Consider the following 72,089-nt stretch of genomic DNA (forward strand, 5'->3'; position numbering starts at 1 on the left):
ATTACCATTTTCAGAGCAGATCCCTGGTATCCCAAAATTTACCACATGCAGGTCCCATAAGGTGAGACAAAAGAACATCCACAGCATAGCACTGCAGAGTTTCGCATGGAGTAAATCTACCTTATGAAGAAACAAGAAACAAAAGGGCCTGGATTCAGAGGCACAGCCAGGATTCAGTGAGGATTTTTAAGAAGAAAAGCCATTCTGAAAGAGAAACACAGAAAAACAGCCTTGTCCTTCCGGATCATGGTTTCCTGCTATCACGGGGTTAAGAGGAAATCTTTGCTTGCTCAGTGTTGGGACTGCTTAAATTATTTTCTCTAAAGCCTGCATAATTAAGGCTGGCCTCGGTTGGCCCTCCAGCAACTCCTGTAGCCACTCCACTGGTTTCACACAGCTGGAGCAGTGTTTACAACATTTGAAAAGCTGAGCTCTTCTCAGAACATGGTGGGTGGGCTGGAACAGTAGGCACAGAGTGTGCTCACACTGCACAGCAGCAAGCTGCGGACTCACCAGCACTGACACCAGCTCTGCTCTGAGCTGGTTACAAATATCTAAAAGCCAAACTACGTGCCTCAGTTTGTCAGACATCCCTTGATACTCTCTATAAATATCTCCCCATCAGCAATCCTCCCAGAAATGTCCATTAGATCACTCTTACAACAGCACAGAAAGGATTAATTATAAAGCTCCACATTAGTAATCTTTCAGCGAATGCTACAGTAAGATAAATGCAAATGCATTTTTTGAAAAGAAGGAACATTTTCCCATCATGAAGAATTATCAAGAGAACATTATCTTCAATATTTTAATACATATGAGTCAAAAGATTACGTGTGTGGTTTGACATTTGGCCAGAAATTGACTGCATTTGCCTAGAAAGCATGTTTTAGGAATAGCTGTGCGTGCCTGTAAATGAAAGCCTGAACAATTAATGCAGGGGAAAAACCTCAAGAAATCGAGGGAAAAAAATCACAAGTTTGTATTCAAGATGATATTCAGTGAGATACTGCATGACAAAACTCTTGATGACCGTGCAAACCAAGGTAATCCTGAACTAAATGTGATGCTTCAAACATACCCAACTACTAAAACAAAAACAAGCTGAGCTCATTTTACAAATGAAGCTTAGATTTGGGGAATGTCATAGGAAACCCAGGCCATAATGCCTCTTGCTTTGAGCAGAAAGCTGGTCTAGCCTGCTTGTGCAATCCATTTGGAGAAAGGTTGAAGAAAATCATGCAACAGTTAATGATAGTAACCTCTGCATAGCAAGCAGGTTTATAAAAGCCCACTGTACAGAAGCAGGATATACAAAGAACAGGTCAGAGAAAGGCAAGATCCTTATATCTGAAGCAGCCCGGGGCTGTGCCACAAAAGTTCTGCAAACACAGTTTGAGGAGCTACTTGTAGGCATCAAAGCTAGGACAAAAGCTTTCCCTTCACAGCAGTTTTAGTATAGCATCCTTGGTATAAGTTGCCACTTCAATTTTCGTGTCTAAACATACAAACCAATGACCTGTTTACTCCTTTTAGTACTGAAAAGCTACCTCAGTGACAGAGCAGTTCAGGCTGTCTTCCACATCCTTCATGGTCAGCTATTTGCAAGCCAATTGTGAGGAATCCATTGCAATCCATTGGTGAGGAATAGAACACATTAAGTTCTAGATCTTAGATTTCATTTGTCATTTCTGAAAGACACCTTCTAAACCTATGAAATTTGATAGAAGTGATTGAAGAGTAGCAAGTATGAAGCGTTATGTAATTCCTAAAGGATGCCAGCAGAATCTGTTTGAGAGAAAAGAATGAGTGACTGGTGTTCTAACATCGCATCTTCCAGAGAAGCAGATTCTCATAGCAGTTACTCTTCTGCACAGCTACTCACTCACATTGCACACTGAACAACACGCATCTGCAAAGCGCCATTTGTTGCTTATGTCAAGAAAATTACTGAAAAGCTCATCTCTTCACTATCATTGCTCACCAGTTGATTTGGAGCACTAAGAACAGAGTGTTTTTAATAAAGCTTAAAAACAGCCTATGTTTTATGTGGGCAAAAAACAAAAATGAATGATAAACCACAGTCTTATTTTTCCTGGGTACTCTGAACAATAGAGAAAAACATTCAAGTGGGGGGGGAGGGCAGTGGTTTAGAGCATTCAGGGAAAAATGCAAGTCCTCTTACACAAAGAGTTCATAGAGTTCAAGTTTTAGTGGCACCGTCTGTTAAACAGCAACCATATCCATGTATTTTGTACAAGTTTTATACCTATAGCTGATGTGAGACAGCACTTCTGGAGTTTAGTAACAATAGACAGGAATAAGAAGAATTTCTGCTGAGACCTACTGTGCTTGCCAAATAGAATTCAGAAGTTACTTATTAATTGTAACAGCTTTTGTAAAGAATTTCTGACTCAAATAGCACAGTTATAAATTTAAGGCTGCTTAGATCCAAGGCTGTCTGGTTCTTTACCAGCTCCATAATTATACCTCAAGCAAACAGTGCTTTTACAGTGACCTCAATACAAATACTACATGTTCCCTCTTGCTAAATAAGCTTTGTTATGCAGCTATGAAAACTGCAGAGCTGGCACAAGAAAAGTGATTCCTTGGCCCTTTCTTTGTACTCCAAATACAATTTCCCACTCTGTATCTAAAGTCTAAACTTTCTTTTATGCTCAATGACAGACACACAACCAAAAAATCATAATCATATTCCCAGCAATCTTTCCCCAACTTGGTTTATCTGGACTGCCTCAAAACATCTAAAGTCCATTATTCTGTAATCACTTGTCATTGCAGCTCACGAGACCAGCAACATGAGCAGAACCACCTCTGTCCTGTAACCACATCTCTGTCTGCCCAGCTTCTTGACTGAACACCACACAGTGCTGCTGAGGCTGCGGTGCTAACCATTCCAGAGCTACCTGCTCAGAGATAGGCAGCTGAATCTATTCACTTTGCTGCACTTTTCCCCTCACCTTCACTGCTTCAGTTATCCCCAAAAGAGTCTCTTAACAGTAGTGCCCTCAGCCTCCACCACATCCCATCCTACCCAGAGTATTTGCTAAGGCTGCAGACGGCGTCCTCAGCATATTCCTAACCTGCTTTTCCTGTTCAAAACAGGTCAGGAAAAAAATCACAGCACTTTCTAAATCCTTAGAAGGCAGATGCTAATCTCTGTATCATTAGTCAAACTAGTCTAGTCATTACAGAGCTTCAAAAGACACAGCATACAGAACCGAACTTCCCCTTGACTGAAAGGCCTGAGGTCCGCTTTAATTGCAAGTTGCTACACTGTAACGTCACCATTCTCATTCCTCAGACTTGCCGTATTTAAAAATGGAACAGCTGTGAGATCTCTTGGTGCCAGTGACCAGAATAGGAAGAAAACCCTCAATATTGTTGCCACTGCATCCCAAGTTTCCCCTCAGTGTTAGCATACTGACACCGTGTGATGCCATCAGCAGCACCTAGGCCTTCTCGTGAAGACACTGCCACACTGTAATCTCTCACTCCCCAATCTCTTTTGGTTGAACAAAGAGATTAAGATCAGAGATAAGCAGAAGTTGCATTTCCTTGAACACATGGAAGCTGCCATTACTGTAAGTTTTTCCCTCTTTACAAGCAAGAGAAGTGGCCAATTATTCAGAGGACTGTGAGCAGGTATAACTAGCTACTTACTGCTTGCTCAGGATGTCTGCAGATCATCATCTGGCCTGCTTTTCAGGTTGCATTACCAATATGATGCCCATGAATTGATTAATCATTTTAGGAGGATTTAAGAGGTAAATATTACACAATTGTAAGTGGAAAGTGTAAATACTACAGCATTACAAGTGATCTTGCAACTTTATACTCAAGCACAGATTACATCACTAAGAAAAAGCTAAGCAAAATTGTCAAAAATGGATATTTAAAAATTAATGCTTTTGTTACAACTAATATTAAATGTGATTTGTGTGGATTTTCTCAGTAAAATTATGGTGGTAGAAGGATGCATTTCATTAAACAGAAGACAGACCCACCAAGCCCAATGAGAATAAGACCCATGCTTCAGAGCATGTTTAAGAACTCACTGGAATAAGTTACAGCAAAATATGTTAGACTTCAGAGGAGACCCAGTCTGTCCCTTCCTCACTTCACCCCTCATGCCCTGACTGCAGACCAGGAAGCACCTGCAGCCAGCCCACCTCTTCCTTCAGTTCAGTTACACCTTGCTTATGCTGTTCTCCCACAGCCAGTCTGTATCTGCCATCCACATAGATGGATTTAGGAAGACACAGCCCTAACAGCAAATAGTGCAGAAAATGTTCAGAAAAGCATTCATGTCAGGAAAAGTAAGACCTAAGCACTAGCTTTTGATGTAACAAAAAGAGGTAAGTTCTCTTGCTACTCCATAGCATGGAAATATGCTCTCTTCATCCTGTTCTCACATACTTTTACATACTTTTCTTTAAAAAAACACTCAGATTAAAGCTTTTGAAGCTCTACACACACACACAAGTATTTTCTAAAAGCTACATTTACATCCATTTGAAGTGTTCCAAGTTGTTTTTCAAGTGAAGATACACATTAAAAAAAAAAAAAAACACTAACTTTCCTCCCCACCAAGCAAAAAATTTAGCGCTAATGACAAGTGACCGTTAAAAGCAAAAGTCTCGAGATATGGGAAGCACGAGAGCAACACTAAAAACCTGTCCTGTTTTTTATGACCATCACCATCACCTACAAACAGGAAGGGAGTCAACTCTTTGAAAGGGTAGATAACAGCAGGACAAGGGGAAACGGTTTTTAAGTTGAGGGAGGGAAGATTGAGGTTGGATGTCAGGGGGAAGTTCTGTACTATGAGAGTGGTGAGGTGCTGGAACAGCTGCCCAGAGAGGCTGTGGATGCCCTGTCCATCCCTGAAGGTGTTCAAGGCCAGGTTGGATGGGGCCCTGGGCAGCCTGGGCTGGTATGAAATGTGGAAGTTGGTGGCCCTGCATGTGGCAGGGGAGCTTTGTGATCCTAGAGGTCCCTTCCACCCCTGGCCATTCTGTGATTCTGTGACCTTTCTTTCTACATGATGTACATACTGTCCTCTGAGTGATTAGTGTACACAAGATCCTCACCAAAAAGAATTTATGAATACTGTCAGTTCATAGCGGTTATTCCCTCTGGTTGAGCAGTTTTGTACATTTTTAAACACCTCTGTCAAACCACTGTAGGTAGAAAACATTTAAAATAATTAAGAAACTAAGAACAACAAAAAACAGGTACAAACTTAAAAAAAAAAAAAAAAAAAAAATCTGGTTTTGTGAACTTAATGACCTCGGACTGTAGGAGCAGCAGACACGGATGGCACATCGCCATTTGCACGTCGCTCCCGCTCGCTGCAGCTGCTATCGACGCTCTCACATGTCACGCGCGCCGCTCGCACAGCCGGTGGGAGGGCGCCCCCTAGCGGCAACACGGCTCAGTGCAGGCAGCGAACAAAGGAATGGGCCGGCTTAACGAAGTGCCCAGCTAAAACCCACTGAAGCATCTGAGAAATCTCGAGGCTCCTGTCGCTAGGCAGACCTCGACACAGATGAGGAGAGATTTCTGCTTTAGGCTTTTCCACCATTAGGTACAACCAACTCGTAGGACATGCTGTATCAGCCCCAAAAGTTATTACCACGGACTTTGCCAAACACACATCTCTACAGAACGGGATGCAAGCAGCTAAACAGCAACAGTTCTGATTTATTTTAATGGGCCAAAAAGATACAAAGAGCGCTTCAAAAAATAAGGAGTGGATTTTCACCAGCTAACGTTCACTGAAACTATCTTCATTAACATAAACAAGCAAAACTTATCATAGGGCAAGAGTTTGCTCTGCAGATGAAGCAATTCCAGCACAGAACACCTGAGCCAGAAGCACAGCTGCAGCCATAAGCACAGGGAGCTGCCTTTCAAAGCTCTTCAGTCTCAACTCACCTCAATCTCAGCTAATAAGCACGCAGCACCTTCTCCCAAAACTGGGAGCAACACACCAAAGGACAAATGTATCAGTAATTCCTATGTACAACCACCAGCATCAAGCAAACAGGAACACGCAAATAAACTCCTCAATGCATCCTCTGCGACATGGCAGGTCAAAAATTCAATTGCAAAGAATAAACGCGCACACCAAAGACAAAGAAAAAGTGAATTTCGACCTTACCATGAATTCTCCAGCGCTGCAAGTCGTCATCTAGAAGCACGCGAGGGAAGCCGCGATCCGTTCGCACAGAGCTGTCGGCGTGAAGGCGGCCGCACCACGCAGCAGCAGCACGCGGCCCTCAGCAGCACGAGTCGCACCTGCTCCCGCGGCCTTTTTTTGGCCCCCCCGCACCGCCCCTCCCGTCGGCAGCACACAGCTGTGCCACGGCGCCTCGGGCCGCCAGCCGGGCCTCGGCTATCCGGGTTCACGTGCACGCGGAGCGCTGCTAGGCGAGGGAGGAAACCTGGAGCGGAGGAGACGCAGCACGGGGAGGCTGAGGCGGGTCAGCGCAGCCCGCTGTGGCTCCTCGAGGCTTCTCTCCCAACCCCGGCCTTACAGCCGACCGTCCTGGGGCAACCGACGAGGGAAAGAGGTCCCGAGGCTCGCAAGCCTCATTTGCTTTTGATTTCGTGGGGCTTTGGCCACGTAGCCAAAGCGGCCCGAGCGGCCGCCGGGAGCAGCGGAGCACCGCCGCAGCCGGCGCCGAGGGGAGCAACGGCCGCACGTGAACAGCCGCAGCCTCCCTCAGCCCTGAAGCTGTGGATGAAGGCGCGCGTAGAAACATGGAAGGGGCCGTAAAAAAAGGAGATGCTCCCGGGTAAACGGAGCGTCACTTCAGATAGCAGACAATCACGGATTTAATGCAGGGTACTAAGAGAAGAACAAGTCTTTTCAACTGCTGGCAAAGCCGCGAGATGTGGTCAACGGTGGTGTGGCACAATGTAGCAGTGTAACAAACTGTCTGCTAACCAAGTTTCTACCTTCTGTACTCCTCAGAAACACGAGAAGAGCAGTAATTATAATGGCGTGGTTCTATCTTCTGTGAAAGTTCCTCTCAGATTTGTTTCTGGTTGTAGGATTTGCCTGAAGCGAGCCTGCTGCTAACAGCCTCCATAGAGCACCAAACAGCATCATCCATCACAGCTGTGAGGAGCAAGGCTTCACCTGGAGGTGGTAACACTGACAGCAGCTGTGGCATGAGATAATTGGATGTGTTTGATTTGAACCATCTTAATCAGATGTTTCCCTCTTCATTTTTTTCTGCAGAAAGTATATTGAGCTCTGTCACAACAAAAAGCAGCACTTGGATTGCACAGAAAAGGGAATGACCCATCAGCAGTGGAAACCATGTGCACTTTTGGATTTCAGGTTCCATACTCAATTTCTTCTGGCACCAGAATGAGAAGTGAGCAAATGAAATGTTACAACACTCTTTGAGAAGAGTTCCACTGAAAAAATAAGTGTTTACTACACATATTTCTGGCTTACCAGAATATTTGAAAAACAGACACCCCTACGCACTCCCTCACAAAATACATACACTCTTCTGAAGCCAAGGGGTGAACAGAGTAGATAAAAGGTTATTATCAGAAAATGATGCCCCGTGAAATTACATTAAAGCATAAGTTACTTTCAGAAACCAACACACATCGTAAGCATCTCTTTTATTCATTGTAATATAAAGAAGCATACATCATTCAGTTCCTTTAAGTACAACGCATTGTACGCTAACGAAACAAACAAAAAAAATCAATCCAGACATCCATGAACATGTCACAAAAGGACTCATGTTTTGCTCTGCTGGTATTGCACTTGGAATAGTTTTGAAGTAAGGCACGGTAAAAACAAAGTCATTTAGTGCTTCTACAGCAGATGTCTTTTTTTTTTTTTTTTTTTTTAAACACATGCTACATGACAAAGTACTTCTTCTAGCTTATGTATATACACACAAAGAAAAAAGCATGCACTAGAGAATTTAGATTTCAACATATCTTGTTGTTTCATAATATACAAATAAAGTAGTTCAAAGATGTAAACAAATTGCATGCACATAAACTAGAGCAAAATCTTTAATACAGTATTTGAAAGCTATTATGCTTAAATAAAAAAATATAACTTATTAGTACTCAGGTTTATGTGCCATTTTTGTCCTGTAGAGATTAAAAATTTGGGGTTGGGTAGGGAATTCTGGTTGGGCACAGAGGATTCTTCCGTTTTTGCCATTGTTTTTATTTTTTGCTTTACACATTTGGCAGCAGTACATTGGTAGGAAAGACAAATATGGCTTTTGCAAAACAACATAACGAAAACATGAGAAAGCACAACTGTATTTGGGGTCCAGCATCCTGGTATTTTCCAATCAAGAACCACCATGGAAAAAAAAAAAAAAAAAAAAATCAATGAGCTATATGCTTTGAGTTGGGAATGCTACACGTTCCAAAAGCCCTTTATAAAGACATTTCAATTCTACAAAAAACAGACACTTTGCCGAGTGTAAACTCTTAAAAACTAAACACAGAAGAATCTGAATGACTCAAGCTTCACTTTCCACTTCAAATGCTACTGAACAGGCAATAGGTTCCTCCCATGGCTGTGACAGCTGAAGTGCTATTAGACTGTCTTCAGAATTAACAAGTTGCCAATAAGGGGTTTGTTTATTTTCAAACAAGTACATAAGAGAATAAGTAAATTAACTGCATATATTTTCCTGTTGCTTTATCTTTGGCATACAATACACCCTTTTTCAAATTAAATACAGGACATGTACCATTCTACATTCCAACACAGCATGTTGAAAAGGCACATTTGACGCTGCAGGGGTGGCAAGGGAAGACTCCTTATTTTGTAAAAGGCACAGTGTTCAGCATGACATTCCTTCCCCATGCCCCAGAGTGTGTTTAGTTAGACCAGCAACAGTTCTACACAGCAGCCTCCCAGGAGCTGTCCATTTTTCTCAGCCACTGCTTTCTTAGCTAGATCCAGGCTTGGAAAAGTCACCAATGCCTCTCCACTGGGCTGGCCACTAAAGTTGTAAAGCATGAGGATGGAATCTGTGTGGAGCTGCAACAGTACAAAAAGACAAAAGGAAATGTGCTATTAAAACCAGAGATGACATCTGGAACAGCAGTTTTTTCATTCTCTGTATCAGGTTCATTCCACTCCTGTGTTTGCAGTGAAGAGATTCTGGATGCAAGAATGAGAAAAAGAGAGAAGAGACCAAAGATTAACAGAAATATGCTTTCAGCAGCTCCTACTCTGCTGGTGTACTGAACAGAATGATGTAGACATAATTCCATGCAGAGTTTTTGCTAGAGAAGTAATTCAGCTTAAAGGTTGACCGGAAAGACTTAGACGTTAATAAAGGGTTAAAGGAGCAAGAAAATGCAAGCATTCAGAAGGTAATTCTTGTAATATGTGGACTACTGGCCAACTGACAAAGGCTGTAACAGCATGTGACTTGCATGCAAAGATTACAAAAAGAGACAGATGTATTACAGTTCTGCGTTGCGAAGATCCGCTGATCTTAACCCAGGTTTACAAAGCAAGAAAGACTTCTCAGTGAAAGAAAGCTGAAGTACTGCACCAAATCTTACTGAACCAAGGAAAACTTTTTAATCATTTTAAGGAAGCTAAGAAAAAGACAGGATAGCAAATTAAATTAGTTATTTACTGCAGAGTGCACCTACAGTTCCTGATATGGAAGACAGTTTCAAAATGCTGAGTTTAAAGCAGACGTGTCTGCTCCCCTGTGGTACCCAGCCATCTCTTACAGCATTGGAAACCTGTACAGGTTAAGTTCAGAAGTCCCACTTGTACACTGGACAGAAATGGATCTGAGTGAGATTTCTAAACAAAAGATTGAAGGATTAAAAACAAACAAAAAAAAAGCCCAGCATACAAGATTAGTCTGTTGCAGAATTCAGTGCCAAACAAAACACACAAGCTATGCTGCAAGGCCAACCATTTTAGGAGTATTTTCCTGACTTAAGTTCATGTGACATATGCCCTCCTGAGCTTATGAAGGATCAAAATACTGAAGTTGAATAGAATTCACGTATGCCTCACTGTCTGAAATGAATACTAGACTTCTCAGTTATTATCAGAAGTTTTTGATCAGCTTTACATTCAAACATAGAAAAATAAAGTAACACATGCTGGAGCTTCACAAACCCAAATATTTGGCAGGCAATAAAATTATTCTTGAAGATAGAAGCAACAACATATTTTAGAAACTAAAAGCATGGACATAGCATAAGGACAGCTAGCACAGACTTCACATCCATTTCATTTTATAAAGTTAGTTAAGAAATAGCATGCAGGAAGAAATTCAAAGACAAAACATCATGTCTGAAGCCCAGTTCAGATTTAGAAATAAATTGAGTTTTATTCCAGAATGACACTGTGCTCAAAGAGAAAAATTGCACAAATCTGAGATAAGATAGTCTGCTCTAAAATAGCTCTTTACTGCTGATCCTTGTAACAGCAAGTCATTTTCTGCTGGTCCTCTATTTAAGCTAAATAATGCTGTTAAAAATCAGTTGAAAACATACATGGAGCACAGTTAGACTGCTGAGCACAGAAGACAGCAGGAATGGTATCTATAATCTTTGAAGTATGTAGAATTCACATTGAGCTACTCTACAACTTCTTTTCTAGTCAAAGACCATTTCCATCTAATACACAGTAGAACCCTATTGCTGGTTGGATTTCCAGAAAATCTGGGTAAAAGAAGAGGGACAAATGGATTGTCCCAGTCTACATAAACACAAAAATGCTCCAAGTAGTAGCAGGTATTCTGCATACCACAGAAAATGCAGCCTCTGCTCCGTCTTCTCCTTAGCAGATCTAATAGCAACATTATAAAGCAAGTAATTCAAAAACAACTGAGCAAATGCTGATTATATGAGAGTAGTTATGTTGATTACGGAGGGCATGAACATACTGCTATTAAGGCAAAGTATTTGATTACCCTTTTGTTGCACCGAAACTTTTTTTAAACCCTCCAAAAGGGGGAAAAAATCCCACAGCAACTAATCAGTAGCATTTTGAATGGAATACAATAGAAATGATTAATTGCACCTAAGTATCAATGGCATTTCTCTTCAAAGTATATGGTAGTACTGAAAAGTACGCCATTAGTTTGTTGTATTAGAAAACCACTATACCAAAAAATCTCTCCTAAAAACAAAACAAAACAAAAAAAGTAGTTCACATTTCTTCAATGAGATCAAGAGGCAGAGAAAAGATCCAGAGGTTTGGGAATTTTCTGCACGCATTCTATAGTCACGTCAAGAAAAAAAAAAAAAAGACCATCTGCCTGTATGTTAGATACTGGACTGAAAGCTTTACATGAAAACAAACGTTTTTGGAAGGCTAACACACTATCTGAGCAAAACCAGGCAATCTCACCACAGCTACTCCACCAATTACAGATCATGATTGGCCTTTTTGCTTAGGTTAGTAGTTTCTTTTTTTTTTAATAGGACAAAAGCAAAAGATTAAAGCAAGGATCCCGACGCAAGCTAAGAAGGGGGAAAGAAAACAAAAACTGCATCAAGAAACCCTGCTTTAGCTTCCCATACACCATTGGAGATCCAGTTGCTTCGTGTTGCATCTTACCTTCTTTGGAAGTTACAAAGAGTTACAAACAGACCCACTCTTTCGGTGCTTGTAACACACTCCTTGCTTGTTCGCTCAGCTGAATAAGGCCATTGTAGTCATCAGGTGCATACTACAGTACAAGTGTGACATATGATAATCAGCAAGAGAAGGAACAGTTCTGGTACAGCAAGCCACACAGACTATCATTTGCAACCACAATTAAGAGCATTAGCTATAACAACTGGCAGGAGACAGTGAATTTGACAGATGCTATTTTTAAGCAAGATTGAAAAACAACCATCAACTGAACTACTGGTTGTAAAAACGGAATTGAGGTATAAGCACATGGGGAATATTCTGAACTGTGTATTTGAGCTGCTCCTAATTAACAAAAGGAAACAGTTTAGACCATGAAGTATTCCTTTTCAACTTGTACTCGTGAGACAGTAGCATTAGTTAACAAATATTTTAAGTCTGCACAATCACGCTCCAGAAATGACTCTCACTGGGACAGCTAAGCATCTTTCAGCATGCATACTGGGATTAGAAGTGTACAGATCTCATTCAGATCTTCTATGCAGTCATGGAAATAATCTGCAGCTTCCCTAGTGCAGAGTGCTAAACACACGTCAGCTGTATAAAATACTTGCATTATACAGACTTGACATCAACAAAGTCAAACAAAAACAATGTCCCAGCATGAATGTACTTAATAGATTTTTTTGAAGGCATTTATACTAATATAGCTTATTTCCACATAAAAAAAGAAAAGCTACTCAGATTAACTGCATCACAATAGACTTGTAGAATATTTCAAATAAAAACACTGGCTGCACAGTACAGTCACACCAAGGAATGGAAGATAAAACCCCCACATATGTGGGTTTTATTTAAGAAATATTTGAGATCTTGAATCTGAACAGTTATCGTGCTCACTGCCGGGAGCCTGGTACAAATATGAGATCTATGATCAGAAAGATTATCTTGGGAAACATGGAACATTGTTTTGCATGTCTCTCATTGTCTCTCCAAACTGACATATCCTGGAAAAGGACTGAGCATACTTGCACATGGTACAAACGCTACTGGAGTGGTTCCTGTAACCCAGATGACAATGTCTACCACAACTCAAGTTACAGAACAACCTTTCAGTGGCAAGGAGAGTTTTCTATGTCCCCGAAAATGGTTTTGCATTAATATTTTTAGAAGATTGCCAAATGCACACAAAGTACACATACTGCTTTCTTTGATATTTCTATAATACAAGAAGTCTCCTGCCAGCTTAGGGAGGAAATGATACTATACTTGGGTGTACAATACACATTGTATTCATCCAAAGCGAAGCTGAAGAAAAAAACAAAACCAAATCAACCATCACAATATACACCTTCCACAGAGAACAAAAACCAAGAGCCCAGAGAACAAAAAAGAAAAGAGACTCTCAGAATTTTTACTACTATTTCTAGCCACCTCTTACATCTAGAACCATGCCAGTAAGTAAAAGACAAATATAAGAAGTATTTTCCAGATAGTCTCTGCCAGGGCAACCAGAACGTGCAAATATTAGATTTATCAGTTCCCAGACCTGCCCTTGAAACAAATCTACAAAATGTAAGTTTACTCTTTGGAAAGAATGTCTCAAGATAGTACATACTTTAGATTATCAGTAGATGTATAGTAAGTAAAGGTCTACAATTTCTACTGAGGGCAAGTGTTCAAAACACAAGCAATGAGGAAAACACGAAAGTAGGAAAATTACCCAGCAAAGAAACATGGAAGTTGTAGCTTAGGCCTAGCCATAGGCCTGAAAAAGAAAACGGAAATAAAAATACCTAATGATAGAAGTAGCTTTCAATCACAGCAAGTGAAAGTGAGATTGCATTTAATTAAAGCATAAGTTATGGAATAGTAAATTATTCAAATTTACAGGTTACACAAAAAGAACTATTGCAAACGAAGACAGGAAAAAGAAGTGGGGGAACAAAAACATGTGAATGAAATAGAAACTACCTTAGTTTGCCTGATTAAAAACACAATCATGAATACTTCTGATTCTTTTCACAATTCAGAAACCCACACAAAATAAAAACATCAAACAACTCAGGATGGACAGTGTAAAATCCAGGCTGAATCTACAATCCCAGTGCTCCAAATGAAAATACTGTTCTGCTGGTGGCCAAATTCTGCTTCCATTTAGATCTGAGAAATTCCACCCAGCGATTTAAATGCCTTGTACGACCAGTTGCAACGTCACTGAGCTAGGTTCTAGAGCTTGCTTGCCATAAATATTACTACTGAGACAATATGAAACTTCATACTGTATTTTTGAACTCTACCCTTAACAGACAAACAATCAATAAGAAATACTGCAATAGTTGCCTTTAAATGCAATAAAATTATAAGCATATCTCATTGTTCCAGTCTCCAGTATCCTCCTTATCATCTCAGTCCCACCTTCTTTGCTTCTCTGAACTGAAACACAGCTTCTTTCCTCAGACTGCTGCCTTTCCACCTTCTGAGCCCATGGCTCTTCAAGGGCTGGGCTGAAGTTGATGTGAAGAGTTCCCCTCCATCCTAAATGATCCTGTGATTCAGAAGCAAGCAATTTCTCCCCCACACCCACTCAGCGGGGACAGGGGGATGCACGATGGCAGAAGGAATATGCATACATACTGAACAAAGGGGACTGAAAAACAGGGACATTGACAGACATTGTCAAAAGTAAAGCAAAACAATGCTTCCTGAAGAATGTGCTGTTTCTTAATAGAGCCAGTGAATTATTGTACAAGTGTATCTACCCTTCTAGGTATTAACATTTGAATTGGCAGAGGCATTTCAACTCATGTATGTTAAATAACACTATAATATTAAATAGTATGTATTGTAATAATCTTTAATAATATTAAGAGGCAGATGTATATTAAAAAAACAACAAACACCTCTGTCCTAAAAGAGATGACGAAAATCACAGCTTGGAGTACTGCCTTACTTTGCTGCATCAAACACAGGAGGCAACTGACAGAAACTATAACCACTAATTTACTAGTCCCATGCTCACAGAGGCTTTACCTACAAGAACAAAGTTTCAGAAAGAAGATAAATTTAGGAACAAAGCAATAGTAAGTGGGATTTCTCCATCATATCCCCTTATTCCCTTCCCTGGACCGAAGGTGCTGCACCAAGAACAGGCACACAGACAGTGGCTATCCCTCTCTGACTATGGAGCATCAGATTTCAAAAGGAACCCAATGGAAAGAGAGAATAGTTCTTTGTTCAAACATGCATTTCAGAGAAAAAGAACTAGTCCTTAAGAAGTCTGTAACAATGAAGCCTGCTGTCCTGATACAAGGGAGAAAGATCGTTAATGCTCTTGGAATTTAGCCATCCATCCTTCCCCCTCTACCTCCTTATTACGGTTTTAAGTACAACTTCCCACTCCAGCAAGTCTTGAATTTTGGGTCCCTGAAGAGTTGGAGGATTAACACACTGCAAGTTCTATACAGCTGCAGATAAAAGGCATGTAAGCCCACTACATTTTTAAAGAACCGCTGTCCACTTTTAATTATAAACACTTTTTTTTTGTTGTTAATTATCTTCCCCTCTTCAAGCATCTTTTAGCTACAAATCCTGTACATGACTGGAGTGAAATCACTGGCCCAGCTACAACAGAACACAACTTAGAAAAAACAAACAAGAGTTTAACAGAGTAATTACTAAATCAGAAAGTTTTAATACTGGCTATTTTAAATGTTACAGTGCACTACAACATCATACAGAAAGGTGATTGGGAAAGTTACTATCTCCAAGATTCGCTATTAAGATTATTCACAAGCTTTCTAAGATTGTTTAATGCAAGATGCATTAAACACATGCAAGCTGGGAGGAATTTTCAATGGTAAAAACAACAAAAAAAGCATAACTATAGGAAGAAATTGAGCTATGTGAACCACTCAACAAGAGAACTGTGCTGATAAAATAATTGAAAATGGAAATAAGTGATAAAATGCTGATCTGCAGATGTTTACGTTATTTACTATTAGAAGCATGTACTGATGTTGAGACCAGCTTGTTGAAGCCCATTTATACACAAAGTCTGTCTTTTATGAGGCAGGTCTGGTACAGAAGGTGTTTTCACTTCAATAGCAACGTGTGCATACATGCAATATATGGAGCCCATGAAGACTGAAGGAAGAAAACAGAGCATAAAGCAGGAACTCAAAAACTTGTTCCTTTCAGACAAGGAGAAAAAAAAAAATCACCCTTCAATTTCAGCTTCTCCAATCTGTTTCCCAAGCCCATTGAATACCAACATCAATTAGTTATGCAGAGATTAAAACCACGCCCAAAACACTGACAATTATTAAGGGCTCACTTTATAAGTGACCAGAAGCATCGAGCAATACATCCTTGGGCAGCAGCAGTAAGTGAAATACATAACATGAGGAGGAGGAGAAGGAAAAAAAAAAAAAAAAAAAGAAAATTAGTATTTCCTCCAGAGACTCAATATTGTCCCAGTAAAGCAAGTCACCACCTCAGTTTTCCCCTAAAGGAATGAGGGATTATAAAACTAGCATTACCACACGTGGGATCCAAGAACAATTCAAAATAACTCCTTGGCTCCTTTAAGATATTGAACCCGATCTCATTTGGACAACATCTTCTAAAGAAATCAAAGAGGTGACCAATTTAATAAAGTAACTGATGACGACACAAGGTTGCAGCAGAATATAAATTGCTTTCACATTGTGGTAAAATTTCTATTAATTTCAAACATTTAACTGTGCAATCAAATGCTACAAGCTAATCTCTAAATGCAGAAAAAAGTACAAGGTCAAATGCAGTACCAGACCCAAAGTCCAGCTTCACTAAATTGAAGATGTAGTGGATGAAGATATTGGAAGTCACCGACTTGCTCCATTCCCAGGATAGGACCATGTCCTTTTTCAACAGCACACTTACACTACTGGCTGAATTTCAGTTTAGAAAACAAGACAGTCCTCACTTAAGGTTTTAATTCAGCCACTGTCTATCCATCAAAAAAACCCAGTCAGGTGAAAAAGAGTGAAGTATCAACAGATAAGAAACAAATTATTATCGCTCTGTTGGGGAGGAGGTGTAAGAAGGGGGAGAGAAAAGGGAATAAATCCATAAACATCTGATTTAGTTTTAACTCTGTAGATGCTCTGTTGAAGAAAAATCCTTAAAGATGCAACTAAGTTCAGCACGTTCTTAGTGTGTCAAAAATTCAGCACAGCTGTTACAAATTGACCCTCACATTTTTCCACTGAAAAAAACATGTATGCAAAATTATTTGTGAACATAACTGTAACATTTTAAGAGATGCCTCAAGAGGCACGTATCTTCCAAATACTTAAAACTCAGAACGTATATATTTAAGTACCTGTTCATATTCTGCATACATTTGCATAGCAAATACCTGGTTCTACAAACTAATGCCTACTGTCCTTCAGGATGAAAAAAAATATATCATGCCTGAATGTTTCATGTTAACTGCTAAACAAATATGCTCAACAAAACAAAACAATTCCAGCCTTTAACAATACCACTGTTCACCAACCTACTGAATTTTATTAGACAAACTCATGCAAAAATTGCATTCTTTTTATGAATACCACTTAACAGGTGCTCGAGACACACCAAGTAGATTCTAAGTCAGGTCTTCTGAGTAGTACCAAAGGAAAACTCTGGTATTTCTGCAAATGCTGTCACCCAAACAAGATAAATACTCATCAGAATACACACCACACTCAATTATCTTCCATTTTAGTAAATATCTGATGACAAAACATAGATATGTGTAGATACAATATCCTCCAAGATCAAAAGAAGATGACATGGAAAGACCCATTCCATAAATTCAAATACAGACTGCTGAAAAAAAAAAAAAAAGTCTTTGCACATGGTAGTTTTCTTTTTTTTTTTTTTTATTTTTTTATTTTTATTTTTATTTTTTATATTTTCCTCTAGGAGATGAATTTCTGTGCTTTCCTACTGATACAGTATTGAAGCAGCAGGTACTGACTGAAGTTACCTATAGCAGCACTTAGCATACTTGCTATCAGTACAACCCGCGTTGGAGAACACTGTTCTCTTCAGGTTGCAGTGTAATGCAGTTGGAATAGCTGTAATGCAAATGTGTTTATTTTGCTTATAGGCATGTGTTGCTGCCTATAAGCAAAACAAATGGCCCAAGCAAGAGTCTGACACTAGCATCTCTCCTCTTTTGTAACCTGGGTGTGGCGACTTGCACCGCAGCCTGTTAACTAGAACTTTGTTCTGAGCAGTCTTTAACAAGTCTTTCATGTGAGCACTAGATCATTGCCTTCAAATTCAGTTGTATTTATTACATAAAAAATAGAGCAAATTTTACTACTACTGTCTGTCAATTATATAGGGAACGCTGAAATTGTATACTTGTTGATCGATTTCCAAAAGCAGTCTTGCTTGGTTTGATCATTACTTAAAGGTATAAATAAAACATCAGGGAGGGAGAGTGACTTCACACTAACCTGGTATCCCTGGAAGAAACTTAGAATCTCCTTCATTCCTGTGTTATACGGCAAACCCTGCATTCGGACTAATGCTCCAGGCTGGGGTAGAAGTGGAGTGTGGGTGGCAGTGGCAGCAGCAGCTACAGCTCCTGGAGGAGCTGTAAGATATCCCACTGTGGTAGGGGATACTGGAGGACTATAAGAGAGAAGAGGCAAAATTGTTATCAAAATAACTGATTTTAGCAGGTAGAGAAAAACTGAAAGTTCAAATATAAGAATAAGGTTAAAAAAAAAAAGGTAACAAGCAGCTTTGATATAGAAACTTTGTCAATTTTTCCAACTTCTCTTCAGCATTTGATGACTTGCAGAAGGGACATAGAGGAAAACAGCCAGCATTTGTAGTTGATAAGGTAAAAAAAGCAGATGTTCCACTGGGGAGGAGAAAAACAAGCTGCAGATGACTTCTTCTAAGATCATTAACAAAACCATGAAGAAAGCATGGGAGAAAAATTGTAGAATGAAGATCAAGGGAAAAAAATCTGGTGCTTTTAAGCCACAAAAAGTGAGTAAAGCAGCATCTCCATTCAAGGCCCATCTGACAAGTTACCATGTACTCAGGCTATTGTCATGAGCCTAGGAAGAACCAATAAACTATTTCCCCACAGATCCAACCACCAGGCTACAGTGAACCATCTTGATAACATCAGTGAGGGAAGAAAGGCGGAGATAATTTGCTCTGTATACAAACAAAGTAGTTTTTGGTCTCATTGATATAAGACATTTAAGTTAGTACGTATCTATTATAAGCCTTTCAGTATGAAAACAGTATTGTAAGTACAACATCAAGCTAAGAGAAGACAGTAGAGGCATGGCTTCGTATTTAGCCAAGAAATAGAACTGTCTTGATGACATCACATCAATGCCAAAAATGCTGCTAAACATTAGAATTACATTATTGCGAGGTTCAACCAGATCCTATGGAGAAGAGTGAGCATCATTAAAAGGCCACAGAGTAGTTAAAATGGCTCCACTGACCAACAATTTCTCAGCATTATCTACATGAGACGTACAATTTAAATAGCTATTGAAAGGCAATTACACAGCTGCCTAATCTATCGCAATAAAATAACAAGAGAAGCAGCCGAGTCTAGGGGATACCTGGGATAGTAAGCTGTGTAGTTCATATAAAGCTGAGCAGCCTGAGCTGGGTAGTAGGTAACAGCTGGAGGAGCAGCAGCTGAGGCCTGGGGAGTCCTTGCTGTTGGCAAGAGGGCTTGTGGCTGGTAAAGCGCTGCTTCTGCTGGGATCACAGCTGCTGTTTGAAAAGCAGCATAAGCTGGTGGAGAAAGACCTAAAAACAAACCAGGATATGAGAACAAAAAGCAGTCAGAACGCAGATCCCTGGCTTTAAGAAAGGACTTGATCATCCCAGTGAGCTTAATGTCCGGGTATGATTTATGAACACATACAAATATTGTTCTCTAGCCTCTCCCTGAGCCGCATTTCCGCGAATGAAAACTGTAGCATTTGAAGCGAGTTCTTCCTAAGAGTTCACAACTCCTACAGTTGAGCACCCCTGTCTATATGTAAATGGTAAGTAGGGAACTTCAGAGTTATTCAAAGAAAGCATAAAGCCATGTGCATAGAGAAAGCAGGCGTGCACACCAACACACCCTTCTTTCTAACAGAAGTCGTTCTCTGTGAGACAAGAGAACCATAATTAGCTATACCCAAAGAGTACCTTCTTAATGCTCTAAGGCAAGACAGCAAGAGCACTCATTGACAGCTAGAGTACAGAATTATTCCCCTTTTAAAAATCCCTCTAATTCCAAGTAGATTTCACAACAAGCAAGTCCACTGCAGAGCTCAGAAGAACAGTACACCCACAAAAAGCAAAGTGTGCAACTATTTCACTGGCAAGGCCTTGCTGCCCTCTATGCACCACCGAAAATTCAATAAAAAAAATGCCTCCAATCAGTCCCATTATTGCCCAGAGGGAACAATTCCAATCTCAGCATGTATACAGATGAATGATTATTGATCACGGCAAAACCCAAGTCAAAAGGCGAAAGGCCACAAAGCTTCAGCACCTACCACATATCAGCCTTTAGCAGCAGAGAGCAGAAGAAATGCAGACTTACATGGTAACTTACATGGCGGTGGGGATAAGCCACTACGATTTAAAGTGCCACCCATTAAAACAAAGTTCATCTCCTCTCCTGAACACTGGAATACTTCCACATAACGGTCCTTCATCATTTTTTTGTGACATTTTTGAGCCACCATAAAGGCTTTGTCAGCAGATTTCATTTGGATAAAAGCATCACCTGATGGTCGTCCCTTTGGAGAAGAAAAAGCAAAAAGTTAATGTGTAATTTGACCATTCAGAACACAAGAAATGCAAAAAGTCCCAAGATAAATACCTACTTACATATTGTTCTTCTGTATCTAGTACTAATAAGTCAATAATTACTTTTAGAAGCAAAAAGGCGAGACTCAGGTATCCATCACCCAGTTAACTTAATACTACCTCCTTCTGCAGAAAAAAGACTAGAGCTAACATTCACATTACATCAGGCCACACGTGATCTTTTCCGTTTGAATTTCAAACATCTCTAGGAGATGAAGATGCTGTAGATCTCTCTCATTTATTTACACAAAGAGTAGCATCTCAATGTTTCTGTGGTCAATGGTGCTTATTCTTGACTCAGGAAGACAAGTTAAAAAAATATCCTTATAGCTGCACCAATAAAATATATCCAAAACATAAGTTAAATAAGCAGCTTCCTTTAAACTCCAGTAAGTCTTTAGTCATGTTAGAAAAAGAAGTCCAAAAATGCTACTCAAACAATGCAGCTACCACTGAATAAAAAAAGAAAAAAGCCATTTCTATTTTGTGTATTTCCAGAACTTGTCTGAAACACAAAGGACTATTTCAAGGCAGCCTCCAAGACAAAGCTATTGTTAACAAGTCCTGCCACAAGCATCGTCCTCCCCTACCTTAAGCCTACATGTACAGAAAGGAAAACAGATATGTATGTAGAAGGGAGGGCACAATGTGGGAGAAGAAAAGACATATATTGAAGTATTTTCTCGAAATTATAGAAGACCTAAGGCATAGCAAATAATAGGTAGGGTACCATGACTTCTAACCATCTCCAATAACTGGAAATAACATCTTCAATAACTTAGCTTTCATGCAGTGCTGTTACCTGTTGATTAAGGACCATGTGAACTCCATGAGGCTTTATATCAGCTGTGGCATCTCCCATGAAGTCCAGGATATCATCAATGCCAGCAGTGTAAGGAAGGCCTCTAAGCCGGACACAGTCCCGTATGCTACCCGTGGCAATTGTATATGGTGGGGGTATAACAGGAATGATGGGAGTTGGGAGGGTGGGAATAAGAGGTGTTGACATGTATCGATTAAGTACCTGTAAGGAAAAAAACACTTGGATAGAGATTTACACAGCATCAGTTTCCACGACGCTATTTCATACAGTTAAATCCACGTCCAACATCAGAGAAAAACATTTTCTTAAAACCAATTTCTGTGGGCAACTTTCTGTTGGGCATTTCAAATTCATAACTCAGAAGGAAGACAATACAGATCTGATATATTTAACCTGCTAGACTCTACTAATAGACTTTTTAAAGTTCATTACATTAAAAGATAACAGTTCATTTCTGATCATCCCAAAAAAGAAGCATTTGGGAACAACATTTTCACTAATATATCAGTACTGCCACTTACAGTTTTTTCTTAGATTAGGATAAATTAAAGCCAGCCAATTTAAAAGAACTGAGACCTGAAATAAATGACAAGTAAAAAGTCTAGCTCTAATTCATTCATAAAGCTAACAGGTTAATAAACAAAGATCCTTGTTTAACTAGAAAACCTATCTTGAGGCGCAGGGTTTCTGAAATGAAGGTAAGAGCTATAGGAGGCCTTGATCTCAACATTTTATTTTCTCTTGACTCATCCCACGTGACAAAGGGAACAACTTACGATTGGGATCTATTGCTGAAAGATGTATTTAACAGTGATTATCAGAAACACCTTCCACTGAAAGAGGCACCAAATAAAGAGATTACAAATCTTTAGCTTTGTCAGTAACGATTCAGCAAAAGGAATTCCTCTCAATAGGAGTCTCTTTTTCAAGAATCTATTCTCAAAACACATTTCAGGCCAGAAATATATTATATACATATACACATATATTTTTAAAATATATTATATATATAAATGGCTATATAAATACAGCCACTGTTTTCTCAAAGGCCAGATGCAATCTTATAATAGTGCTTTTTGGCATTATTAGTCTAGAAATACTCTGTCAGGCAGAGAAATTTAGTACGTGATTCAGTACAAAGTTGGTGGTGCCAAAATAAACTGGTGCTTTACTGGTTTAAGAAGATGGTAATAGGAACTGGTGAAAGAAAAGAGGAAAAAAATTGGAATTGATTATTTTAGAGAAACATCTCACTTCCTTTCACCAGACATGAGATACCTGCAGCTAATTCTTAGCATCCAACAAAACAACTGTAGCAAAAGCTATTTTAATGTAGCTAGATTTAAATTTTGCATTCAATTCTGTGCACTGGAGACGAGTTTAAAGACAATTCTGCAGCATTTCAAGTATTACTACCATGTAATTACTACAATCTTGAACATTTCTAGTATAATTTTTCAGGTTCCAGATTAATTAATTTATTTTAATTAATTAATTTAATTAATTATTTAAAATAATCCAATAATTACTTTATGGTCTGAGAGATGTGACAGTAAAAAAAAAAAAAAAAAAAAAAAAAAGAAAAAAACATTTGCACGATTTTCCTTGCCAATCAGTAAGCATATTTCCCTTCCCAGAACTAAACATCTTTAGTACATCAGACTCCCACAGTTGTCCACAGGATATTTGTGTGCAAGTACTGAAAGCAATCTTTAACTGTTAAGTTTTGAGTTTCACAGCCAATAGTTACAACCTGCTGAACTTCTGCTGCTGTGCTCCTGAAGAGTTCAATGTAACGCTTCCCAAGTATTTCTTTGTGCTTTTTAAGTGCATTCTGTGCATATTCTTCACAGGAAAACAACACAAATGCATCTCCTGTGGGCCTGCCATCTGGGTACTTGACAAAGAGAAGTCCTTCTTTCCCTCCTGTGACTGGACACTCTGGCCCCAGGAATCCTAAAACATCCTCCTGAGTAGCAGTGAATGGAAGACCTCTCATCCGGATGATAACTTGATTCTCTTTAGATAAGAACTGAGCCACTTCATTGGAGGTACCTAGTACAAAGAGAATAGTGTATGGACAGCCAATTCCATAGGACACAGGAGCAGATGCACATTAAGGAGCAACACAGCAGTAAGTAGCTAGCAAGAAACCCACAGAAGACCAGAAGCACTACTTACTCCCAAACTGATTTATTTTAAAGTGGACCCTCTATCCCTAAAGTTGTTCATATTTTAATGAAATTGAAACAAATAAGAGATTAATGTCAGGTACAAAGATAATTCTGCTGCAATGGCTCCTCTTCCTCTCAGCAAACTGAGCCTGCTAACATCACAGTCCAAACACTCACTGCTATAAGTCAACCAAATTAAAGCAAAGTTTCACAGGGTCAAGGAATCTTAGACAGCAAAGCAGGAAAAGCTACCTCAGGAATTACTTATGCCCTCAGCCAACAGAGAAATCATAACTATAACAATTTAATGAAAGTAACACTGAGCTCCATGATCACTTACCTCCTGCAATTTTTAAGAATTCTTCCCCAGTTGCTTTGTAAACCTTAAAAAAAAAACCATGAAAATTACAACATTAACTCTTTCGTGTGTGAGGCAGTGTATTTTGCTTACTTTGAGCAACTTAGGAGCACACCTCGTTCTTTAAAATCATACTCTAAAATAGTCAGATTGCTTTTCAAATATTTGTTTCAAGTTGCTACTTCTTACCTCAATGTATCTGCTACCCATGTGATGCTTATGTCTTTCCAGTGCCAGATCTCTCTGTTCAGAATTGACAAATCGAACTAATGCTTCACCATTTCTTCTTCCTTGAGCATTCAGACAAAGGGCCACGCCACCTCTGGAACGTAAAGCCAACACATTAAGAAGTGTGATGTTGGATCTCACGCTGTTTGTCACTTTCTCAGCTTCCGTGCAGGGGAAACATTAGCATGGACTTCTGAGAGAGAGTGCGCTAAATATTAAACACACACGATGTTAAAGAAAGCCATAAAGGCAAAACAAGTTCTTATCTTCTTACTTGGCAATATTGAGCCCTTTGAAGAATCGGGCAATATCTTGGTCTGAAGACTGCCACGGCAAACCTCTAGCACGTATTACCGTCTCGCTATCCACTGTTTCTGATTTGCTGCTGCACAGAAAGAAAAATAAATATGTAAAATTAAGCTTTTGTCTAGGTTTCCCATTATCTTATCAAATTTCCATTTAAGTTGAAAATCTAGAGTATATTCATCGTTGAGATTCTTCAATTCTGCTCATTTTAGTAAAGAAAATAAAGATAACTGGGATAATCCCTTCAGATACACAACGCCCAAGGTGTGTTGTCATCACATCCAGTTCTTTAAGAAAAATAAGAAATGTCTCAAACTGAAGTAATAAGGAGCTTCCAAATTTTATTCAGAAGTTCTAACAATCTTCAGGTTTTATGCTAAATCCTGAAATCATTGTAGATGATTATGAAGCAGTCCCAAATGTGAATTTATATTATTTATGCTTAGTATATTTGATTCTACAGTTCATGAAGTGTATTTGAAAACTGAGAACTGCTCTGTTTGTTGTTGGCCTAAGCCAAATTCAAAAAAAAAAAAAAAAAAAAAGAGGAAAAAAGATTGCAGAAAAGCAGAGCTGTCTGTCTAGAAAACGAGCCCACAACAAGAGATCTGCATACAGTCAAAATGCCTCCAAAGTTGTAATTCAAATCAAAATATGGTACAGGGAAATGCCCATTTTGATGAGCCTCTGAAGAGGCAGAACAGAAAAAACACCCAAAGTTGGGTAAGGAACATTTCTTTTAGTCAATAGCTTCCATTTAGACACTTGAACAAAGAACAAACTGAAAATATAAAAATATACCCAGGTACTCTTTGGCTAGACATCAAGGCTTTCACAAAAGCGTAAGTTACGCTTCTGTCAGACAGAAAAACCCCTTAAGCAGTCTCTCGAAATGATTTTCTTCTCATTTGCTTCAGCGTCAGCTTCATAGATAATTCTTCAAAAGTATTACATAGCTCAGCTCCATATAGAGTGCACAAACCCCTGTTGACACAGGGAGCGTTCACAAATATTTTTTCACGATTGGTTAGGATAAGTCAACCTCATTCCCATTCAAAACAGAAACCAGTGAACAGTGTTTCACCTGCTGTGACTTTAAAGGCAGAGTAAAACACAGAATTCATTATACCAGCTATGGTCTGTGCACCAGATTACTGAATACACCATTACTTTTCTCAGGATCCAACCTACTTCCATAGTGACAGCAGGGAAACACTTGCAAGCTTTCTCTGCTGCAGATGAGACTCAGCTTTGGTTGTAATGAACTGTGACAAAGGCACTTACCAAGGACCTGTTTCGTACTTGTATTTCACAGTTTCAGGGTCAGTAAATATGTGATCTGCAACAAAGCGGGAAGTTTAAACATAACCAGGGTCAGAGGTTACTTAAGAATGACAGTTCCACTGGCCATTCATCAAGAAAGAAAAAATTTCAGCATTCTGTGTAAATAGATCACTTACCACAATTTTCAGAGAGCATGCTGAAAATGATAGCCACCATTGTTTTTACTTGCCACACGCCAAAGTCCTCCTCTGCTTCATCTGTCCCTAAGCCTAGATCTGAACAGGCAATTAGAGAAAATAACAGACTTGAACAAATAGTCGTAAACAAGCCATAGGCTTTCCTGTTATTAACAAAAAATTGATAATCAAGTGATACCAGCCTTCACAGGGACACATGGCCATCAGGCATTTGTGACTGTGCTCACAAACTGGTTAATATTCACTTTCACAGTCAACATTCTGAGAACTACTGATAGTGTTAACAGCTCAAAAAAAGTAGAATAAATTCCTATCACTTCAAACATAACTGAACTTTAACCACATTCTTCTGGAGCCACAAAATTACTCCTAAAATTTAGACATAGAAGTGGTTTATTTTGTCCATTTTTTCAATTAGTTTTTTGTTTTACACAAAACAGAATCAAAGAATAATAATTGTCTGCAAACATTGGAAATTTGCAGGCCATCTAGCTCTGAAAAGGCCCACCGATAGCTAAACCTTTCTCCATTAAGATCAAATACACATGCAAAGGATGGTTTTATTTTAGTGTTGGTGTGCACCTTAGTAATTTACTAAATATGGTCTAGATTCCATTACTAGAGACAAAGATTAAAAACCATTACAAACAGACTCTTACACACACACACACTTCAGCAAACGTTAATTTGATTTTACAGCCATGAGACTTTTTAAAACCCATCTTAATTTAGGAGAATAAAACCCATAACAATCACAAGAATAAAACCTAAAAAAGAGGAATCAATTCTGTTGCAAAAACTGCAGCAAAAGGATACATTCTGCCATGGTCTTGATAGTCTGGTCTTTCACGGCGGCTGAACTAGGGTAGCACGTGTGAAATTCTTTGCGCAGATCATAAAAGGAATAGAAGCATTCTGACAGCAGGAAATTCTACAAGGAAAGCAAAAGAAGCATTGTACACATTCCTTCACACTCTGATCAGTACTTCTGGACTGAATGATGCCATCTCAAGAGCTACATAGTTGCATGTCATCAGCCTGTCTAAGATAGACCAGGTTGGATTTTTTCCCCCTTTGGAACAGTTCAGACACTGCAGCCTTACAGAATTCTCTCTCTACATGAGCACACCCAAGTAGCTGCTGAGAGGTAGGCCTATGCAAAACAACTCCACATCTAGGAAAAGTCACAAAACCCTCCAAAATTGTTTTTCCTGCTATATATATTCTTCCCATTAGGACACTGTTATTTCCTCTTTTGAGGCAACATTTAAAAGCAATGTGGTACTGAGACGTGGTAACAGTACGTATCAATATTGTCAGAATGTAGAAAATATCTTCACAAACTTAAAGACACTCCTTCTTCACTATTACATATTTGATAACAACTTCAGTTATATAACATTATTACACAAATATTTAAGCATTCTTTCATTTGAACATTGGCTCCTGTCCCCATGTTATAGCCCAGAACTAGTTCTGCTAGTAATTTCTCTTTTACTCTCCCCAACTGTTTCACTATATGAAAGTTTGCCTTTGCTCTGAAAATAATTGAGAAAAATCACAAAGCAGCCCTTGTTAGCAATTGCAAGAGCCAGTTTCTGAGGCTTAATAATACTTAGTGTTCAGGAAAAATTAAACTTCAGCAAATGAAAATGTATTGAAGAAAAAAAAAAAAAGAGAGAGTGAGAAAAGAAAGAAATGCAGTACTGGAAGATTAAGAATGTCATCATGTCCATTGCTTGATCAGGTATGGGCAGTTCCAGTTCCAGGATACTTTTTTTTGTTTGTCTTGCTTTAGTTCATTTGTTTCAAGACAGAAATATAAAGAATTACCCACAATCCATACAGCAGGATGGCATATTAAAAGAGAAACAAACAATGCTAACACATCTGAACACTAAATATCATTGTCTCCGTGTTTCATTCCCACAAAAGCATGTGTTTTTATGAAAAGTCACGATGTTATGATTTATAATACAACACAAATGCCAAACAAGTATTTGTAAAAACTCAGCATGACCAGTACACCTATACAGAGAAGAAAAAAAACACAGCTGATCAACTCCAATGTCAGCTGCTCCCATTCCTGTGGGATTTCTTCAGTCCCTGTCAAGCAGGTTAACTCGGCAGCCACCACCCCAAACAATGGCAAGCTTCTTCCTGTGCAAATCAGGCTTGATTGGGAACTGCTGCTTTGTGTGGGAGTAGCAAATAAGCTGTAGTACTGCATTCTGCTGAATAAATACAGATGGGAAACAATTGCCATTCTCCAAGCCAAGTCACTGCCTGCACATCTACTTTCTACAGGACACTGACATATGGTCCTACCAACTTCAGGTTTGGTGCAAACACATAACCCTGCTTGCGACCAGTGACTTAATTCAAACCTAAACAGAGGAACACTTCTCTTCTATCATGTCCACTGAGGTCAGACCTTTGTAATCATGCCCTACAACACAGAATACAGGCAACCTGTAGTTCTTCTTCTAACTTGTCTTTCCTTATTTTCTTCTTCATAATGCTTCTCTGGCTGTCCTCTAGTGCTCTAGCTGATTTTCCAGAATAAGTGTTGAAGCACAGTAATAGTCTACAAGGTGAGGATCATCAGAAGTATTCCTGGAGCACTACAGTTCCCAGGGTGGAACTGTGTTGCTCATCTCAAACTCAGATGAAGGACATCAGAGAATATAGTTAAACACAGTAGTGCTCTTCTATGTCAGTTCTGATCTCATACCTTCTTAGACGTTTCTGGGTGGAGGACTTGTCGAATGAGTAACTGGCCATCACTGCAAAGGGTGTAAGAGTTCCTTCCAAATACTTTCAAATCACTGGATACCAGCTGAATAAACTGAAAAAGAGATAACTTGCATTTACTGACTGACACACGAAATGCAATAAAACAAACAGTAACTACAAAAACTCTTCTTTTAGAAAGGTAAAAAGTTCAATAATTCATAACTTTTGAAAAAACATGATATAGAACAGACGTGCGCTCCTAAGTAAAATGCAGACAAAAAACATTTTATATTCTGCAAATCCATCAAGAACACCAGCAATAAGACAAAAAGGACAACTAGGAAGAATTTAGTGATCACATAAAGGAAGTGGTATTGTAATAGTAAGCTTCAAAATCTGAACTAATAATTAAAAATTGCTGTGCCGTGTTTTAAAGGAAAAAATCCCTCCAAGATCAATCAGAATACTAACTGTATGACAATCTTTCTTAACCTATGACACTTTTGACAACAGTTATATCCTCCATATTTTGCTTTAAATTAAACTTCAAAACAAAATAAAAAACCAACCCATCACAATTTACTGTTTCAAAAGTTATATGCTAGGAAAAACAAACAAACTTCGGTCTGATGCCTTAAGAACTGAAATTATGAGCTAAAATCAAGTTACTCCTTGCATGTAGAGTGGATAATCCCCAAAAAGGTCAATCCTCAAGAGGAAAGGGCTGCATCTGTCTCACTCAGTACTATTTTCCATCCTTGGACAACAGCTTCTGGCCTTTTATTAGCCCATATCAGGATTAAATTCCCTGTTCCTAATTGGTAACTAACACAGTATAGTTTCTACATATATGAAATCAGTACAAAGGAGCTTGTTAACTAACATTCAAGGCGACAAATATAATTATTCTAAGCTTCCCTCTTGATGCTACTCACTCCCAGGAAAGCATCACATCACAAACAAAGAAATAACTAATCATGATGCAGTAGCAGCCACCCACTGCTCTCAGCTATAACCTACAGCAGAAAAACACCTCCCCTTTAAATAAGAACAAATCTGCAACTGCAGAGATATAAATATATTGTCTTTTAATCTGTGTATGTGGAAAATAACAGCTGGTTTGTTTTATTATCAACACATGCAACACTGTACATAGTTACAGTCTCTGCTTTCTAAAGACAACAGCCTAATGATCTGCTCTCACAGCTACACAGTAACTTTGAACAAACATAGCAATTATGTCCCAAAGGTAAGTCTCACAAGGGAGAAATCTTACATTAGACACAGTGGTAGCAGCAAAGACAAGATTACCTAGGCTTTAATTTGAAGTAACTGCTTAAACCCAACATGGGTCCACTTAGAATCATAGAACCATAGAATCACTTTTTAGGCTTGGACAGCTAGCTCGTGTTCTTCTGCCAGTCTGAGTTCAGAAACACTGTAGTGACAGCTATTGCATGTCCCCAGACAGAGAACTGGGGACAGAAGTGAGTAAGGAAAGCTATTTACATCAGCATCTTGTGCAGCTTGCCTAATTTAAAGATAATAGAGATATAATTTGAAGATGTATCTACATATCTCTGTATGTAGGTCACACTGAAAGTAATGCCTCCTATTTATTCCCATGGAAACTACAACAGATAAAAAGAGGGCAATAACAGTACTTGGTAGAGCAAACTGTCAGCTACTACAAAACATTGTTTATCAACATAGTCACCACCATTAGCATTCTCACCAGCAATGGCCAGGAGCCTGCTTACCACACTCAAAATCCTACAGTAACAGAGGTGACCCACTGTTACTGTCAACACTGCTGAAACATCACCCACTGCCTCCCTTTGCTCACATCCACTGTTTGGTCTCCACACGTGTTCAGCAAGTATCAGTGAATGTCAGTGGGTGCCATTTATTTTCCATTTGGAGGAATTCAGCAACACACCTTTGGTTTCTTTACACTTCCCATGTCAGAAACCATTCCATCAGACTGTCCCTCTGCTGCCATCTGTCGCACAGCAACACAATGTAACAGAGTATCAGTGGAAATATTCAAGCCAACATGATAAAATAGGAGGCATTACTTTCAGAGCAGCCCTGGTAAGTATATATATGTGATATTAAATAACTTCATTTTATATAAAAACAGAAGATAATTGAAACTTTTTAAAGGGTGAAATATCTCCACTAATCCTTTCCAAAGCAATTCTTTGCACACTATCAAAGCAAACAAACAAACCACAAGACATTCTTGCAGACCAGAATGCCAGTTTCCTCCCGACTGGTAGCCCAGGTTCCCACCATGAGCTGAAGGCTTGGAGAACCTGAGGCTGTAAAGCAAGTCATTGTTTAGGAATGATTTAAAGTCAGAAAACTGAGCTCCAAGAGTGCTCAAAATACCTCAACTGATGTGTAAACACCAGAAAAAGAAGAAAATGCCAGAGCTCAAAAAGAACCACTTCAGAAATGCTGTTATGGGGCAGCAACAAATATTCTCACTATAACAAATACAATGAGAATTGCCTTCTTACTAAATGCAACATCTTTCTCCTGTTTTAACTTCTAGGCACAGTAAAAAGCAAATATTTGTAAGAAAGAAATGGAAGTAGGCATTAGCCTCCAGAAGATGTACAGGAGCTCTTGCCAAAGCAAAGCAGAGCCTTACTGTAGAGCAATTACAAAACACTCCTAGATCTCCAACTTTGCACCCTATGCTTCTGAAGGTGCACAGAAGGCCATATAACTCAAGTGCAATTGGAGAGCTGCTCTGATCAGAATCAAGAAGTGAAGCAGGAAATGCAGGAGTGAAAACTCCTATTTGTTTGTAAAGCAAATTGCTCTCAAAAAGTCTTCAAGTTAGAAAATAAAAAGGAAAAAAACGTTTGGATAAGAGAGGAAGCACTTAGACCAAACAGTATCAAATACATTGGTAAAAATAAACAAATCAAGACTGTTGCACTGAAATATTCATCTTTTTTCTTTTGTGTTTCCCATACAACTGAGAAGACAGAAAGTCTATCACACACGTTCAGGAGTTAAAGCAACTAGAGCACATACATTTTAATGCAGCTTTATAAATACAAGTTCAGTGATTACAAGTTTCAGCTGAAAGGCCACTTGAGCCTCCTTTTTCACACTATAAATTTCAGGCAACACCTCAGAACACAACTTGCAACGTTCATACGCCAAATAATAGCAAGATAAAAACACGTTAAGACCAGTGCCAGATATACATTACAATTTTCTCTCACACCTTCAACAACTTGTCCACAGTTCAACCATTTTGTAAACTCCACCCACATTCCCTTAACTCCACTTAGAAAAACCATCTCAGCTATTTACCTCCTGTCATCCCCCTTCGTCCTGCTCTCCACAGCGCTGCCCCACATTCAGGTTTCCCCCAAGCTCACACACCCTTTTGTCTTCCCTGTTCACCTAGTCATTTTGTAGTAACTGAGTTAAAGAGCGCTAATTATCGCTGTTTGCATCTTGCAACCAGTCCTCACTGCAGGAAGCACGGTGTACAGGCATCATCCTCCACCCCTTATGGTTCCGCCGCTCAGTTTGTGCTAGAGTTCTGATGAATCACTCTATATTTAAAGGAACATGTTCAATAATTCGATACACAGATTAAAAATCAAGCAGAGAAAACAAAAAAAAATTAAACAAGCTGTTCTATACATTTACCTCCACGAAACACAAAACATTTCTCAGGGAAAATGTGCTGAGAGGGAAGTAGGGAGTCAGAAGACTACTTTGAAAAACTGGCTAAACAGGCTTTTGGTCATGGAGCCGAGAGTACAAAGAGAGCGCAGAGACATGTTTTGCCAGCAGCAAAGCTGGATGAAAGCCAGCACAAACTGCTGTGTTTCCACAAATGAATCCCAAGTGGCTGAAATGACACAGCCCCCTTCGTGGAGCCTTAATTGAACAAAGCTGTAGATCTTAGAGAAACACGAAGATTCCTCAGAGCTCTTTCAATAGGCACTAAAATAAACCTCTGGCTATTTGGATATTCCCATTTCCCTAACTAAAAATAGCTCCCATCCTTGAGAAAGGCCACTGCATCTGAGCTGTGTCTGTGGCTGGGATGGTAATGAAACAGACGTAATTCAGTTGCAGAAGCCATCCATCTGACAAGCGAACTGTATCTGAACTACAGACCTGCAAGCCTCACCTCTGTGCCAGACAAGTTCATGGAACAAATCCTGCTGGACACGATGGCAGAGGGTAGAGAGGGAGGTGATATAGGATAACCAGCTTCACCAAGAAATATTCACCAGCTTGGCTTCACCAAGGACAGGTCCTGCCTGACCAACAACACTGTTTTTTAGGATGGTTTAACCGTAACAGGACAATGGAAGAGCCACTGATGACATCTACCTGGACTTCAGTAAGGCCTTTGACACAGTTGTCCATAATATGCTTCTCTCCAAATTGAGAATATAAGAATTTGATGGGTAGACTGTTCAACAGATGAGGAACTGGTTGCAGGGTCATACCCAGAGACTGGTGGTCAACTGCACAATGTCCAGATGGAGACTGGTGACAAGTGGCATCCCTCAGGGGTCAGTACTGGGACCTGTGCTCTTTAACATCTTCACCAATGACATCAACAGTGGGATTGAGTGCACCCTCAGCAGTTTGCAGATGACACCAAGCTGTGTGATGCAGTCAACACACCCAAAGGATGCCACCCAGACAGACCTAGACAGGCTGGAACAATGGGCCCAGGTAAACTTCATGAGGCTCAACAAATCCAAGTGCAACAGCTTGCATCTGGGTCACAGTAAACTCCACTATCAGTACAGGCTAGTGATGTAAGGATGGAGCACAGCCCTGTTAAGAAGGACTTGAAGGGCACTGGTGGATGGCAAGCTGGACATGATCCAGCAATGTGCCCTCACAGCCCAGAAAGCCAACTGTATCCTGAGCTGCAACAAAAGGAGTATGGTCATCAGGTCAAGGGAGGTGATCCTGACTCTCTACTCTGCACTGGTGAGACCTCACTTGGAGCACTGCATCCAGATGTGGAGTCCACAGCGCAGGAGAGATGTGGACCTGTTAAAGTGCATCCACAGTAGAGCCACAAAAACGATCCAAGGAATGGAACATCTTCTCTATGAGGACAAGCTGAGAGAGCTGAGGCTGTTCAGCCAGGAGAAGAGAAGGCTCTGGGGAGGTCTGACAGCAGCCTTTCAACATCTAAAGCAGGGCTGTGAGAAAGAAAGAGACAGACTCCTTAGCAGGGCCTGCTTTGATAGGACAAGGGAAAATGGTTTCAAACTGAAGGAGGGGTGCTTGACACTGGATAAGGTTTTTTTTTGTTTGTTTGTTTGTTTTTGTTTTGTTTTCTGGGTTTTTTTGTTTTGTTTTGTTTTTTTTTTTTTTACGGTAAGGGTGGTAAGTCACTGGAAAAGGTTTGCTCAAGAAGGTCATGGCTGTCCTGTCCTTGGAGACATTCAAGGTCAGGCTGCACCAGGCTCTAAGCACTCAATTGAGCTTCAGACATTCCTGTTCATTGCAAGGGAGTTGGTCTAAATGATCTGCAGGGTCCCTTCCAACATGAACAATTCTGTGATTCTAAATCTAAAACCAAGATAATCTGCAGAGATTCTCTCTTCCATTCACCTCTGAAAATTAACAAACTTTTGGCTGTTTCTTTCTCATCAGGTTTGTTCCTTCTTCAAAGCTGGACCATTTCTGTTTATAGCACTATCTGTTTCACTCTGTTAGCCCTACTGACCCAATACATCTAATGAAACCAGATTAAACACAAAACTGTTCACAGTTCACAGAATTAAAGGCATCTTTGGAACTTAACTCTGGACAAAATCAGCTCCCAGAAAGAAGCCCAGCTTACATCCCACACTAAAGCTAGACATGTATCCATATCCCCATGTAGAAAGATATGGTACTGGAAGATTTATCAATGTTCTCTGCACAATTGGATGGTCCTCACCGTGGAAGAGCATCGTTTCATATCAGTGATATTAAAAGAATGCTGCTAAATTACCTAGAGATTAAAATTTGGTGCTGAATACATGTGGTCACAATGAAAAGGAACACTTTCATGAATAGCTCAGAAAAAAAAAAAGTTATTTTAGCTCACCTAGAATCCTATATTCCATTATACTCCCTTGAACTTAAATTACTCATACACAGCTGTCCACGACAAACAGCAAAGATGCACTCCACAGAATTTTATAATGTGCTGTTTGAGATAAAAAGTTTTATCTGAGTCATAGGAGTTGAGCTGCTTACATCCCCTTTGCTAAAACCGGTAAAATCAGATGTGCCTCCCCTATCTCTTAAGGCCCCCATTATTTCTAAAATAGAATAAGTTTTGACTCTAATAAGCATGCATCTCTATGCAAAACAGGAACTTAACATCTACTTCAGGTCTCTTTTGCAAACATATTCTTTAATCTATGTAAAAGATCTCCTCCATCAACAAATTGCTAGAATGAAGAGTGGGACAGCATAGGCTCCATTACAGGCATGTGGCTCCTACATACAGATGTCTATGTAAGGATCTTCTTTGTATAGAATTATGCATACGGACAAGTTAAACTAGGAAATCTTATCAGATCAGTTGAGCATCTGTGTTTGCATGTCTAATAACTCAGGCTTTCTAAATTTATGAAATTGAGGTTTCTAAATTTCACGTCATTATTTCTCAAAGCTTTGCTTTGGATCCTGAAAATTATCACATTTTCATTACATTTTACTAGCATTATGAATTTTGAGAACTACGGTTTATTGGACAGGCTGACAAAAGGAATTTATCTACCTCAGCGTACCACTGACACTAAGATCTATTCAGATTTGCACATATAATAGTGTTATGTTGCAGAAACAACTTAAATAGCAACTATAAAGTGCTTTTTTCCTTCAACCCATAAACATCAGAGTCTATTTTCATGCAAACTCCCCCACTTTGACACATGTCCTTGGTCAACTGAAAAAGATACTAAACTTTCCTCCTAATTATAGCTCTCCTAGCAATGAGACCACACATTAGTTCACTGCAAAGTGCAGCCTAAATGTGCATCTCATATGCCTCAACTAAAGCCAGACTACTTATCACCATATATGATATTCAGACTTGAATATCATCATATTTAGAAAAAAAATACAAAATAACCATTACTTATTACACATTACTGTAAGTCACAACATCAGAGCTTTAAGCTGTCTTTTAGGCCTTGGTGTGAGTTATTCTTTGCTGGTAGCACACGTCACAAAACAATGATGTCTTCTTCCTGCTAAGAGAAGCATCAAACACAAATGAAAAAACAAAACACAGGCAAAGATATTGCAGGCCTTGGAGACTGATTTCACAGAGTGCCCTCTATAATTTACCACCAGAGAACAGCCTCAACCAAGCATATTCTTGCAGGTGCAGTTCCTGGAATGAGATTTCCATTGTCTGCCCTGTGAATTTGCAATCTCCCCATCCTTGGAGATACACAAGACTCAACTGCACACAGTGCTGGGCAGCCTGTTCTAGCTGCCCCTGCTTTAAGGGGTTGACCTAGAAACACAAGTCTGCTCCACTCTCAGCTATTCTACGACTCTGGTCTCTTAGGGCTCTTCGTTTTGTCTACTCTGCAGCTAAACAAGAGTGTTACATCAGTGTCACCTTAGCTCATATGTGGAGTTTGTGTGTGTCTTGAGAGAAAGGGTGAGACACAGCAGAGTTTGATAAAATAACTCTTCTGCTACCAAACATAAGCAAGATTGGAGCACTGCTGGAAAAAAAAAAAAAAAGAAAAAAAACCACCCAGGGAAGTCTCCCTTAAGAATTAAAGGCTTTAACAGCATGAGAAATCTCACGAGTAACAGCTCATCCGTGTGGTATACAAAGCTTGAACATACACACTATATCCATGTGTGATATGATGGCTTTGGAATATGCTCTCACCTGGACTTTGTGCCTTAGACTCAACACCCACAAGGGTTTCACATTTATTTACAATACTCTCCACTGGCAGTTTTCTACTCCTTCACTCTTCAAACCTTGTTGATAATGTCAGCTTTATCCATGCAATGGTGGAATTTAAAGCATGCCAATACTACTGGAAAGTGTGCAGACTGCATTTCAGCAGTATTTACAAGTATGATAACCCTTCATTGTGCTAGGTAACTTTTTAAACAGCAAACCCTATAGTAAGCCATTGCCTTTGTTCATCTGTTAACTGCTATTCCACATGGCTGATAATGGATGCATGGTGACCTTGTACTGAAACTGCTGTATGGAGAAAAAGCAACACTTAAGCCAACAAGCTGCAGCTGATTCCCCCCACCCCTTGTTACATAGAAGTTACTACATTTAGATACCATTTAAGTGTGAAAAAAGAATTGCCTCTGGGCTTCATTTCTCTGTGGAGAAAACTTGAAGATGACACAAGCAGCCCAGGTCCACTCAGGAGAAATACTAGAAAACAACACTGCCAGTTTAATTTTACTCTCTTCAACACCAATGCCTGAGATTACTGAGCGACTGAAAACTAGCCTGGACAAAGGTGTGGCTTTCATTTCTAGCATGCCACAGATGGTATAACAGTGCTCAGCATGGTCACCTATAGCATGAAGGTACTGAAATGGTACGCAATAACTGAGTAATCAATCACAATGGCCACCATAGGCATACCTGAGATGGTATACCACCGTTGGTCCATGTATTACCCTCAGCTGGCACAGTTTCCGTCCAGCTTTGGAATTCCAAAGTGTAAGAACAGGTTTGCCTACCTCAGTCTCAAGGAGCTGCAGGAAATGGCACCCAGCATGCAAGCACTGTAAGCTGGCTTCCACTCAAGTCTTCTCTGCAACCTCTTTCTACCTACTAACCTTGTCATTTTGTATTCTTACCTGAACAGAGTTTCAACAACAGCAAAGCAGGCACCACACCTCCTGCTGCTTCTGATGCCTTTGCAACACAGTTTCATCTACACTTAGCATCTGTATAGACACAAACCCTTCTTGTTTCCTTTCTCCTATTCACACTTCTCCATACATGGCACAAACTTCTACCAACAAAGATAGTGGGATTAAAGCCTCAATCAACATCTGCCTGGAGTTCTGCCATAAATTCCAAACACAGTAAGTCTTCAAAACAACATGCAGCTAATAAATAAATACAGGATAACTATTTTTAAAGCTATCTGAAGATATCCATTTTCATCCTCGGTTGCTGGGAATTTGAAATTTCAATAAATAATACTACTCTGTCCTCATTACAACTCTATGGTGACCAGTGTGATGGCAAAGTCAGGGAGCTGCATAGCCACATACACCTCTTAGGGAAAAAATTCCAGTTGATTACATTCTTCCCATTCAACAACTTTTAACTTCACCATATTCTTTCACAGTTACACGGAGAGGGTGTGCATTTAGCTTAGATGAAGCTAACCTGCCGTTGCTGGTTCAGTAACCAGTAAAATCTAAATACAGAAACAAAGCAATGGTTGTCATGGATTGTCTGTCCCAGGGACAGCTTGTACAGCATCAAAAATATTGCTGTGACTCAGCATCATCAGAAACTTTACACTTTCGAAACAGTTTATACCTTATTTATTTCCTTGCCTCATTTTAACTGGACCTGGGCCTTTGTGTCACAAAGTAAACAAAACTACCTAAAAGTTTAGTTTTTCCTAGGAAAGAATGCCTTCTGCCAAGACAAAGACCTGTCCAACCCACATCACTTGAGGATTTTATGACCATATTTGATTAATTATTTCTCAGATAGAAGTTTGCAGCCCTAGCTTGTTTGTATGCTTTCCAGCTACGGTATCTATAGCATCTAATTCAGGTAATGCATTACGCATAAAAGAGGAGAGCGTGGTTCAGGCCACCTAAATGTCACAGCAATCAGGTCATAGCTTTTATCTTCAAAAGCACAGTCTGTTTTAATAAGAGAGTGCTGAAATGTGCACAGGACCAGAGGTTAGTCTTGTGTGAGACAAAAGAAGCCCAGTCCAGCAGCATAAGAACTGCAGTTTCTGGACTTACTTCACAACTGTATTATGTGTCAGGGAACCAACCAATAAGAAACACTTGCAGAGAAAAAGCAGGTTGTTTTTCTGTTTAAATTAACCCCTATGGAAGAGGCCACCAGAAAGCAATAATAAACAAAACGCAGAAAAATTACAAACCTTGCAGATCACCTTAGCATGTGTCTGTGTGGGTTATTCACAAGTCTGTCATTATACAAAAGATAAGATTCAGGAAACCTGAAATATTTGCAACAACAACAAAACAATAATAATCCATATTCTGTCAACCTTTTACATATATTTCAAGCAGGATTACAACAGCGTAGTGCCTCACACACCACATAGGCTGCTGGCTGTCAGTACAGCTCACAGAACAACTCACCACAGCCTGAAAGAAAATGCTGGACATACCTCCTGAACTCTAAGTTTCAATATGATACCATTAGCATTTCCTATTTTTTTTTTTAAATTTAAGCACAAGCTCTCTCTCACAGTATTCTATATGACCCCCCACTCTCTCTTACCTCTGTTTCAAGGACAAATTTCAATAGCAATGTGATCTTTAGCACTGGCTCTATTGACTGTAATGCATGGTACTGCTCTATTTACTCAACTACCTCACTGTTTGTAGTGCAAGCTTAACCAGTTGTAGAACAGCCAATGCCTTTAACATTAAATGTTTTTTTCTGTTATTCTTCCCTTTTCTTTTTATAAGTTCTTTTTGCAGTAATGACCAAGGAAAGAAGAGGAAGTATAAAAAGAAGACGTATATATCATCCACAATTCTCTTTTCTTCTAGATTCTTTCATACTTCTGCTTCACCTTTAACCTGTACAGTAAGAATATAATACACTTTCACTGTCCTGAATAACAGACTTGAGATCCATTAAGTATTTTTGCTTATAAAAGAATCCAAGTAATCCTTGCACAAACTTACAAACATGAGCAAAAAAAGTAAAACTTCCATGAAACTGCTTCAAGTTTTCCCTTTCTTGTTCAACATGCCATTATGAAAGCAAAAATGAGAAGCAGACCTCTAAGCCAGCTCGCCTTCAGCCTCTGAAATGTTGAAGTCACAGACTGAAGCAACAAGGCCACGCATCAAATATTAAGTCTGATAAAAGGACAAGTGAAAATAAGCAAAATAATTACCTCTGAGATTTGAGCAGTCCACTTACATTGGGCTTTCCAAGGGATTCAAACCTACCCAATGCAGAACAAGAACATGAATGGTAGCGTTATTTAAATGCTGTTTAATCTCAGAGAACTGCATTCTCTTTCCCAGGTAGCTTTTTGCTTATGGAATTCTGTGACTATGCAGACTCGGTAGGAATTGTGCAGAATATGAAGCAAACCACACAGCTCCTTGTAATCAGTTATTTCTATCCGAGGTGTGAGTGTAGCAGTGGGAGATGATTCATATTCTCTTGTATTTCTTTATGTATATCACAATTGCAGCAGCTTTCTTCTTCTGCCTTAGATATTTACCTGATGTCCTTCAACAATCTTTACAATAAGCAGAAGTTCATCGTGTAACGATTTGTGATACAAGAAGTAACAGTCCTGAAATTAAGTTTCCTTCCAATATTTTAGCACTAACAATATCCCCTTCTGAGTACATTTTGCCCCTCTCTTGTATGGCACAGTAGCCATGGGAAAGAAAAACTCAAGAGTTTTCAAACTGAAGTGATGGCTTTTTCTTCTTTTCACAAGTTACAAATGCTCAAACAGTGAGCACATTAAAGTTTCAATTCCCAATAATTTCCTTGTAATATTTACCTTACATACCACAAAGTTCACAGCATGTGGATTTCATGAGCAAGGGACAGATAAGTAAAGCAGTTGCTTATAACAAAGCAAAACAGAGGTTACCATATAGAAGTATATTGGAGTAAGTTGTGAACAGTTAAAGGAAAACCAGCACATTTATCAGAGCAATGCAACAAGGTTTCCAGAGCAAATGTGGCTTCAGATCCTGTATCTACTGAGGATACATACACAAAATTGCCTTTCTAAGTATTGATATTTTCCTGGCTTGAAATGAGCATGTAGCTGGCAGAAATTGATGAAAAAGATGAACAACAATATGGTATCCTTGCAGTCTTCATGTAAAGCAGCAACTGTTACGAAAAAATACATTTCTAGAGCAGTAGAGGGAATAAGATTTACAACAGGGAAGAAAAAAAGACCATTTGCCAAGATCTATATGAGGACAACACCAAATCACTAAACTTGCAAAGAATTTTAAAAGCAGCGAAGTAAGTTAGTTGAGACCAATGCAATTAACACATCCATAAGTTTTCAATTCATTGTTCCCATTTTTTTTGCTAAAGGTTTCTAACACAAGATTTGTTAGAAATCTTGTGTAACAAGATTTGTCTAGGACAAATCTTTCATTATTCTACTGAATTTCAAATACATACAGAAGTCCTACTTCTGGGGAATAAAATTACATGGCATCAGCTCTTTCCTCTCTCACCTGAGGATACTAAAATGGCCCTAGAATAAAACTTGCTTGCTACAGTAAGCATTTCACCACGCAGTTTCACATAACATGCCAGACACAGAGATCCACAGCCACTTAGATTCTATGATGCTTTGTTAATAATCTTAAATTATTTGATATTCCATTTTCCTAATTACGATCCTGTCAGCTGTAACTATTCCACTTGTACGCAGTACTTCCATATTAGCCTGCTGGTTTTAGCCTTCTGGCTTCACCAGAAAGACTGCCAAACAGATAGAGGAACAGATAGAGGAATCACTCACATTCATAAGCTTTAGATGGCAACAATTTGCTAAGGAGAGGCCACAGATACAAGTGAGAGAAAAGACAGTGTTTCTATTTATGTTTCTAACTGAAAGACACAGAAGCTCTAATTTTAACCACAAGAAGCATAAAACAATACAGAGCTGACACTATGTAAATAGTTACTCCTGAACAAATCAAATCACAATCAGCATTTTTATGGCACTGGCCACAGCTCTGCTCTGCTGACAACATCAACTCCTGTCAGCATCTGTAACTGTGTCACTCTTAAACCTAAACATTCAGCAGGGAAGTGAAGCTAACACTCTGACAGAAGTGTTGCTCTCATTTGGAAGCATCCAGCCACACAAGACCTGCTGCATATTAACCTAAGAGTGCTTTTGTTTTAATAAAAATTCTGTGCAAACCAACACACTGATGCAAGAACAGCACAGCCCTCCCACAAGCTGACAAGGGCCAGATTAAGCGCCAGTGCAGGTTTGCAGACATTGGAGTATCCACAGAGAATTTTCTAAACTGCTTCCATGTTAACGTGTAAAGACTGGTAGAACCACTGCATGTATTTATTATTAAAATAGTGGAATCCAAGTCCTTTATTCTTCTTCTATTATCCTTCTGACAATTTTGAAAGCCCTGAAAATAGTTCATTAACACATTTCCAAGGACTTTTTCAGTAACTACTTATGGCAAGTAATAAAACAAAGTTCAAAAATTTTGAGGATCACATATTCACCACCAGCAATGCTTTCATTAACAAGCTTCCACCCTGTACTTTACCATCTTCCAGAGGCTTTTTAAAAGTTGCAAATACAATTTCAAGAGAAGTCCCAGTATTTGGTGTAACACAGCAATGAGGACACTGCAAACTGCTAGGGATACAGCTCTAAACATTGAACAAAATCAGGCACTTCAAGCCATTCTGAGCAGCCTTTCTCCACACCTGTAATTGTAGTGTTTATTTTCTATATATTCTCGTCCATCTCATCCCAGTGAGACAATTAACATTAATGCTTATCTTCATTGGAACAAGCAGCAGCATCCACTGCCACAAGCAGCCTGCTCAGGTCAAATCATTCACCTCTAATGAATACTGCCATCTCCCTTCATTTTAAGAGAAGGAAGAAGATAGCCCGTCTCACTGGGAATACCACATTTTTATGCTTTCAGAGAAACTAATACACAGCTTTAGACAAATTTCTTTATTTAATCCTCTGGTCATTCTAAAGTTAAATGCACCTAAACAAAGCTAGGTTTAAATACTCTAGGAATTCAGATAAAAGTTACAGCCTTTAGCTGGCTTTTTTCCATGAAAGCTAACAGAGCACAAATGCTGTTAACAACAAACGCACCCACATTACGCATATTTATGCATACATTATAGATATAAAACACAGAGATTGTTTCTTCTATTAACTCTCAACTGTTTAAGAGAGCAGATTTCAGTGCTTTAACGATAACTCAGGGGGAGTTGAGTAGCACAGAGAATTTGTAGTAGTAAAAAAATCTTTTACCTAGCCCACTACAGAGTTAACAGAATCACTAGAGCTCTTTCACTTGCTGTCCATTTTCATTACTAAACAGCAAAACTCCAAACTGCAGAGGCCTGAAGCTACAGGAAGCATTACCACACCCTTACTTCCCCAACATAAAGACTGACAGTATTCCAGTGTCAAACCATTTAACTAATGCTCAGCTAAATTTATCAGACAGAACAGGAAGCTATTAGATGCTAACACAAATTAAGAACAACACATAAGACTGTATATGTCTCAGCCATCCTCCAGGAGCAGGGCTTTGTGTCTCACCTGCTCTGACAACCTGAAGGCCACCTTCTGTCTTTCAGGGGATCCTCATCACTTCTTGTTGACACAAAACCAAGGCCACACTACAAACCGCTTGGCATCCTACCTGCCTTAAAGCATTTCTCTCATTTCACCTGCATGCTTACCCTCACCTTGGCACTGTGGCTGTCCTCAAACTACCTGTCTGCCACACTGCTCAGAAAGATTCACTCCAGAGCTGGTATTCAACTCAGAACTGCGTCCTGCTCCATTTGCAGCCCCCAAACCCCGTGTACTATCAGAATGCAGGGGAGAGAGGTCCATGTGAGAACCACTAAGTGAAAGGTGCCACAAAGGTTTTGTGCAACTGCAGCTTGAGAGCACGATGTGGGGGCAGAAATACTTTAAGCTGGCATCACCATCAAACAAGCTGGATCATGAAAGAAGCCGAAGGGTGTAGTTTCATGGGATGTAAGCTTGGACAGCAAAGCAGTTTAGAAGATCCCACCCTATCTGCTCATTTCAGTGATCCTGATCATAGCACAGCTTCACCGTCACAACAAAGAGGATGGCAAACTATGACATGGGGAGAAAAAGCTGGCTTCACTGCTGAAGCCAAGTCTTGTGAAACTACACCCTAAATATTTGCTGTGGAAAGAACAGCCTGCTCAGTAACACTTGCCAAAGGTTTCTCAAACACCTGCTCCAAAACTTCCAGACTCAGACCCAGCAAATACTCCAACATATAGACTCTAACAAGTGTTACATTGGGCCAATACAGTCACCAAATAATCTCACACTGGAAGACCAGACACAGCACCAAATAAAGAAATAAAATTTAGGCTATTATCAGTTTCAGTAAAATGTCTTTGAACACAGAGAAATATTTATATGCTTCTTTGTTCTTGAGTTAGCTATACTTAAGGTGGTCAAAAACAAAACAACATGAATTAACCTTCTAATCCAGGAGAACAGCCCAGCATTACCACTAACATACATATGAATCTCTTTTTTTGGTATCCTGTATTTTTTGGGTTCGTATTTATTTTGATTGGCAGACAGCACACATTTTCAGGCTTCCTTCTCCAGTCTGAAGCCTAAGAGGTGCATTAAAAATAAATATATTAAAAAAAAAAATCATTTATCCAAAGTGAAAGTGTGACAGCTGGAAAGAAGGAGCCAAGAACAGTTTCTGCTAGCATTTTGAGAAGAGGAGGCTGCAGAACAAGTTTCTCTTTAAAAAGTTGTAACCGGTTTATCAGGTTAGAGGAATTCAGTGGTTCTTCTACCTCTTCCCCCATTTCTTTCCAAACGCTCACCTAACCAGCTTATTTCTTGCAGAATTTCTTGATACTTCAGAAAATAAACTGCTCCTGCAGCTGAGGTGAACTATCAATAAGCATTCAAACAGGCTTTAGAGAACTAGTACCTTGTTATCACCTGATGAAGTGACAGCCTCTCACTAGTTTTACTTTATGCACAGTTTAGCGAAGAAGGGCAAAATGAACAGGTTGGTCATTCTATATTTAAGAATCCAAAACAAATGCATCACTAACATACTGCATCCAACACAGTGTGATGAAAGATCAGCAAGACTAGGACAGTCTTGCAGACAAATTCTTCATGCTGAAATGTCACTCCACAGGTGAAATTTGGATGCTTTCAATGGGCTCAAAGCAGACCCAGCTCTCATGAGAAATTCCCTTTTCATGTATACGGTTCAAAGTAAGAAGGTAATTACAGCTAAATACTTCAGTCAGATCTTCAAAATTGTTAGCTCTTCTGAGACTGTATCCTTTGTCAGGGTGACATGCAAATAACATCTTGCAAAAGGAAAGTAATATGTCTTAAGGCAAATCATGCTGATTCAGCCAGGTTTTCTGCATGGGAAGGATTAAGAAATCCACAACACTTTCAACTTCATATTCGATCTTTAACTTAAGAATCCCCATGGCTATAATAAGAGAAGCATTTGAAGATGTTAGCCTTTTTAATGACAGAATCATGGGGATGAGAGAAAGGCAAAGTTCATTCTGGTTTTGCTCCTTTAAAGCAAGCTTCCAATCCTGTGAGGTTTCAGAGAGCAACTTGAAACCTCTTCTTCCCCTATAGTCTTTGAAACTGGGAAACCATAACGTTACAGCAGTTATTCAGAAAACTCTAAATCACATCCTAAACAAGCCAGCGCTATGATTTAGGTCTGACCCCAGTAATTTGGCAAGGAAGTCCTAGAAATGCAGGAAGCAACGTAGGACACCGCTCCCTTCAGTAAGTCCTGTAGGTAACATGTGCTAAGGGGTTTACATCACAGGTTCAAGACAGTTCCAGATGTACACTTGAACTTGAGATTTCCTACTTTGTTTAAAAAAAAAAATCCTCATTTTTTTTCTACCCAGTAGCATTCTTCACTTACAACAACACATTTCTGTCAGCAGTTATATGTTCACCATTTGTGGCTCAAAAACAGAGCCAAGTTACAACTTTCACTTTGAACTAAATACATCAAGCAGACTGCTTCCAAGGTGAAATAATAAAAATAAACCCTAATATTTGTACGCTGTGAGGATTCCCTCTTCCCCAACCAAAATAGCTATCTAAACATTCATGCCAAACATGGCACATCACCTGCCAGAACATACAGGTGGATCCCATAAATGCACTAGCACGTGTGGAATCAAACATTTGTGAGGTAGGACAAAAACAATATTTAAAACCTTGCAGCAAAATGTACACAATATAAATGTTGTTTATTTAGGGGGCACTGAGATTCAGAATGTCTCTCTGCAAAGTTACACAGCAAAAATATATCAGGGAAAACATCTACTCCAGAATACTGAAGTCAAATCCAAGTAATAAGTTGCGTAAGATGCAATGCTGCAGAATATGAAATACAACTGAAATGATGCAACATTTGTGGAAGTACTTTGTTGGGGAGGACAGATATAACCACAGACTATAGGCTACTGGTAGACTCCATCATTCCTGGAAAGTGAACTAAAAATTAGCAGGTCTTCCACAGTCAGTGGAAAAACTCCAGGCCCACAGAAGTTCATCTACTGTTTATCAGTTATGACTTGCCAAATCAGAATCAAAGAGTGGTTGAGGTTGGAAGAAATCTCCGAAATGCAGACAGAAGTTACAATGGCTTTATGCTTGGAGAGTCTCACTTCCCTCTACATGCAGAGGCTGAGAACCGAAGGAAAACGCCAGAAGCTGGCACTGAAAACGTTTATTTGTAAGGCTGAGTGTTCAAGTGAGCAATTTGCAGCTGCATCATCAGATTCTCTACCACAACCCAAGCAGGGTGTGGAAAGCTAATTTCACATACTCTGTAACATTATCTCAAATCAAGGTACAAGCTTACTTCCTTTTCCTCCTCCTTTTCAAATAATCACTTCATCTACCTGTGCTTTGGCTAATCAAAATACTTAAATGAGGGTAAAAAAAAAAAATTTACATGTACCTATAAACACCTGGAACATCCTTAAAAATACACAATGCAGTTAAATCATTTAATGGACTTAAAAAAAAAAAAAAAATGCAGAAAAGGATTTTCTGTTAAAAAATACAGAATTCTACCTTTTGCTACAATTGCAGGTGAAAGGATGAAAGCATGAACTAATTCTCCACAAACTCCCAGAGAGACAGGAAGCACGGAGGGGCAGGGACACAAGCTGAGGTGAAGGGTGTTCCAGGAGACCCAAGACAGAACCAGCTGCATCACAACTGGTATGCCACAATTAACAGCAAAATCACTAGTTGCACAGATATGTCCAACAAAAGGGATAAAATTGTTGTTTTTCAAGAGTCCCTACCACACCTACACGCAAAGGTAGTATTTCCTTTTATTTGCTAACGCAGACCCACCTACACTGCAATTTACAGCAATAAGATACAATCTCTCATAAAGTATTGAGTATAATTAAAGTGTGTCTGTTATAAAGGTAAACAGAGTGTACTAGGCTAAGCTGTTCCAGATGTCTTTAGTGCAAGATCTGGGACAAGACCAAACCTGTAGCTGTGCATTTTCTCAGGGGTTATTTTGAAGCTTAAAAAAATTTTTTTTTTAAATCACCTCTCGATCTTAGAATCCAGCAAAATGTGTAACAAATGGCATTCATAGCTGATGTCAAGAAATTCTAAGACACACTGCAGTTACATATTTCTGTTTTTAAAGATACCCCTCCAGAGTGAAATGTTAGCCGTTCCATATCAAAGAGGGTTAGGAGTCAGTCTGCCAAGCTATCTCTGTGTCACCAGAACTTACAGCAACACGAACCTGTTCTACTGCCTAAGCAAGTTTCTTGCTGAAACACACCTACAAGTGACTCAGACAAGGTGTGGAAAGCCAGTCTTATATGTTCCACAAAAATGCACTATTGTATTTTTCCACTCGAGCACATTTTGTATGTATAAAAGGTAAAGAAAGTAAAATTTCAGGAACTGAGTAAGTACACAGTATTCACATTAAAAGTTTTAAAGTAATTGATGGCCTCTAGAAGTGAAAGGACCATACCAAATCACATATCAGTGTGATATAAGTCAGAGTAGAATACAGAAACTGAAGAAACAATCAATCACTAATTAAGCTCATCAGGAAGACTGATATAGATCAAAAAGCTGCATTCCACATAAGATAGTTTTTAAAGAATTCATCCAGTTTGAAAAATAACAATTGAGAGATGATTCACACTACAGCAATGAGCCCGTAGATTAACACGTGCCACCTGCATTTCAGAAGTTTAAGCAGTACTGCTGTTATCATTCTACTTTTAAAAAAAAAGTCTCGGGCAAGAGAAATTTGGAACACAAGTGTGCCTATCAGAATAATCAGAAGCCAGAGCTTCTGAGAATCAGCTGGCATTGAACACAACTCTTTCAGAATTCCAGGGCTCCCAATTCAACTTTCAGGTCTTGTTTAGGTTCGCTTTGTCACAAACACAACAACTTGCCAATGACTTCAAAGTGAAAGACAGTTAAAGTATTTCTTTTACCAAATAGTTGGGTGTCGTCCCCAGATTTCACCCTGAAGAGCCCCTTTTCCGAAGAGCAGCATCTCACCTGTTGAAGAACCCGGTCCAGAGGCTCAGCTTTGCCCAGTCCCTCTGGTGTTAAACCACTCACTTCACGACATTGGTCACTTAACTCCAAATTGTCTGCTTTCACCAGGGATTTGTGTAGTGTCCCTACCTAAAAACATTTAAGAAACAAGGGACAAAAGTGAGGAACAAACGAACGGGCTCTTGGTAACAATGCATTCAGACTGCAGAAAAAATCAGCAAGGTGCATTATCTCTGCCCCGGTAACGATCACAATGAGAAAAAGCATTTGTCGATTTCACAAATCGAAACCTTTCGCCTGGGTTTCTTCCCCTCCCACCCGGGAGAGCCACGCTGTCTGCTCCGGGCACCAGAGCTGGCCTTCATGGCACGCAGAGCTCATTTTAGAGGGAGTTGCTCAACGTAAGGGGAAAATCATCTAGTGTTAAGGCAGCTTCTCAGATCTCTTCACAAAATGGATCGTTTTATCAAAGCAAACGTCTTCATTTTGTCAAAGCCCTTTATCTCTAGGGATTCTTATTCGTAATAGGGCTTTTTCTTTCTTTTCTTTTTTTTTTTTTTTTTTTTTCTTTTTTTTTGGGGGGGGAGGGGGTGGGTGGGTTGGAAACTGGAACACGTTTTCAGATTAGCATAAAAATTAAAGGAATTTAAGGTTCTCTTAAGCGTTTGCCAGACGTCGGTTAAAAAACAACAAAAGCCGCCCGCTGCAGGCCGCCCCGGGCCCGACGGTTACGCCGAGAGCCGCCGGGGCAGCGTGCGCGTCCGAGCTGCAGCCAGCTTTGTGCTGTGAGGCTGCAGACGTCCCCGAAGTGGGAACCACCGACGGATCGGCAAGGACGGGGCGGGGGGCGGCGGGAAGCGGCCTAGCTTTCCTTAAAATCGTTCTCTTTTCCCTTTAAACGGGCACAAAACCGACAAGGACGGAAGGGCTTTGTGAAGGAGTAACGCGGTGAGCGGAGGGCCGGTCTGCCCTGCCCGGGGTGCATTTGTGAAATGAACAAACGGCAGCCGCCCGCAACGCGCCCTCGCCGGGTGTCGAAGCCGTACCTTCTTGCTGGGGAGATCCACAACTTGCCACACCAAGAGAATTAGTTCCCTCTCATCCGAACCCAGTTTAGCCCCATATGCACCAGCTGTTGCCCCAAACAACACCACCAAAGAGTCACTGTGCGAAGCCGTCATGACCACAGGGGGAAACAACTACAATCAAAAGCAGAGGTCAAAAAAAGAGAAAAAAAAAGTAAAAGAAAGACACGCAAACGGACAAAAAAAGGAACAACAAAATCCCGCAAAGGTTCACCCCCTACCTCCAAGTGATCGAAGGGGAAAGGAAAGATGAAGAGTACGGTATTAAGAGGAGAGAAAGAGCTGTTCAGAAGTCAGGTCTTTGGAGACCAAAAAAAAAGGAAAACGGAGAAAACTCGCATCTCTACCTGTTCCCGGTGATCTCCTTTTCCCGGGGCCGATTGGGAGGTGAAATTAGCAAGCTGTGGGTTTCTTTCCCTCTGACATCATGGCAGAAGCCCAGCCTGAGCCTGTTTTTTTTTTTTTTTTTTTTTTTTTTTTTTTTTTTTTTTTTTTTTTTTTTTTTTTTTAACCCCCCCCCCCCTTCGCCTCTCCTGAGTTACCTGCCCTCGGTGCGGCTCATGTGACTCTAGTCAATCTCCCAGAGGGACAAGGCCATTGGGTCTTTGGGAAAGGTGTAGGAGGGACAGAAGGAGAATCAACGCCTGGCTGATCTGGCCTGATTGGTTTTTGAGGGAGATCAGAGGAAAACTCCCTTCTGCGGTGCTGCCTGCAGGAAGTGTCTCTACCTGCTTTCAGTTCTGTGCGATCCTGGCGAGCCCGCCCGGGGGCTTCAATGGGGGCTGAGCGCTCCCCCCGGCCCTCTCCTCCTCCTCCTTTTCTGATTTTCAAATCTGGAAAGTATGCACGTGTGCTTCCCAAAGCACAACGTGTGTCTTAGCTTTGAAATCCTCAAAACGAAAAATCGTCACCTGCTTCTAATTAATTGCACTTGTGGACGTTGCTGTGTCCGAACTGAGCTATCAGTGCCAGAGTTTACGTGTAACAAAAGGTGCAATTGAGCACAGGATTTCTTTAGCGGACATCGCTGGCAGAAAGCACTTTGCATTTTAGGCCCTGTCCTGTATGAGGCTTCAAAGCTGAATCCTGTTGGTTTTGAGAAAGTGTATGTAGGATGATACACAAAACAGAAAGTCCTGTGCTTTCTGTAGAAAATGGCTGGATAAAGGACTATTTCCTTGTCATTATTTACAGTTCAAGATAAGCAGTTTTTCCTCTATAACTCTTTTCTGTTTCACAGGTGAGACTCTGCAATGGTAAAACACCATCTGGTTCAGCTACCATAGAAAGGCATTTCTGCTGGGTGGCAGCAGTAGGAGAATCTGTAATGTTAGGGGCCACGAACATTTTTAGAGACACTGTCAAACTCAAATTTATCTCAAAGCAGCCATAACCAAAAAGCCCCTAAAATGCTCTCATTATGCTATTACTTTTTCTATTACCAGCACTAATGAATCTCTAATAATTTTTAGAGGATAAATACTGCAAGTTATACATTTTTTAATTTACTTGTTTAAATAGATTTTTAGTTTGTAATTCAATATCAGTGCTGGTTGAAATATACTTTTTGGTGACCAAAAAAACTTTGCTGCTGTTAAGTCACTCCTAACACAGGGAAAATGCAGAGCTGGACATTTAGCTGTGACTATCCAATGGATTTAAACATTAACATCTCATTTTCTTCTTTTAATATATTAGTTTCATAAGTGGTCAGTTTTTTATGCTGCTTTAAAGTCTTATGAAGTTATGGACCCAGCTTGGCAGACACCAATTCACATGCTAAAAGCATTATTATTTACATTTATTTCAGTGAAAGTAAACTGCAGTTCAGGGATACCATCTTAGAACTCAAACTTACAAGTATTTACCTGGTGGAGACCACGCGGAGAACTTCACAGCACACAGGTGCAGCTCAGTGAACTTCACAAAGTAGCTGTTAAATGCCTCTCAGCTGTTGTCTCTGCTGCTCACGTGCAGCTGAAAAGCAGTCCTGATGATGTATCACTGCTGTAAAAGGGGCACGTTCCCAAATACACGGAGGTGAAAACTTCAATCTGTAACATACTTATACTTACAGAATAAGAATATATTCAGCAGTGTATTTTCTGGCACTGCTGAATTCACACAGCAGCTATATTTTCTCCCATCACTGCCTGTCTAGAAGAGCCTATTTATACTCCCCCTGGTTGGATATACTGGTAATGAAGCAGCTTAATAACCTGTTAATTGTGTATGGGATGATTCTTATCCCTTTATAAGAACTATAAAAATACATTCATTTCAAGTGTTCTTCTTATCCCAACCTATTGCTCCCGTTCCAAATGCATGTATGCTACAGAGGTGTCTGGGGTAAGGTAGCATCTGTACATATGAATGAAAACACAGATTTTAGCTGTTCACAGAAGAAAAAGTGCTGCACTTAGCCACAAGTCTGGCACAATTCAGCTACCTTTATGAGGGTGCCATTTCAAAGCCTTAATATGTAACTACTTCACATAAAATGATAATTATTGGATTTGAATAGAAGCCTGTACACTTCATATATTCTTAGACAGCTTGACATATATGCTTATAGGCATCTATGAACTGGCATAAAGAATGCCAGTACCTCTGCACCTGTCTTGCAGGATCTAACATGAAAATAAAAGAAAAAAAGAATATAAAAATGAATTTACTTGAGCTACATTTCATGTTAAGGAAACCCAATTCACACCAATGCCAAAGACCTTGATACATTTGCAAGTTTGGCAACTGTCTTCCCACTCCTCTCTGTTCATAACTCTGCCACATCATTGATTTAAAAAATGCAGAGGAATGACATCGCGTGTCTGCAGAGAACAGCACCAGGATCCACTTCCTGAAACACCACGTGGTATAAGCCCTGCACACTGGGCATTGGCAAAGTTAATTTGTAACCGAGATCTTGTTGAAATAAAGTTTATGGCTCACCTTTAGCTTTAATCCTGGCAGTCATGTTTATAGACGTTCTTGTTTGTAGGCTCCATACAAGGATAATGTCTTGGATGGAGAATAAAAGTTTTGAAGATGAAGATTCATCGTTATCCAAGGTTAGCACTGTAGTCATTTTTTTTTCATTTATTTTTTATAATACAGCAAAACTGGAAAATAAAACTGTCTTAGATTACATAAGAAAGTTGAAGAAGCTCATTTAATACACTGTGCTTGAAATGGACAAATCTGTGACAATTTCATTCTTACCACACATACTCCTCCCTCGGTTCCATAAATAGAAACAATTCAAAACAAAAACAAGGCCCTCTTTTACTACAGTATTAAAAACACCACTGACCGAATGTTCTGACCACAGAAGTCTTTTTGAGATAGCCAAATAAAAAGAGGATGAAACTTAGGGACATGAGATATGGAGTGATATCCTTGCTACGTTCAGATCTACAGCAAAACTTATCTTTCAGAGTAGCTAAAAGTCAGTCCTCTGTTCCAAACTTGTATCTCAAAAAGTTATTTGTCTTCCTCATTTCCTTCCTACTTTACTCATCAGTTAAAAGGAAGACAATGATTATGAATCTTGTCAAATAGCTTGAAATGCCTTGAGAAATGCAAACTAACTATGAAGTCAGGTCTAACTTCAAAAGTGGTCACGCTGAGACTGTGGACAAAATGACCTCCAAAGGTCTCTTCTAGAAAAAATCATTTTGTTTCTGAGAAACCAAGAAGCTAAGTTAAATAAGTATGGACCCTTGTATATTTGCACAACAGTAACAGATTTTTTTCTGTGTGCCTCAGCCTCTCTGAAATGATTTGGCAGGGGAAATGTCACCTATAAGCAAACATAAAAAGACATTCAGGAGCCATCCAGTTCTTAGCTCCTAGATGAGATTATAAGCAACTGTGGCAACGTTTTCTGAAGGAGGAGCTTACTGTAATTCTTGAAACATAAACCCGTATGTTAAGAATTTTTTGGCATCCTTTCTTTAACAGCAAATGAGTGGGAAAGGGCATGGGAAGAACTGCTTTGCAGTGTTCTTTGATTGCTGTCCAGATGTTTTGAGAGATCTGATTTTTTGGTCTGCCAGGTAGGTCTGTAATGATTGTAAATGTAGTGTGGAGGCCTCAAAATCCCATTGGGATAATCATAAAAGCTTGGTAATATGCAAAAATGTGTCAGAAAGGTGGTTTCTGATGGATTGATACCCTGCAGATATTAGCCTCACCAAGCTGTACTGAAAGCACTCACAATTCTGCACCAGCTGGAATTTAATTTATTTTTGACTCAAACTAAAATGTTAAACTGATGACTAGGCTACATAAATAAAAATGGAATTGCTTTCTCTATCATTTTACATAGTTTCTCTCCCTTATGGGCTGAAAATCGATCCGTTGTCCAAGCTTACAAAAGTTGTATTCATACTCAGCTCCCATTTAATTCCAATGAACTGTAAGTTGTTTAGTTGAGTTTCTGCAGATTTCAGGCTTTTGAATATCAAAATTCTATTTTTCTATGAAATTTATGGATGGACCAAAGGCACCTGCATGGTACTGTCCTTCATTAATATTATTATAAACTTACACTAAAGTTACCAGTTTAAACAATTACACAGTAAATTTAGACTTTTGTCTCATTAGAAATCATGTTTCCCTTCAAATAAGTCTTTAAACAGTTTTCTGGAATTAGAATCATTGAAATATTAGCAGGTAGGGACCTCTGGAAGTCCTCCTGTCCAACACTGCAGTCAGAGCTGGACTATGCCAACACCAGATTGAGCCACCAATGCTTTGTCCAGGTGAGTCCTGAAAACCTCCAAGGACAATGATTCCAAAACTCCAGGAATAACCTGCTCCAACACTGCAACTATGTTGCTGATGAGAAACTTTTTCCTACTGGCCAATCTGATCTTTCAAATAATTCACTGAAACTAGTTGAGACAGGATCTTAAAGCTGCGGTAAATCAGACAAGCCATGTGATAGGATTTCTGTTACCTAATGAGATGAATATGCAAGTACTTCCTGAACCTTTCAATCTGCCTTATTCGTGACTGCAAAATCACTTTCTGTAAAGCTTTACTGCCCCTAAAATCTGCCCAAATAAATTCTCAATGCGATCAGTAACATTTTGGATAGTCTCAGGTACAACATGAAAACGAAAAATTCAGCAGAAAATATTATTTCTTAGGCAAATTAATATTTTGTCTTAGATCAAGACACATACTGATAATACATCGTTATTTGGCCACTGAAAGCATACTGCACTTTACATACGTCAGTGCAAACAGCAGTAAAAAAAGAAAGATTTTATGTGAGATGTGAGTTGTTACTTCTGCTATAATGCAAAAAAGCCACCGCCACCTTCCTTGCCCCCAGCACCACCACCACAATTCAGTGAAGAGAAGCACATATATTGATAACTCAAACTGCAATAGCTAAAAGCCAAAGTATCAGCTTTCATTCACTTCTACACCTTCACACTGGAGGTAATGAAAGTTTTCAGAAATCCACTGAAACACGTAATCAGCCAAAGCTACCTGAAACATGCACTTTCAACTCCAACATAAAATACAATTCGACAACATATGAAGTGTAAATGTTTCCATCCACATCAGAAGATCATGCCATACACTACTCTCACAAACTGAGAGTTGACAATCAATTCTGCAAGACAGCAGTGATGAAAGAATTCATCAGCAAGGGAATACAAAAGACTGTATACTGGAAGTTCAAATGGCTCAGTGAAAAACAACAGACCAAATTGCACAACTAATGATGACTTAATACAAGTTACGCTTTCTCAGGCTTTACTGACAACTTGACACCAGCTTCATGAGAATATCTTGGCAGGGAACAGTAATGTGTATAGCTTTGGCTTTTTATTTAATTGTACCACAAGCCCTCAGTTGACTTAAAACACCGATAAAAATGAGGGTGTGTTCCTATAATGTTTCTTTCCCATTTGACTCGGCTGCTCTAATATTTGATTCTTCATTATAATTTAATTAAACTTATCCCACATGAAGATATGCTAATGCACATCTTTTTCTCACCAAAGAATGAACAGAAGTAAAACATAAATGCAAAACTTAAGCAAAACTTAAACAGCTGTTGAAGCACTTAGGCTTTAAGGATAATTCATTGATGAATTTTTTATAATATGCTGATGAATACAAGTATGTACATCCATATGAGACACCATAGGCCACCTATCGTACAGCGGTTTCTTGATCTTTCATCTTCATTGGGATTATTTTTTTCCAATCAACTTCATCACCAATTATTACATATTCAGGAAGTGACACAGGGATTTCAAACATGCTCTGCATCCTATCACATCCATTCTCAAGAATGGAACAATCTTCTCCAGAAAATCGAGTCTCTTACACAACTTTTGTATTTTGGTTTTGACTGTCTTGTATTGAAAGTACATGGCCTTAGTCTTGTCTGACTAGTTACTAACAGACTGGCAGAATTAATATGCCATTTTGCTTCTACTCTATCATTTACAACTAAGTAAGACAACTACAGTTTTGGCAGGTATCCCATTTTCTTCTCCAGTTCCTCTAGATGCAATTGCTTGCATGGATACCGAATTGTACTATATATTTATGTGGATACAGTCATCAGATTCTTACTCAAATTAATGGCACTGCTTCTACTTAACAGATCATCTGTTCATTTTAACTTCTGAGTATGGATAAGCAAATACCATAGTTCCTTTGCCTTGATCATAGATTTTATTGTGCTGTGAAATAAATGATGGAAGTAAGATAGTAGTGTCCTTAGTAATATATCGAGTCAACATTAGAGTGATGTGAATTTCTAAGAAGAAACACTGCCAATTACACATATTGCAGTATGTAAATGTATTCAAGAATATATAGATACATACCATGCACACATACTAACATGTCTGTACTAAACACACATGTACTAAATATGTTCTTCCCTTTGGTGTACTGTAGAAATTTTTAATTTAAGATGTCGTCTGATGCAAGTCAGTCCATTTTATCACTTAATAAGCACAGAATTGCTTTATAAACATAGATAATAAGTAAGCACATGGCATGCAGATGGAATTAGTTCTGCCCTTTCTCTTCCCAATTTGCTGGAGTTGTGATAAAATGCTCTGACAGAGCTGTTTTATAAGTGCCAATACTACCACACCTCCTTTCCACTGCCCTCTGTTAACGTGGCACACCCTTGTTTGACAGGAAATATCACCTTGTGTTCAGTCTTTCTTTGATTTTCTCAAGTAACTATTTCAAGTGCAGTGTGACATAGTTACATTACATTAAGATTGTGTCTTTTTTACACATAATTGTATGGTGGTAAGGAAAAGGGAAAGACTCGTAGGGCACACAGAAGAGAAAATTGCCTGGCATAACCTGGGTGTGGCTATGCAGTGAGAAGAGTCAACATACTGATAGTGCTCTAGGTAAAGCAGATGTCTGGGACACAACTTGGACTTACCATCATTCAGCTGCTGCTGCTAGCACTGTGGGTAAAGTAGTTGCCTGGGACGTTGATTTAGGTTGACTTGCCATCATTCAACTGTTGCTTCCCATTGTCCAGTGCTTTGCTTTATGTGGATGGGGAGACAGACAAGTCCAACCTCCTTGTCCACAGTTTATGGGCTGATTTTGGCCTCTCCTCTCTTTTTTTTTTAAAGATAGATTAAATCCTTACATGCACTATAAAAAAACATACCTGCACTGAAGTAGCAGAAATAGGAGCTGGGTGGCCTGCCATAATATGTGACGAACTGTGCCCTAAAGCTGTGGGTTTAAAAGATAAACACCAGTATAAAAGATAAATACCAGTTTCATATGTTAAATTATATATTTATATATATAATATATATATTATATATATTATATATATATATTATATATATTATATATAATATATATATATATATATTATAATATATATTATATATATTATAATATATATATATATATTAAATACCTTGTTCATCCAGACTCATTTATTCATTCTAATCCTCATTTATTCATTCTAAGTCATTGCTGTCCTCCTGATCTTTCATAGCTACTATCTGTGGGGCTGTACCCTGAACTGCCTTTGAAATACCTATCCTGATCTAGAAAGCTAGATACAATTCATTTAAAACTGGTTTTAACTGTTTTGTTCCATTCGGAACACCACACAAACTCAGTTTGGATGCATATTCCTTAGGATGAATCCATCCCCCCATTTGGTTCAGAGGTTGGTCCCACACACAGTTATCCTAAGCAAAAAGAAGTGACTCGTGGGAATAGGAAGATATGGAGGGTACTAATGTATTAGAGTATTATGAATCCATGGCCTTAAAGCACATGAAGTGTTTGTGTGGCCAGTAACTACTGAAAACCTGCAGCTGTCACTAAAGGCAGACAGACTGGCTATTGCTGTAACAGAGGAGTCATGTTGGGTAGTATTTTACACCTACTTCGCACAGGCATAAATTGTAAGACTCTGAAGATCAGATCTGGTCCCTTCAGATCTTTGGATTACTTTCTATGTGGGTAGGAATCCACGTCTGATGATGTATCTACAGTAGGAAAAAGCATGTTTTTGCGGTGCAGAATTTTGTTGAAGGCAATTCCATCTTTAAATTCTTGCCAGATGAAAGTACTAGCAACCTGACTCACCTGCAAAATTGAAGCTTATGCTATTCATCTTTATTCCCTGGGAAGACAAACATGACAAAGGGTGTAGATTCTGTTTCGTATTAAGTGTTCTGCTCTGTTCCTCTCACTTTCAGATAAGCCGTTCTGTATAGGATGAGGTTTTTAGTAAATGAAACAAGGCTTTTCCCTTTAGCCACATTTTTGCAACTATATAAATTTAACCTCTTTTTCTCACATCTTGCAAAAAGGGATTTTTAAAAACATTCCTTTACATTAGCATTGAAAGCACTGAAAGACATAATGCATCCAACCCCTGTGAAACTGCTGGATGCAGGGAAACAAGGTGCAGCTCACCACCTAAATCAAAGATTTTATGCTTTAATCAAAGAGACAGCTTGCATTCTCAGCTTTTGATTTCCACAAAGCTTGTTTGTTTTACTTAAGGCTAGTTTACTACACCCGTGTTACCATGGAATTGCTAGGGAGCTAAGCCACACCTTTATGAACATACTTAGCACTTCCTGCACAGAATAGCCTTAAGAGCAGTCTCCTATATGCCAAAGAGATAATAGGAAGAAAAAGACCATGAATGACTACATCTTAAGATCTTGGCTAGCTGGCAAAGCCATTGCAGGTCACCTGTGTGTTCTCATACAATAGTTCATGTAAGGTTTTTGGGCAGTGTTTACTGAGAGATGTATTTTTTAAAATAAATTTATACTTAGGATATTGGTAATATGTTTCCTACCCTTTCATCATCTGAATCCAGCTCTTCCACTGGTGATTGCTCTGTGACTGGAAGAAAACAAATGGTGGATTGCTCTCAAATCCTTCTGGGGTAATACATATTCTACTGCTGTATTACAGTAATGGTAGACTGACAGGATGAGGGTTCCAACAGACAGGATGAGGGTTCATTATATGTAAACAACCCTCCTTCTCTCAGTGCTTTTTGGCAGTGTGGTATTATTGCTAGTTTACTTACATCTTCCTTTTCCTGGTTCACGTGCAATTTGAATTATATCAAAATACGTGTCAGTTTTGACCGCTCCTTAATATTTATATCAAGATAAGGACTTTTTATTACATAGTAAAGACATAATTTTTAAAATACATATTCAGTACTATAAAAATCAAAGCACAAAACTTTCTGCTGAAACTTATGCTGCCTAAAGTTGCCTAAAGCACATTGAACACTCAGAAACCTCTCCTTACTGATGAATCATTCCAGTTGTTTCACATATTCTTCCTTTAACCTTCTGACTGAGGATATAAAACTATCTTTCATTTTATTGACACAGCGTACTGCAAATAGGCCAGCAGTAGAGTTTGTGTAACAGTAAAGAAAAAAAGTAATTTCATATAAAAGACTGGGACTTCAGATTATTATTTCTTAGAGTTCTGGTAACATCCTACGGATGACAGTAGCTGCGAATGCTTGGGTGGATGGTAATGATGACTTATATGGTAGATACTGGCACTGCAGCAAGGTGGAATACATAAAAGTAATTGTATTCTGTAGGAACATGATCACTATCATCCAGTTCATGGACACAAAAGTATTTCAAAATCACAACAGGTAAAAGAAATGACAGAAAATCAACAGCATTATCATGCAACATTCCTTCATAATTTGTTAAAACAGGAAAATATTTACAGACAACACCAGAAACTTAAAAATCACACCAGAAAATTAAAAACAGTACACAGTTACTATGATTATCTTCTTGCTATTAGTAGGATTAAACCTGCAGTATACATTACCATGATACAGGCTCAAATGTAATAGGAAAAGATTCACACTTTGAGTTACAATTTGGTTCCACAGGCCTAAAAGCAGTATAGATATACTGTGCATCTTGGGATTTTAATTGCTGCAGAGCAACAACGTTCTCTACCCCCGTACAGTCACAATGTACTACTGAGAAGTGGCAGAGAAGAGGTTGTGAACATACATACACTGAAACAAGGCAAGTGAATATAAAGTAACAGCCAGTTTCATTTATTTGTGCAGTTTATCTGTAGTAGCAACCAAAGCCCCAGTATGCAAACAGCCCAGGCAATTGGGGGCGGAGGTACGTAGTCTACAGCCCTGCAAAGAAATCATGTGAAGCAATACTCTTTTATTAGCAGTCTTTCTCAAGACTTGGCTCAAAGGGATTTACAAATCACTGTATACACAATCATGGAGCAACTTCTTCATTGTTGTATGGTCAATATGCTGCATAAGGCAGAAAAGCGGGTTTTTTTTTGTGTTCTCAAGTAGAATAGAAGACATCCCTTTCTTAGTAGAATCTTAATGGATGTGCGAAACAGATTAGCAGGCAGGATTGTATAGTCTACAAAAAAGTTAAATCTGTTTCAGGAAAAGGGCTAATTAAGGCAAGAGTTCTATAAGTCAGGCTCACAGGTTTCTAATTCTTGGCAACAAATGTTCATTGTCATGTGCTGTTATTTAATACCAGATTTACTTTCCATTGTTCATTTCTTTCCACAGTGCAATCACGGCTAGATTAGAAGCTTGTCACACCTCAACAATGGCATTTGCTTAGCTTTGGGCATGATGGTTTATGCAATGGATGAGGAATATTGAAGTAAAGATGTTTAGGAATGTGTTCTCAAACTTATAAAATCTTACAACTGTGTCCCTGAGTGAGAAAGTTAATTTTAAGAGTGTGCTTTATATATGAAGCTTAGGAATCTGTATCTTCTAGAGCTAAAAGAGAAAGAAAAAAAAAGACATACAATGCTAACTTCAATTTCAAATACTTCAATGGCATCAACCTTGAATTCCAGAGAAGGAAAAATATAAAAGTTCAATTTTCTAATCTATTTCCTAGAGTAAAATACATTATTTCAATAACATAATGTTAACATTGACATTGCAAGCTGACCAAAGATGTAGAATCATAGAATCATAGGTTAGAAAAGACTTCTAAGGATGTCAGGTGCAACTATCAACCCATCGCTATCATGCCCATACTGCGTACTGTACATGCTCATACACATGGAGCTTTACTTATATATTCTTTTTCACTCCTTACCTTTGTGCTCCTTCAGCGTCTGAGAGAAAGGCAGACACATGATCTGTCTCCCTTTTAGCCTTTCTGGCTTCCTAGAAATCTTCCTTTGGTTTCTATGTTTTCTACACTTTATCTCAAGCACCTGAAAACACAGAATATAAACTCAACATACAGCAACACAATGATTACAAGACTGTATATACCACGGTTTCCCACGATAATAGTGAAAATAAAATGACAAGTATAAATTGAATACATACTTAATACACTGTTTAGGACACACAGTACAACCGGTCTCTCTCCTTCAATGAAGGAAAGAAAGTGACACTCCATGAAACACTTGATTTGAACATGACTTTTCTACCAGCAGTACATAGGAGTGTTCTTGGTTATGGTTTTTTTCCCCCATGATGTTTGCCTAGGAAACAAACAGTCTTTCCATTCAGAATGCCCCTTCAGGAAACCTTTCCTCCTTTCCTATCACCAGTACCATTATGGAATATTCAAGAATTGCTTAAGTTACATTACTGAATTGTCAGCACTGCGTGAATTTTAGAATTAAATGGATATTTTTTATATGTTGATTATGACCTAAATAGTACTATTGGAATGGGTTTATATATTTTCATTATCTTCCTTTTTCTCTCATTTCTCCTCCCCATTTGTGCATAAATGCATGCATACCCAGCATTGCCACAGTCATAGTCAAGATGCCTCACTTTGCTACCCTTGATACAACAGCAGGGTGAATAGAAGAATTCCCTGTGAGGATTTGGGAGCTCAAGATTCCTGCTCCTATTAGTAAAGAGCCTGAAACTGTATTTGAGTCACAAATGAAGAGGTGTATGTCTTCTTTGGAGTGAGATGGAGATACATTTCATTTAATTAGAAAAGTACAAAGGAGTTCTATGGCAGGTTTTAGTTCAGAGCAGGATTGTGACTGAATCTTTCCGAGGGTGTGCACAGATCCCAGATGTGAAGCACTTCACATGCCTAGAAAAGACCTAGTATTTCTTACCATTGAACCCATTTCTCAAGAAGTAGCTTGAGTGATGTGACTGATGTCAGCTGTGATGGCAGCATCCTGCACATAGCTATTCTGATGTGTAGGGGTTCATCTACTGCTTCCTGCTAAGCAAGCTCAATAGAAGTTGGCAGATAAAAGACTCCATTGTTTCACAATCTTCAGTAATGCAAGGGTGAATTTCTGTTGAAATGTAAAGCAACAATGGATTCAATTATTTTTAAATACATTTGCTATATTATAGTTATTGGACACTGGATCTGTATGAGAATAGATCAGGAGAATTGCTCCTGCTGTACTGGATGCATTTTATTTTGCCACGGTAGGACATGCAGTGAACACAGGTATGAGGGTTATTCATGATACTGAACTTCGTTTTGAAGAATTCAAAATGTTATTTTCTTTGCCCATTGCTAAGGAGAAGAATGATGCTAATGGAACTGTCTTTTAATCTCTACATGACTATATATTGGCTTGGACAGAGCTACGCTCTAAAAAGTTGAAATTAGTGGATGAGACCTTTAAGGGGACATAATATCATGATGCATTTGTGTTTCACCATGAAAATATGAACATCTTAAAAGAAATGCACTGGAAGATGGTGGTGGCATAGTACCCTACAGCAGTGCTCTGCATTTCAATCTCACGTTCTAATCTAATGGTAGGTGCTATCATCTGAACCAATACCTAATTATGGAATTCCTCCTCCTATGGTCTCCTATTTAATTACGAATTTATATTAATTTGTATGAAATAGAAAAATGAAACGTTAAGCTGTACCTAGCCTACTTCTGTTGTTGGACCATTGGGCTAATCATACCCTATTCAGATTAACAAAGTCAGCCTTCAGTGACTAACAATCTGAAAATATTCTTGGTTTTGTTGGCTTTACAAAGCATAATGGAAGAAACCTCTGCTCAACAGTTGCACATCCTTACCCTTCTGTTTCTCCTGCTTTGTTCAACGTAATTCTAATAATTCTCCTTAATGTCTTGGGAATGATTAGACATTTGTATGTTCTCTGGATTTATTTACTTTTTTTACTCTGAAGATGTGTTTCAAAATAAGTAGTTGTACCTAAAAAATACAGGAGACATGTTTAAACAGTAGCAAGTTTCACACTTCATATGCACTACAAAGAAAACCACAAAATAATAGACATATCCAGTTTTAAATATAAAATATGTATGTTTACATACATGTAATATTGACATGTGGGAATCAGATATGAGACTTTCATAACATTGAGGTGATACATAGAAACTTTGAAGAGGCCATGGATATTCTTTTCCCATTTGTAAGCATGCATTTTTGTCTATAGCCCACATAGAACTTTGAAAGTCACCTTTGAAAATGTTCTTGTACAGTGAATCCACAATACACTCTAGCCAAGAGGACAAATGCTTCTACTGCAATTGCTCTGCTGTACAGCTTGTCTCAATAAGGAGCATTTCAACTTGTTAGAGAAAGACTTTATCTTCTGTCTTGAGTCATAGTTCTGAAAAGGGGAAGAGGAAAATCTACATCATTGTTAGTGTTTGTTAATAGAAACTGTATCACATATGCTAAATTGAAATATCAGTTTGTTTGTTCAGGCTAGCTTTTATCATTAGTATGTTAACCCTCACTGAATAATGTGGCATCCTCTGCTTGAATATTTTCTAATTATCAGGATAGTCAAGCTATGCTCTAGAAAGTGAACACAATTCATGACTTAATTCACGTGATCTACAGCCAATCATTTTTCAGAGTGAATTGTTGCTAGGTAATACAGAAGTAGGTACTAATATTTGGCCAGACAAAGGCATTTCAAAGATCTGTTCAGCCTTTAAGTAAGGAATGGACTTGCTATAGATTACTTTGAACAGTTTTGTCAACCATAAAACACATCCCATTTGCTTGTCAGAGCTTCTAAAAAAGTATGTATAGCCATTGTGGTCTTCAGACCAGGGCAGGACACACGATCCAATTTCTTTCAAAGTCATCATCTGCTTAGCTTTCAACAAAAGGTGTTTTATGACATCTGGGATAATTTTGCCCATACACTGTTAGGGAGTATTCACATGATCCTTTCTGCTGGATACTCTGTATGACAGGAAACAGAAGGGTTATCAGTGATAGCATATTAATACGCAGCACTGCCAGGAAAATGCTGAGCTACGGTTTATTACTATCTTGGCAGTTTCTTAAACTGATACATTGCTCTGCCACTTAGTGTATGTGGTAAGATTACTGCAAACTTGGCTGAGAGCATTTGCATCTTTGTAAGCATTGTTTCATTGCATGATATCACCGAAGGAAACAAATGTCAAAGGAGAAGTCACACCTAAATCTGAAGCTTTAATGGTTTAATGAGGTATAAAACAGGCTCACATGAGCATCTGCAAGTTTGAATTGTATTCTGAACTTCAACTCTGTTTAGGAAATCTTTAGTTTGATGTTTGTCTTTTCAAGCAAAACTTTTCTTGAAGCAAAATATTACAGCTAAGCTGGTTTGACAACTTGCCACCAGAAGTGGGAGGTCCTTCTTGTTTCCCCACTCTTTTCTTTCACAGCTTCATATTTCTCATCTCTTTATACATGCGGTGGTTGTGGTCAGACCCAGGCTGAGCCAATGCAAGTTGTTAAATCATCAGTAAAACATATTTCAGTCATCAACATGACTTTGTTCTGCAGGGTTACTGCCAGAGCCTGCATACAAAGAGGGGCACAGTCAAGAGGGGGATCAAACCATAAAATCGTCCAAAGCCACAATGCAACATTCTTCTCATGACCTACTGTACCAAAATAAATAAATAAATAGATAGATAAATAAATAAAAAATCTATACATGTTTTTGCATGTGTGTGTTTGTAACCAGGAGTATGAAAGCTGTTTATTATGGCCTAGACCCCCCAAACTATCCTTTAGCTAGACTAAGTTACAGTTTCACACTGTATGTCTTTTTTGATAGGCAAGTTGGGTTTAGAAGAGCTGCATTTGGAATACTGCTACCAAGAAGAGTGATCATGGCATTCTGACCTCATAGGGTCCCTCAAAACAAGTGTGTTAGTTCGAGGTGTGACAAGGAACAGACTAAGATTTTATACCTGGAATATTAAGGTACACATTCTCATCAGTTCAGTATAGACCAAGCCTCCTTACTGGTCTAAAGACACAACATTTACTTCATAGATGCATGTACTGAAGGAGACAAAGCAACACAGTGAGATTAAGCAGTAAGCTGTCTGTTAGTGAATGGGTCATGCTTTCATAGTCGCACAGTGGTGTTATTTTAAATATCCACAGCAGCCATTTTAGCCTCTGGGTAATCTTTCAAATTTATTACAGAATTTTACATTTTCAAACTTTTTTAGAGTGAAAACTAACAGACAGATGAAATGGCTAGACAAGAACAGAAAAGCACCATCTTTAAGCTTCCTATAAAAATCAAAGTATGAGACAGAGAAACTGATCTTGGACAGAGCTGCCAGTGTTCGATTCCCACAATCTCACAAAAGCTTGCTGGTATGAAGGACAGACCTTTTCAGCACATCAGACACACAAGCATATGCATTTTGTGTGTGCTCCCTAGGCACTTCCAAACAGATTTATGTATAGCAGTGTGCGTAGACAAACCCTTTGAACTGTTGCTTTAAGTACAATTTCAATCTGCTATGAGGTGATTCCGATTTTTGAGAAAAGGATTCAATCTGACAACTGGAGTGGTCATTTTAGGAACATCCTGATCCTATCAGCCAGCTTTGCTCATGAATAAATACCATGCAGCCAGATTCTTTTCTTCCCCATCCCACCTCTTAAAAACAAAAGCAGCCTCGGGCTATTAAGCCTTCCCCCATCACCCGTTAATCCCCAGGAAACAGCTTCTTTCTCAACTGTTTTTGCTTAACTGATGCAACATTTAACACCTCAGATGAATCAACACTGGGCAACTAGTCAGCTTCTGACTTCACAGCCGTTTCAGTTCCACAACACTAAATTAGGATTTCAGGATTCAGATGACTAGCATTTTAGGAGGCCACTTTAGAACCCACAATCGCCTCTGATACCTTATTTGCCCTTCTTCCTTTGAATCTGTAGATTCTGGTAATGCAATTCACTCCTCCTGCATAGACCGTTCTGGTAACTCATGACATCTACATTGTGTAAAATGTTTTATAAGCACGGAAGTTCTTCAAGCTTTTTAAGTTCTAGGATTCATATTTACAGTTATTCCTTATATGACTTTAGCATCAAAATAAAATATTCAATTGATATATTCACTGAAGAGAAAGCACTTTCAGTGAACAGAAAAACAGTTCTCTTTCTTAGTTTAGCTTAACAAGATATGCTGCTGGATGACAGAAATGGGAGGACAGGAGAATCAAGGAGAATCCCTAGGAATACTTTCTTCAGTGTGCATTTATTTTTTAATATATTATATATATTTGTACATACCCATTTTTTCAAGCAGTTATTCAAAAGGATGGATATGGATGAAAACCCTTGATTTTTGCAGGAGTTCAATTTGTTTCTATGTGTACTTCTCCTCCACCTCCCCAAGCCATTTTATTGAGCTGAATGGCCTCTATGTGTAACAGAAATAGCATTAGTCAGCAAGATCTTGTCTTTAGTTTTTAAAGCTTATAACCAGCAAAGGAAATGACCCAGAGAGCAGAAAAGGAAGTCTCTACTTTCCTTGTTTCTATTCCACCAACTCTTCACTGTCTCTACCAGGAAGAATGTATCGTCTTTCAAGCAAGTGATGTTTTTTTATTTCAGCTTTGCCCCTAACCTCCTCCAGCATCCTCACGGGGTGAGGCTATGGGTTACGTTTGCTTAGCAGCCTCTAGCGGCTCACCACAGAAGTTACCAAAGGCTGTATCTTCACGTGCAGCAGCCACAGCATATTTCTGCTCACTGTGCTTTGCCAGGATGCTCGTAACCACATAGTAGCCTATGAACAAGGATGAAGAAAGAAAATAAAAAGATAAGCCAATTCCACTGAGCTGTGTGCCATAGGAGTTAATTTTTCTCTGAAACATTTACATTTTGGTGACAAAAGTGATAAATGGTGATAAGTGGTGATAAAAGAAACAGATACAAAGAAAAGAAGAAGCAATAGCCACAAGGTGCTTGATTTGTCCCAAGTGCACTACATATTCCTTACAGTAACATTTGTCTTGGACCTTATGAGTTCATTCTTCAAGTTCCAAATAGAAACAATAGATGCAAGATTTCAAAGATTTCTCTCACATTCTAATAAGAAACTCTTCTAGAGGTTCCTCTTCCATCCACAAATGCAAGCCCCTACAATTTGAGACCTTAAAGTGTTTCTAGCAAATACAGCAATTGCTTACTGGAAAACTAAAGCACTGTGCAAATCCTTGTAGATGTTCTCCCATTTTTAAGAGAAAAGCAAAGAATTAGAGACACCAGAATCACAGATCTAGCCAGACTACCTTTTGGGTCTTGAGCAGACAGTAGGTGAAAGGAAGGAGGTTTAAGATGTGTCCTGAAGATCAAAATCAAGCATGTTTACTAGGAATGATAAACCTCAGTTGCCTACACCTAATTTCATGCTATTAGGAGTTAATTGGTAATACACATATATTTTTTAAATGAAAGTGCATCTGACCTGTATTATGGTGAACAACAAAGTGTTGAACAACATCCTAGAATAGAATGAAGTTATAGAATGAAGTTATAGAATAGAATAGAATAGAATGAAGTTATAAGCATAGTTTCTGACTTCTCAGCTATCTACATTAAAATACTGCAGATATTCTAGGCTACTCCCATAGGGATAACTCAGTTTACCACTGAGCACTGTAAAGCAGAACTGCATCTAAGAACTCATCTGTACTTTTCTTCCTGTCTTATTTCCGGGTATCCAGATAGTTGATGACATGGAAACCAAAGACAAGGCTATTTGATAAGGCACTGCTACTCCCTGCATTGATAACAGCTCTCTCCAAGCTCGAATATTCTTCATCTCAGCTAATCCTCAGGTTTTAATGAAGCTGTACAGGAAAAAAGCTTCCAGTTGATTTTCTGATTTTCTGGACAATGCTGGTGAGTCACAGAACACTGAGATTTGCAATGTGAAGTTCTCATCTATATTTCTTCTTGAGAAAAATAAGATTAGTGTAATCAAGTGCGATATTTGGTCCTTTGTAATGGGTAAGAACTGGTTTATTTTAACTGCCCTTGTGGCCTTCCTGTTGATGATTTAGTATCCTGAACACTAACACAGCAGCTGTGTATACATGTAAATAGGCTTTCTGTTGTGCTAATTGGAATTACATTTACTTATTTGGACCTGATCTTCTTCTGAGATTCTTTCATATTAAGTCTGTGATGTAAAAAAAAGGAACTATTTATTTCAGCCTACTATCCAGTTTAACTGACTGTAATATAAACTGCTTTTCAAAACACCCATAACCCAGCGTGTTCTTTCACAAAAGCTGAAACTATAGACTGCTGTCAGTTTGTCTCACATTTTACCTTTTCTCCTTAGTTAATCTCTCAACTAATGGCCTTCATCACACTGAAAAACTCTGTCCTCCAAATTCTGCTTCAGAAAGGAAGTTTAAAACACTTTGTTTAAAAAAAGCAAACAACTTGAAGTCAGGAAATTCAAAGATGAAAATTCAGTATAATTAGGAAGAAAAACCCAAAACCTGTGACCTTACATCAATACAGCCATGGAATGAAGGCTAAATCTGTGCTGTGAAAGAATTTTATCAAGGCTCAGGCAGTTTTTTTTATTTTCACAGGAAAGTACATTCATATGCTTAAAGAATTGAACACACCCAGACATTAAGAAAATTTCCTTAGTGAAAAAAGCTTATGAAAGAAGTGGGAACAAGAACAAAAGGACATAAACCACCTTAAAAATTCCATTTATTTATAATGCCAGAATTCAGGGACGCTGAAAATATTCTTTTCCATAATGCTGCCCAGGGCTGCAGCTTTCCTCATCATCATGTAATGAGGAAGTAGCTGCACAGTTTGATCAGGGAGAGAACAGCTCCACAATCCAGAGGCAAAGCCTCAGACAAGACCTCATAGGAGATCATCTGAGTGGACCAAAAGGATTTGTGGAAAAACAGATACTAGGATTTTACCTAGCATATTCCATGATCTTTGCTCTGTTTAAGAACTGTGAATCATAGCAGCTATATAACACAGTTGATGCTGTGTGACGCATCAGCAGGCAAGCCCTCAGGTAGTGGAAGTGAGGACTGAGATGTCCAGGTTTCCATTATTATCTTCACCTCTGTAGTCAGAGTTCACTAGTCAAAACTTGTTGGAACTGATTTTTAGGTTTTGATGATCAGTCTCCTGTAAGTTAAGGTGTCCGTGTGTTAGCTGTTCCTTATTAGCTTTGCGTTGCTCTCCACTGTATTTCTGATACCTTGTCATATTTGGAATACAGAATACTTTCATTCTACTTAATATCACATGAGATGATATTTTACTAGCCTATGCTCCTGTGCAGAGGCTAGTCCTATTTCTTCACAACTACATGAGCTTACCTTTCCCTTGCTTTTCATTTCTACAGTCCAGACACAGAAGTTTCACAAAGCAATCACAAGGCATAAGCAAGATCTGCTACACTGAAGTACTGTCACCCCTGAAATGTAAGTCAGCTGCATGAAGGAAGGGAACCAGTAACAGACATCTTACAATAGAGAGCACAGAGCACATCTGCGGTGGCTGAAATCACAGGGGAAAATTTTGGTAGGAAATGCAATTATCGTACTGGATTTTGGCAGCAACACCTGGATTGACATTCTTCCTTCATGGCAAATCAGGGATTTTTGATGACTGGAAGTAAGAAAAGTCTTGGTTTTCCTTTTTTTTCCTAAAAAGCTGCCACTTTCATCAAAAGATTGATCCAGTACTGTCAGAAGGGCTTATTCTCCAAACTAGAGCTTACATCCAAATACAAATTGGAAGAAATAACTACTTGGATTAGTAACAACAGCTTGGATAGTTTAGCATAATGCTTTCTACAAAAATGTTCTAGTAACAATTAATTTTCATCAAAATACTTTTTTTTAAAAAAAGTAAGATTTTCTTTACCACAGCTCAACACCTGAAGTTGGTAGAAAAGAACACTGAATAGAAGAACATGCATGATCTCTGAGTTTATCTGAAGGATATCTTCGTAGATCCTATAAATAAGTCTCTTATTTCAAAAGAGTAAATTTTAGTGCACGAGAAGGACTACTTAATGAATCTTCATCCATCAAAGACTGAAAGGAAGGGAAAGATCAAAGTGTGTTTACAGTCAAGATGCTAAAACTATGTATGTTACCCGAACTACAAAGAAAGGCTTCATCCATAACAAGATAAATAATCCACTCAGAAAGACAGAGATCTCAATTAGTGTCTCATATGAAAGTCTCACACTTTATACAGCACAGCTAGTCATGTACAAAAGGTTTTCAGCACAGCAAAGGTATTGACTATATATGAATCATGTAAAACATTATCATAAAATTAATTACTAGGGTCTTTTAATTGTTGCCATTGTTTGTGTTTGCACATGCAAACTTGGTGTTCTGCTGTAACTTCTTGTTATATTAACTTAGAAATTTATTATAAAGGACTTCAGCTTTAGACAGAAATTCAGTGTTATGAAACTCATAAAACCATGCTGTCTACTTATTTTGAGATAATAGATACACATTAACATTATTCAAGTTTTAACACTAGTTTTTTTCCCTGAAGAGCAATAACACAAAAGCACTGGACAACAGGGCTTTGGGTTCACGTTCTGTTCTGCACTGCCCTGCATGGATCTCTACATATAGCTGAAATAATAAGAATCTTGTCCTTTAGAGAGAAAAATCAACTAAATTTTTTACTTACTAGTTACTTTGCAATATGCAAAATATAATTATTTGCTTATGAAAAAAAAAATCAATAATCAAAAGTAGTGAGTATTTTTATTTGGGATTTTTCTTTGCCTTCGATACCCTACTAACACTGGTATCACTATAATACTATTACTATTAACATGACAGTAAGAGAATGAAACTCAGCACTGTCAAAGGAACAGTTATCGGTCTATTTTTCTCTGCTAAATGGAGATAAAAATAATATAACTTAAAAGTTCTGACCACACAAATCTCTTTTTGTTACTGTCTTTAAATCTGCTATAAAATTTATTGGGAGCCATATTTTAATGTCAGCATGCAGCAGTCATGTTATTTTCTAATCAGACTACTTCAGGTGTGCTTCTTTCCTATACATATGTCAGAGTGAGAGTCCTGAAGTTAGAATTACCAGAAGGCAACTAAGCAGTCACAGAGATGCTGATGAAAAATTGTTCCCAGCTATATTCTTCATTTCTGCCACACAGAGGTTCAGATGCTTATGGATCAAACACTGATCTACTGTAGTTTCAGAACACCTTGCTATAAACAGCAGTTTAGGAGGTTATCTGAGAGTGGCTTTGCAGTTCTGACTAACAAAGCTAAGCTTGCCGTGTGTCCTTCCCCAATGCTCTTTGTAGAGGTTCAGCACAGTTGATAATGAAGCAGTCACTGCAGTGCTGCAATTTAGAATCCAACACTCTGAAGAGAATATCACACATTTTAGTGTTATTTAACATGGTAGGCTGTAAAACACAGAAAAAGTATGGCAGAAAAGCAATTGCTGCATGAATAGCTGTAGCATTCCCAAAGAGCAGCAAGGGAAGTGTGAACTGCAGTCAAAGCAAAGCGTCCTTGCTCATGAATCTCAGCTCTCAGATATCTTCTTGACAGAGTCACTAGCACATACACAGGTCTAGAGATGTCATGAGCCAACCCAAGCTTGGGCCAGAATATTAATCCAGCTCCTGAGGCAAACCTGAGAACAGAACCAAGTTATCTTCTCTTCATTTTATGCACACATGCACTAGTTTACATGTAAAAACTAGTGACTGTGACAATGAAAAAGGGAAACTGTATTTCAAGTATCTATTCAATAATTTAACTGGCGACCTGAAGCTTTAAACTCTCAAAAGCTCTAACCATTCTGTTCACGCTGTTTAGGATTCTGACAGAAGATTTTTCAGTTGATTCCTTCAATTTTCATCAGAAACAAATAAAAAGGGAAGAGCCAGTTTCACTGCTAGCC

General features: G+C 38.9%; 1 protein-coding gene across 1 annotated transcript; it reads right to left on the minus strand.

Annotated features, from left to right (window-relative positions):
- Positions 1-11,648: 11,648 nt before the first annotated feature.
- ESRP2 (epithelial splicing regulatory protein 2) lies at positions 11,649-49,421 on the minus strand (the record flags this gene model as incomplete). The annotated part of the gene is made up of 15 exons (XM_079541510.1): positions 11,649-11,738; positions 18,139-18,316; positions 19,279-19,471; positions 20,274-20,460; positions 21,333-21,554; positions 23,107-23,408; positions 23,868-23,910; positions 24,075-24,207; positions 24,388-24,498; positions 25,704-25,758; positions 25,880-25,978; positions 26,717-26,831; positions 28,635-28,748; positions 48,241-48,369; positions 49,287-49,421. 15 exons carry the CDS (start codon positions 49,419-49,421, stop codon positions 11,649-11,651), a joined length of 2,106 nt encoding a protein of 701 aa, XP_079397636.1.
- Between the last annotated feature and the right edge of the window lie 22,668 nt (positions 49,422-72,089).

Source organism: Tetrao urogallus (genome assembly GCF_951394365.1).
Source record: "Tetrao urogallus genome assembly, chromosome: 12".
Taxonomy (NCBI): domain Eukaryota; kingdom Metazoa; phylum Chordata; class Aves; order Galliformes; family Phasianidae; genus Tetrao; species Tetrao urogallus.